The sequence below is a fragment of the Nelumbo nucifera genome, chromosome 5, assembly GCF_055504915.1.
Source record: "Nelumbo nucifera cultivar China Antique chromosome 5, China Antique-T2T, whole genome shotgun sequence".
Taxonomy (NCBI): Eukaryota; Viridiplantae; Streptophyta; class Magnoliopsida; order Proteales; family Nelumbonaceae; genus Nelumbo; species Nelumbo nucifera.
Window position 1 is genome coordinate 19751165 of NC_142653.1, and position 72089 is coordinate 19823253.

Below are 72089 nucleotides of genomic sequence, written 5' to 3' on the forward strand. Positions count from 1 at the left end.
TTCACGGACCCGGTGGGTGTCGGCTCGGACTCCCAAATACTCGAAGACAGGATTGCGCGCTCCTCTACGGACGCGACGATCATTCAAAACATCCCTGAGATCTGAGACGAGAAGTGGAGTGGGGTGGCGTCGGCTCTCGCCTCGGGAGCGAACTCCAAGACGGTCGAGGTGCCCGCCATCGTCCTAGGGGGCCTCCCTACGGTGGCGGTGGTGTTGCTCTGAAGATTTATGACTTTCTTCGGATTGAGCGGGCATGCTCTCCCTTCGGCTAGGAGGATAGATATTCCTTCGTGGTGAATCTAAGAGGTGGTTGTTGCCCAATTCTGATGGTTCGGCCGGCAGATTACTGTGGTCGAGAGCCAGTGGCTCGACGTTCTCGTGTCGGCCCTGATCCTCTGACACCCCAGCGAGGTGGTCGCCTTGAGAGGAACCTCCTGCTCGGGGGAAAACTTCTTCCATTCGTTGGGTGAGGCGGTCCAAATGATCGAGGATGGCCTGAAATTGCTCGTAGGTGACCAGGTTCTGATTGTTTCTGGCTCTCCTCACCATGACTTTCGAGCTTAAGGGGGGTTTGGATTTAGAGTATTATTATTTTTATCCTAAAGTGGGGGTTGTCTTAGCAACTCTTTCTCACAGACGTCGCCAATTGTTGCCGCGCAGATTGGCCGGGGGTAACGAGGTAAATTCACTCTTCAGATTCCGAGTATTATCCGATGACCCCGGGGCCTTGGAAAAGGTTGGCTGAAGCCGATGACTACAAGCCGAGGTGAAGTGTTCCTTCCAAGGACTATGGTAGCCGAGGACTACAAGTCGAGACGAAGTCCTTGATGGCCAGGGATACTACAAGACAGGGAATGTCAGAGGCCTCAGGGTGAATACCCAAGGCAAAGGCTCCGACGCTCAAGTTAGTACGAGGTGTAAAGTAGGGGAGGGTGCGGGAGAGGACTTGGAGAGAGTTCTCGGATGCACCAGATCTCACTGAATTAATGATAAGAAGACAATGTAGGTGCAAGGAGTAAATGAGTGAATGGTGTTGGAGGTTTAGCGTTCCGGATCCCCTTTAAGGGGCAATTACCTCTTATTTATACTTGAGCGTGCTGGAAGTAGGTGAAGATGAATGGCCCGGATGAGAGTTGTACGAGGTCAGGCTGCAGGCCCTGGCGGGTACACCTGACGGCCATGTGGTTGGCTCTGTATGGAGGCAACAAGGCTCCCTCTTATTGTGGCTGACGCTGTCAAGAGTCAGTGGGCTGGGCCTCCCAGCCCGTGGTGGGCTGGGCCAAGCTAACCCACATCAGTAAGAACCCCCTAAATCAAATTGAAGTTTATTTATTGGTTTGATTCTAATGTTTTGAAGCATTCAATTTTTTGGTTAAAACGAAGAATCCAATTGACCAATTAATACCTTTTGCATTTTCCGGACCATGTTATCAACAACTTTTGATCTGAAATCTAAGAATTATCTCGGAATGAGATTCTAGTGAACTCAAGTTGCACATCACATCTCATCAAATGAAACATTATACAAATTGTGTTTCACTCAATAGAAATAGATTTGTATTTTCTGACTGTGCCTGTAATAGCTTCTTCAACTGGTAGCCTCTCCAAGCTTGAAGCACCATAAAATCCGTGAACACCCTTTGTTCTCTTCAGTACAAATTCTGCCTCGTTAGGACTAGATATAGGACCTGCACAATCACAGCAAGAGATTGTTTTTGGTAATATCAGTCTTAAATAAAATGCCAAGTTGATACAATTATCTCAAATTAAGGACTTACAGATTGACAGAAACCATGGCTTTTTATATAGAGCACAATGGCAGGACAAGAACTCAAATAATTCTCATTTATCACCTCCACATTTTTGCTCTTTGCACATACAAATAATCACTAAAGAGTAAAGAGGTGGCTAGTGGCTAATCTTACTAAAACTAGGAAAAACAGAAATTATTGAATTGCTACTATAATAATATAATAAGAACTCATTAACTAATGAACTCCTTAACCGATAACTGAAATTTTAAACATAACCAGACAATGTGAAAAATGGTCAAAGTAATCCTACTGTTCTGAGTACAGAAATATAAATAAAAATTTCATAAAATTCAATATATGAAAACTTGGCTCTTGCATTGGTTGAGTTGTATACAATTGTTTCACATTAAAAGAATTCATACTGACGATCATGTGCCAGTTTGCAATAGTCTTGAATTGATACTCTCCTTCCCTTTTCAGTTCATATGAAACATAACCAAGGATTGTGACATCTCTCAAATGAGTTTTGCATGTATTTTATGTTTGGGGAATTTTTTTTTAATGTTTCCCGTTCATGTATATATGTATTCAGCTTCTGGGAGTTATATGATTTCTTCAAGAATTCTTCATTTTCTGTTCCTGAAAAGTTATTTATATATACTACTATATTAAAAAAGAAACCTTCCTAGAATACTGGTGAGGCTACACACACCTGTAAAGCAGTTACCCACAACCTCACAGTCCCCCCTTATCTTTTTCTTCCCAATTATGTACCAAGTCCCAAGTATTTGAATGTGCAGTATTGAACATTCCACCATCTAGTATTTTCTACTTTTCATGGATAAAAATTTGGACCATTTCTAAATTTGTGCATGTCATCCTTGTGCAGGAGCCATGCTAATCTTCTCTGTATCATTCCAAAAACTGTCCCCCTCTAGTATTTTCTATTATGAAGCTCTATAGCATGAAGCATGAGAATTGATTTAATTCCCAATAAAATGAATAGTTAGCATGTAAAAACTTCATATGGTAGGAAGCACGAACAAAATACCTCCATGGCAGAGCACAATAACATCTGGGTTGATCCCATGTGCAGCATCAGCAATAGCTTGCACACGAGAAACACTTTCCTCCAAAGAGATGGCAGTTTTTGCGCCAATAGACCCTGAAGTGGTGAGCCCCATATGTGCCACTACAATATCAGCTCCAACTTTTGCCATGGCAATTGCCTCATCTTGGTTAAAAGCATATGGCGTTGTCAAGAGACCCAATCTATGTGCTTTTCCAATCATTTCAACCTCCAACCTAACCAAAAGAGTAAAACTAAAAGTCTGAGTTGCATAATATCAGAAATATAAGGCTGCAAATTCTCTATAAATAAATAATCAAAATTATCTATTGCGATTTACCCGTATCCCATTCCAGTCTCTTCCAGATTTCGCCTAAAATTACCATCAAAAAGTCCAACTGTAGGAAAGTTCTGCACACCAGAAAACCCTATCGATTCCAGCTGCTTTAGAAAGTAATCCATTCGGCGAAATGGATCAGTTCCACATACTCCAGCAAGAACTGGTACTTGCTTCACTACCTATATACAGTGTAAATTATGCATCTGTAATATTGTCTCCAAGAAAAAATTAAAAGTACAGAAAAATAGAAAAAGTGGATCATGGTTAGGATTCTTTTTAGGTTCAATATTTGGATACGGCACTGAACGGAATGGAATGTCAAAACAGGATTCATGTAGCCGACCCCATATAGCTGGGACAAGGCTTAGATGGTGATTGAGACCAATTTGGTCTTTCAAGAATATTAAATCAACTATAAAGAGATAAAACCAGAACCAGAAAAGTTCAACATAAATCTGTCTGAAAGAATGAAAAGAACTATGAGACCTATGAGACTGGCACTTAACATCCTTACTAACTATAAGATAACACATGGGCATCAGCTGAAACATGGCAATTAGCATGGTCTGATTTTCAGCACTCTTTTGAAGCATTATTATGTCTGTTCCTATCTATTATTTCTGATTTAATGTAATTTTGATCATTTACCTATTAAAATATCCTGTGCTCCCCAAAACTTGGTTAAGATTAACTTGCCTTCTTTTACCTTAGTTTTTATCTCCACACATAATGCATGGCAATTGCCAAATAAAGGGTTTATTCAGTTTCATCATATAGGTGTCAAGGTGTCTAGGCAATTTTAGGAGATAGTGGAGCATCTAGGCATTCTCTAAGTGATAGAATTTTACAAAAAATCTTTCTAGGTTAGTTCCATTGTTTTATACTCTTTACTATATAACAATGAATTTCATTTAAAACTTGGTAAATTATTATAACCGAAAGAAAATTACATTTTAAATATATTAATCTCAATATTTCAAAATAACATTATATAATATAGCAGTTGTAGCAGCTAAAGAAGGTTACAATTTTATACAAAGAAAATATTTAATTTGTAGGATGTTGGCAATGAATGTGTTATTAGCAATTGCACTGCTACAATAGAGAGAGAAAGAGAGAGAGAGAGAGAGATCCCCTGTCCTAAAGCCCTTGAAAAAACTCTATATATGGTAATGTGATGATGGTATATGCACCTAGTTAAAACCCATTATATCATACTAGGCACCCCCAAGGATGCCTTTTTCATGGCTTTGATGACTACGTTCCATTAGTGGCTGATTTTATCACCAATTATTTGGTGAACATATGCTCCTGTTTAAAGAATTTCACTGAAACAACTAGTTAAAACTTACTGGCAATACTTCATTAGCCATTTCAAGTACCACTGCGTTTGCATCTGCAAAGGGCAACAGACCTGCCAAGGAACCCCTTCCTGCCATCCGAAAGCGTCCTGAGTTGTACAAAACTATCAGATCGACACCACCTGCTTCCTCAAACTTGGCTGATATCCCTGTGCCTGCACCAGCTCCTATTATGGGGATACCCTTATTTATTTGATCTTTCAACTGTTCTAATATTGCTTGAGTTCTTCGTAAAGTTTCTGTTAGGATGATCAGCAATAAGATCTTAGTCCGCATCTTTGTAAGCCATTATGCAAATTTGCATTATCATATTACTTGTTCTAAATTGATATGATCATTTATTTTAAAATTTTCTAATAAATTAACTATTTTATTAAAAAAATATCATTTTATTCCCAACAAAATGGAAGAAGAAAATTATTAAAATAAAGTATCCAAATCAAATTGCTTATTTAAGGACTACAATAAAAGGCCTACATTTTTCCAAAAAAAGAGGGGGTTATTTGGAAGTGTTTTCTTCAACTGCATAATTGTTTTCAATTGATTTTAATGAAGAAACAGAGTACAAACAATTTCCCCGATTGAAATTTTGATATATTTAAACATGGATGTGTCATTTTCTATATCCAGCCTATATATAAAATATTTTAAATCATCAGAAATTTATTAGGAGAAATTGGAAAATTGGACCTTTTATGTTATATGGGGGCTTTCTATCCCTTTAGACAACAAACAAATTAAAAGAGATACTTCAATAAATTTCAGGGAAAATGCACCAAAAACAGGAAAAGAAATATTTTTTTTCAGAAATATATATCATATTGACCTGTTGGTTTCACCTGGTTGCACTTTTGAACTATTTGTTTTGTCTCATCTCTTAAGGTTTACCATAACCTAGGGAGGTAAAATCAAGGAGCTGGGGTACAGTGTAGGTTAGACCAATCTGATTATCCAGCATGGTCTAATTACTTAAGTTATTAAGTATTAGGTTTACTTGGAGTTTCATCCCACATCAAATGAGGATGAAGTTCCATGCTTACAGTAAAGCATTAAATAAAGATAAAGATTTTTAGTCAAACCAAAGATGCAAAACTATATAGGATCAACATATGGATAAAGTGGAAATATTTACTCAACTTGCAAGGCTTAGACATGGTACTTAAAACAGTCTGAAAATTTCCTTCCAGTACTTGGATATTTAGACAACTAAACACAACTTGACCACTTTTCATCACAAAAACTGATCAAGATGCAGAGCTAAAATGGGTTAAAGGGAAAAGAGAGTATGAACATATCAAATCATGCTCGATAAGGTGCTTCTGACAAGTTTCAATTCATTTCCACCTCCATAATGAAAAGCTTTTGTGTTCCAAGCAGTTTATAGTAATAAATACTCTGAGAAAGTAAAATGTAAATTGCAAAACAAAAAATGATCCAAATAGGTAAACAAACTATAACCTGGTCTTGCATCAGGGAAATCTGCTGGGCTGTAACAAATGGCTCTAGACACTGACAAATCCCCTTTAGAGATATAATCCTCATGGAGATCTTGATGGGGCTGAACTGAAGCATTTTGTTGAGGACAATCGTCTTTTGAGTTCTTGGCACTAATTTCCAAAAACGAGTCGACCAACAAATTTGCAAACTCAGGATCATTAATATGATATGGATATGTCTTTACCTGTTACAACAGAATATAATCAAATATAGGAAATTTAATTCGAAAAAACAAAAAAATATGGAGTCACATTTATGCAAACCGTTCAAATGAATGTCATAGCAAGTACAATCTGATGAACCGATAATATACCTGTCGATCTTCATTTGTCTCAATAAGCGTCTCCAGTTCACTGATAATTGACCTAGTGGCCTCAGGATCATAAAACGGCTTCCCAGGGGCATCCAAAACAGAAATACCCTTCTCTGGCAGGCAAACACATAATTTTGATGACGACTTGTTCAGTTTGTCTGCTATAAAGCTAGCAAATTTCTTATTTTCCTCTGCCGTAGTTCGCATAAGAAAAACCTGCAGAATTTAAGTTTTCGTGAAGTAGAATTAGTCCTTTTCTATGTGGAGAAAAGAAGTCATTCAATCTTATTTCTGTTTCTTCAATTGTCAAAGGGCAAGACTCTTTCTTTCTTTCTCTTAGTCATTCATATTATATAATAGTTGAACGTTATTTACCATTACCAATAGAAACCAAAAGATAAAAGTTCAAAAGCCTTTTGGACCACCGGAAAATAGGAGCCATCTCAGTGATGAATACATGGGAAATCAAACTAATACCTCAGATAGCCATCTTCATTGAATCTGGTAAAAGATGAAAGTAAAAAAAAAAAAATTGTGTACCTGGTCATTATGTTTGTAAATCATTCTTTTCTCAAACTTGGAAGGTATAGTATCTTTAGGTCCGAAGTTCACCATATCCAGTGCTCCAATACTCAAGACTAATGGGATCTTCTTCTCTATAATAGCATCAAAACGGGAACTGTCACATGCCATGACACCTCCAACTAAATGATCTGCAACTTCTGTTGTTGTGACATCCAAAACCCCCTAAAAAGAAAGATATCAGGAACAACTTAAGGTGAGACAAACACAAAGGGAAATAAAAGGCATAACTAACAAAAACTGCATTTAGTTAGTGGCCTCGAGGATTTTAACCCAATTAATTTGATTTCACAGGGAAATTTAAATCTTTAATGAAATAAATGATCCAGAAACTTGGAAATAACTAAAATACATAAGCTAGATCTAGTAAGAGGTGCCCTGTAACTTTATTAAAGAATGCAGGTAACAAATTGACACCTGTACTACAATTACTGGTTCCAACTCCTCCACCATTAATCTAACAATTGATCAACCAAGTCTAGAAGGTCAAGTATTGCAGTTAAATCCTTGAAAAAAATTGAATTTCTGTCAAGCAAACCAAAATAGGATTTAGTAGAGAAAATTTGGTTCAGTTTTGAAGCACCCAATGACGCATCCAGAATAGGTGTAAATATTGAATTCCCTAGTATAAAAAAAAGCATTTGCTCCTGCTTTCTTTTCAAAAAAAAAACCTTGATCCCTTAAATTGAAATTAAAAACTCAGCTTATAGTAAAATTAATCACTAAAACATGGAAAACACGTACTCAAAGAAGAATTCACAGAACTACCAATTACCTGCTACCTCATGCCAAAGTCATTGTGTTCCAGTTGGACCACCAAAGACATAAAGGTCCACTAATTTTTATGAAATATGTATTGAGGTTGTAGGTATTTAGTAAAAAAATAAATGTTACACAAGATTAGTACCTGTATAAATCCCCCTCTAACTAGATTTTCCATAGCCCTTCCACCAACCCCAGTGGCATGGAAAACCAGTGTCTCATAGCCTTCTCTGGAAAGTCTTTCCTTGACAGCATTTACACATGGAGTAGTAACCCCAAACATGGTTATACCCACTGTAAATTTTTCTTTCATCTTAACAGAATTTCTGAACCCCAGGAGTCTTCCTACCACCATTCCAGCAAAGGCAGACCCAGCATTAGATAGCACAGCCCGACTTACACTGTTAATCCCACAAACATCCACCACAGATGGAAACAGTATCAAATCTGATGTCCCAACATAAGGTTGAGTTTGACCACTAGCTACAGTGGACACAATGACTTTGGGTACTCCAACAGGAAGGGATCTTAATGCAGGGGATATTAGAGATGTTCCACAGCTACCTCCAAGGCCAATAGCTCCATCAAGAACTTTATCTTCATGAGCTTTCTTAAGGAAAAGTTCCAGTGCTTCACTCATTATAGCAATGGCCTTGCCTCTGTCATCTGGGAGCAGCTTTGATGATTGTTCATCTGACTTCAAATAGCAAGAGAGAACCTCCTTACTTGTTACAAAAGGAAATCCTCCAAAGCTTTCTGTTTCCTTCTTACCGACAGAAATATCAATGATTGTTACCTGCACCTGTAGTTGCTTCAAAAATGTTATGAGATAGAAACTATTACATACCAAAAATAGTATACTGCATAGCATAAAACATAATAACACATTTATATTCCTAAATTTATATTATGATGAAATGCTGATAAATATGGAATATGCAACCTCAGCCTCTGTCGAACCTTCTCTATTTAATCTGAAGAAGATTATAATTCTGACAAGAAGGCTTGCTGATTTTCCTTGAAGAATCAAACTATAGTTCTCTCTTCCCCTTACTGAACAAGAGAGAAGAAAATTGTATCACATGACATCAGAACAGAACAACAAATGGAACTATGTTATATAACGAGCATGCAACCAGAAAGGATCTCTCTTGAGTCTTGACTTACACGATAGTCTCCAAAATAAATTTACCATGGATGGCGTGGCCAAAATTAGTTCATTGACATAAATAAACACCCATAGATATTGCAGGTTTATCAAATCCAGTAATCAGGGAGCATAATAAGTACTGCCATATTTTCCCTATAAAAGCTTCTTCCGGAGAATTATAGAAATAAACTTAGTTTATCATCTAAGTTCAGAAAATTATTAAAGAACAAGAAATGGATTAAGTACCATGTAGAAATATGGCACCCGAATCCGCAAATATTGAACTAGACCATGTGGAACACTGGTATTTTGTCAGCTGGGAAGAATTTAAGCAACGACATCAAGTATTGGCATGTTTTGAACGGTAATCTTGAACCCCACTTAAGTTAAGTCCAATTGTTTTGCTTAGAGAGCATACTTTACAGAACTGAAACTCCTTAAGCCAAGTCCAGGAACACAATCAACAAGAGAAACATGGGATAGCGTGAATCAGTTGATAGAATTTTTTACTTCATTGACCAAACGTAAAGACCCCTAACTGAGGTAATGGCATCCACCATTTGCATTTAAATGAAGAAAGCCAACTCTGAGTCATAAATCAAAATGTGCAAAGAAACAAAGTTACAACAGTCCCCAAAAATTCCTGTAATGAAATCTGAAGATAAACAACAACGAAACAAAGATGCAGTGGAGGATTCTTTATGGCTTTTCATGAAAATTCAAACAAGTAAGACCACAAGACATTAATCGCTTCAAACAACAAAATCCAATGAAGTGTTAAAAGAAAAAGAGTTTAAAGGAGTGTGCCTTGAAGGAAGAAGTCTTGGAAAAGCTGTGCAGATTGGATCGAACGGAATCAGCTAGAAATCGGAGCTCCTCCAGCTTTGTATCGGCCGTTCCAATACAAAAAACACGGAATACCCCTTCCCTACCTTCCATATTTTGCTCCTTGTGAGTTTAGGGAACGACTAGAACGATTTCCAGTTAGATTAGACGGCTGCTCTGCACAGTGACAGTATGGCGCAAGGGTTAAATATCCACAACAAGCTATTCTTTATGTTTTTATTATTATTAATCAATCAATTAATTAATTAATTGATTATATTTTTGCGAGTGGAGAGTGGAGGTGGAGGTTTGGTAATTGGTTACAACTTACGAGTCAAGCTCTAACATTGAATTTAAGTTTTATCTACCGAGTGTGAGTGATGATCTGATGAACTGATAAACTGATGAATGATGATAATCAGTTAATCACCTCACCACCTGATGAGGGCAGATTTGGCCCTCCAATGAAATTGTGATACGTGGCACCTCGTGACAATTAGGCAAGCCCCCAGGCAACAACTTACCAAGTTGGTCCCCCCCGGGCACCGGTCTGGCTGGCTTGGCGCGGCCTGCGTGCAACCTGGCGCGACCTGGCGCGGCCTGCGCACGACCTGCGCGGCCTGGCGCGGCCTGCGCGCGAACTGGCGCGACCTGCGCGACCTGGCCGGATCAGCCTGCCACATGCGCCGACCTGGCAACCTGGCCCGGACACGCACCGACCTGGCAATCTGGCCCGGACACAGGCACCGACCTGGCAATCTGGCCCGGACACAGGCGCCAACCTAACAACATGGCCCGGACACAGGCGCCGACCTGGCAATCTGGCCCGGACACAGGCGCCGACCTGATGACCTGACCCGGACGCAGGCGCCGACCTGGCAACCTGGCCGGACACCGACCCGCCGACTGACACAGGCGCCGACCTGGCAACCTGGCCCAAACACCGATCCGCCGACAGACACAGGCGCCGGCCTGGCAACCTGGCCCGGACACCGACCCGTCGACTGACAGGGGCCGACTTGACAACCTGGCCCAGGTGCCGACCTGGCCGCCTGGCACAAGCGCCAGCCTAACAACCTCGAGGAGTTCATCACCGTACCCCGGTTCTGACGGGATATGACGTCTTACCATTTGAAGGCTTTTTACCCACCTAACCCGCGAGGGCACCACTATATAAGGACTCCGACCCCCAAAGCCAAGGGAGAAAAAAAAAGAAAGGGTATGGTAACCCCCGCTCTCTAACTCTCTCATTTCTCTCAAAGCCCTTTGTAATCAGAATGCTAACTTAGGCATCGGAGAGTCCCCGCCGGGAAAATACCCCCGGGTCCTCTGATTCAGTTCCCGCAGGTCCCTCAACTCCCGCCGTCTACAAAGGAGAGAAAATCACCTCACGCGGGGGGTAGTTGGGTAGCGCTGCACCAGGGAGCTCCACCATCCTCTGAGTTGCAGACCGCCTAGGAGCAAGTTAAGTGACGAGTTCGCCACCAGGGAGCACTACCAGGCAGTTCGCCGTCAGGCAGTTCGCCATCAAGAAATTCGCCACCAGGGAGCACTGCCGGGCAGTTCGCCACCAGGCAGTTCGCCATCAGGCAGTTCGTCACCAGGCAGTTCGCCATCAGGCATCGCCACCAGGCAGTTCGCCATCAAGCATCGCCACCAGGCAGTTCGCCATCAAGCAGTTCACCACCAGGCAGTTCACCATCAGGCAGTTCGCCACCAGGCAGTTCGCCATCAGGCAGTTCGTCACCAGGCAGTTCGCCACCAGGGAGCACTGCCAGGCAGTTCGTCACCAGGCAGTTCGCCATCAGGCAGTTCGCCACTAGGGAGCACTGCCGGGCAGTTCGCCACCAAGTAGCTCATCACCAAGGCACGTCACCACCGGGTCAAACATGAGGTACTTAGCCAAAAAAATTTATACATCACAAAAAATGGTACGTGACCAAAAACGGTTACATCACCACCTCAGAGAGAGAGAGAAAGAGAGAGGCTCATCAGCTGGTGTGATCTGGAGTTGAGTTGAAATTGATGCGAATTTACGAGCGAGCATTTAATGTATAAAATGGAGATTTTGACATTTTAAATGTTTATAGATCTACAGTAGAGTTCAAAATCTGCATCTTAGTTTTTTTCCTTTTTATTTATCAATACTTCCACCCATGATTAATGAATTTTGATTCATTTCTTCACCTCCCATATGCTAAAAGAGTAGAAGGGCTCGACTATGAAATGAAAAAAGATATGATAGCGAATCAGGTGTTATAAGAGTGAAGGAGTGGTTGGTGGTCCCCGTTCAGTTCACAGGCTGAGGCTGAGGGGTGGGTGGCTCAGCTGATAAGATAACTCCAAAATTCATGACCATGCCTCACAATTAGGGGATGCTTGGGACTAGCCTGTCAACGATACCCGTAAATCCGTGACCCGATGAGATCCGATCCGAAAATCTCGGATTCAGATGAGCATATCATATTGGATTTGGATGGCACAAGTAGAATCTAATTAAAAATTGGATCGAACTATTCACTCCATTCGATCCGACAAAAATTTGAGTCCGATATATTTATAAATATAAATATATTTTTTATTATATATTTTTATATATTAATGGAATAGATAAAATTTCTTAAGAGTAAATGAGGAAATCTGTTCCTAGATGGAGGTGACCTAGCTCCCAGTAGACGACGGACTTGGTTGATCTGCAAGAATCAAATCAGAGAATCTGGGGTGGTTTATCCGACGAGGTCGCTCTGATGCTTAAGTTAGCACTTAGTTGCGAGCTAATGAGAACTTAAAATACAATAAGACTAAAGAGCAGAGATTACGCATACCATTCGCCCCTGGGGGGTGAGGCCTTTATATATTAGAGTCCTCGCGGGTTTGGTGGAGTAGTTCCCGGATTCCCGCTGTGATAGGATCCATTTCCATGTTAGTTGGGGATAACACCACCAACCGGTAAGGTTGTCCATTTCCGCCTGAATTGGGGAGTGGGTGAGATATTACTAGCCGTTATAGGGCATGATCCCGTAAGACACGGGGTACAGTGGTGAGATCCTTGGAAATACCATGCGGCAGTTGGTGAACATCATCTGAGCTCGTGTTCTTCAGACCCGACCTGTTGTGAATGCCGAAGTGCCTTAGTACCGAGGTGATCTTTCATCGAGGTAGGCTTGTCCCAAGGTGGACTCTTCCCGAGGTGATCCAACTGTCCGGGCTCGATTAGTAGCGGATCTGGTATCGCTATCCTGGTCGCGGTCTGGTACTGAGGTGATCTTAGTTCAAGATGACCTTGGCCCGAAATAACTTTAGTTTGGGGTAATAGAGTACCTGAGGTCGCTTTGTAGCAAACTGACCACGCTGAGTTGTCACTTATGTCGAGTCACGTCCACATGTCGAACTGACCATGCTGAGTTATCACTTATGTCGAGTCACACCCACATATCTCCTTGTTACGAGATCGGGCCAAATTATCCTTCATTAGTTCTGAGATATCATTTCATCTGTATCATCATTAGGAACTGATAATTCATTTTATTATTAATTAATTATTAAGAATTCATTTAAACATTAAAAAAAAATTTGAAGAACAAATATACCTAAACGATTGATAACAGCCAATACAGACAACCGATGAGGGTATGGTCTCTGAAACACGCACTATTAATCAATCGGTTCCTTCTAGCAAATGAACAGAAATCAAGGAGATGATCTTTCGGACTGTGTCCAAAATAGAGGCAAAAGCCATTGTACACTGAAGATAAAACGAACAAAAACAAGGGCGGTTGATCGATGTGGAAGGGAAGAATGTAAGAATGAAAGAACATGAAAAGTAGGGAATAAAGGAGGGAAGAGGAAAATATTTTGAGAAATTTACTATGCATATACGTTGCTAATTTGTTTATATCTATAATAGGATGGTTTGTTTCTATCTAAATGAGATACCTATCTTGCCACGTTGCCTAATGAAAAGTCTGTATAAGGTGAAAGGAAGTACAGCAGAGAGTTATTAAGAGCTCTGATATAGGTAGTTCGGATCAGGTAGGCACGACGTTAAACACGTTAAATGAGCACTTGTAAATTTTTTTGACACTTGTTCCTTAAAATACCCCCAGCCTACCTTGATAAAGATTAATTCGATTGGCCAAGTCGAACAGTTTAGATCGTAACATATGATTATATATATATATATATATATATATGTGTGTGTGTGTGTGTATAAATTTATATTTTATCAATAAATAATGTATAAATATGTTTTAGATATGTTATATGTATTTTTATATTTAACTAATATTTTTTAATTCAGTTTTTTATTTTTTATTTATAAAATATTAAAAATTGTAATTTGAGGCTAAAAAAGGCATTTTTTGCGAAAATAGCGAGATAAAGTGCCTATGGCTCATTGGGACGCATAGATCTGAAAAAATTATTCAAAAAAAAAAAATCAATCAAACATTTGAGTGTAAAGTTATGACCTTTAAAAACTTGCATACATTGAGTGTACAACCTGTGACCTGATACCCAGGTCGAATGGTTCAATCAAATCAATAATTTTTTACCATCTGATGGGTCTTAACTAAATGAGATCTGAAATCTTAACCAAATGACGGTTTGAATGATTCAACCAATGGGTCAACAATGGGTTAAATACAGTACTCTCTCTCTCTCAGGGTTCCGATCGAAAAATATAGGGAAATGTGGCGTGGCCATGCAGCTCATACTCATGCTCATGCATGGTCTTGGATATATATGATATGTTTTAGAATAATTTCTTTTTTTTTTTGTAGGAGAGTTCTTTAGTTAGTTATAACCTGGTTGGATGCGATTCAGCAAAACTATATATTAAAGATGTCTATATATACTCTACACTACACTTTTAATTAAACACACTAAACTACAGATTTAATAACATTTGTATAGTTTCAACAAAATACGTACACCAGAGTGCATTAATTGTTGCAGTGTGATGTGCACATGAATCGTGGATAGTTCTGACTGCGTTTATGCATATGAGTTCCATATTATAAAAGAGAAAGAGGTGATCAATCAGAATCAGCTGGTGGCATTCATCAAAATCAAAATTAATTCACAGGGGTGCTTATATTAATTGGTCAAAGCTCTTCCGATGCTTCAATGTCTTTCTGACATATATCATAGATTTCTCCCCAAAATGTATATAATAAGCAGGTAAGAATAAATTTAGCGAAAGTAAAATAAAATGCTCAATAGCAATGTCACATGATGGAGCATCCGGAATCGGGCTCGTCCACATGGATGATACACACTTGCTCGCATCCATGGAAGGTAACATTGTCTACTTTCGGTTCAGGGTTATTATTCGCTTCCGATTTGGGTGGAGGTCCAATACTCACTACGTCAACAAATTTCCCAGTTTTCTTTGTATGAATTAACACGTCATAGGGGTCTACGGTGCCGGTAACAGTCAAAGTGCCGTTAGCGACGTCCACCTCCACCTTGTCAACACCTGCAACAACCAGCAGAGAAGCCACTACTTATTCATTTATTTAGCTTATCAAACAACAAACTCCGTGCAATGTTAATATGATGAAGGCTAGAAAAAAGATTGACGTTAATAATTCTCAACTGAAAACAAATATCAATCTGTTTGCAATTAATATTGTGAGAGGTGTATATAGTTGTTGGTGTGTTTACCTCGTAACCCCGATATTGCACTTATCAGCTCCTGTTTGCATTTCTGACAATAAATATTGACCTTCATAACAGTTGTTTGTACCATGGAGTTGGAGGAGAGGATCTACCACTCTTTCAGACTATAGAATTTAGGCCGTTTGGATATGGAGATCGAGCTTTTATACGTTATTCCAAGGCGGAGAATGGAGATCACCACAGTAGAGCGCGCTTTGGGTTGTTCATCATCATCTTCTCTATAAATATGTTATGACTTATGAGGAATCATCAACAAATTAACGAAGAGACCATGCAGCTGCTTATGTCATGTTCTGTTGATCTAATTGGGTCATCAAAAGAAGGTATGCCTAGCTTATATATGACTCAAAGACTTATGGGGTCTCAACTTAGTGAGTGTTTGCCTAGCTAGCTAGATGCATGATTTAGTTTGCTTTTATCAAGTGGTTCAAAAAACCATATTCCTACATTACCAACGCTGTTGCTTGAAGTTTCTTATATTGACTTTGAATTGTTTATGAATGCATAACTCATTTGCTTCTAATGTAGTCAATTGCTACGCAGCCACATGGATCATGACCACTTCAACAATCCAAGCCCATATGCATGGATTGCATGGTCTATATACCAAAATATTGTCATCAAGTTAACCAATTAATTAAGTTAATTAGTATGATATGATTATCATCATCTAACTTCTAAATCAATGTCATATATAGGGAGTAAATTGATCCATTACCAAACACCCCATCAGTATTTTATCTAGAATTTATTTATTATTAACTAATTTTCTGTTTCTATTGTTGAGTAGATGTTGGAGTTGAGTTGTTTCCCGTTTCTTGTGGTCAGGATAACTGAAATCTCCCTTTTTAGTCAAAACGTTCAGTGCACATGCAGATCAAGTTGTTCATATATCAAACAAATATCTCACTGGGTTGATTAAGCAAGATGCAGTTTAGTCAAGCTTTGAACCTTTGAATATTAGTTAGTCATGAAAGTAAGAGTTCAGAGAGACAGAGAGAGAGAGAGAGCCTCAAACAATTGGATCCTAATTAACACGAGACAATTAGGAAATATATATATATATATTTTACCCTTCCAGTTGTTATGTTTCATGATCCAACCTATAAACAAAGACTCGTAAGTATGAGGTGCAACTGAATCTGGACGGGCTTTACTTCGCTCCTATCATGGTCAGATGAAACCTTAAAATCTAAAATTCAGCCCCTTAAACCCTAAAATTTAAGTGTAAAATAGAATTGATGCATCCTCCGACTGAGTATAAACCAATATATATTTTCTCAAGCAGCTGGACGGGTGATCTTACAAGCAAATGAATATGACTTTAATTTTCAGTTATTTTAACTTGTGGCTGTAATAATCAAAAGTATCAGCAGACCTGAAAACATCTGGTGATACTTTTTTGATTGGATTGCCATCAGCTTGTTTGTATTTTATTGGGTATAACTTCAGCTTCTTCTATGCTGTTGAGAGAGTTTTTGGGCTGAGCACATTCACCTATTCACGCCCATATCTTTCTTTTTGTTCAAAATAAATTAGGGGGCAATTACTAATTTATCCATCCTCATGATAATGTGGCAATCCTAAAAACACTCTAAACCGCATAGGTTGTTGGCCCCCAACAGCCAAAGTTTTTCCATCACAGATGAGCTGGGACTCAATAAAAGGACTTCCAAAGGAGTTCAACTTGTGAACGCGATCATGCTTCACTACACAAAATCATGCATCGCCCAATTAAAAAAGGACCAATTCTCAGCTGTTGAAATGTATTTAACATGTTAGCATACATGTATGCAGAGATATTAAGAGAATAACACACTATTAGATTGCAAAGAAAAATGAAAAAGTATGTAGAATACAATTCTCAGTGAAAGAGTACAAATACAAATATGTAGAATACAAAATCTTGTATTTTATATTATTTTTTTCTCATTTATTTCATTTTCTCTTGTTTTCTTCATAATCAAATAGTATAGGAGCTTTGGATTCCCGACTTATGAACCATGAATGTTCTTCAATTGTGTTGATATTTAATCCCTGCCAACTATATATATGGACCATGCCCTGATGGAGTTCAACACAAGATTGCGTTCAGATGATTAATTGAACTCCTTTTTTGAGGGATTGGGATCTCCTACACTTTTCTCGTGCATACTCTATTCAGTCTGTGACAAGTGTCTTCTTACAGGTGTGTAATATGCGAGTAAAATGCATGAAAAAGTTTACGAGATCTGGAGTTTAGCTATGGAGAAGGAAGCTACTTTTTCCATAAAAGTTATATATAAATTGATGCATGCATTAGGATTAGCTGAATGCGATGGTTGTGAAATTTAGCTGTGGAATCAAAGACAACGCTTCACACCAGTTATAAATGCAAATTGAGAGGGTGAGTGATTGTGCGCTATATGCCTTTAATGACTGCCATGGTCCGTAGGATATTATTATTGAGCATTAATCTTATTTGGTTGGTATGTCAAAGAAATTTTGGGAAAATTTATGCTGATGGAAAGACATCATACAGAAAATGCTTGAATTAGTTAAACAATTTGGCTATTTAACGGGCTGTGGAACCAATGATAAGGTTTTACGCCACTAATATATATTATATATAATATATACTTTATTATATATATTATATATTATATATTATATATAATAATAAAAAATTCGGTTAATTCAGTTAATCAAAATTTTAATTTCAAAAACTGAAACCGAAAACCAAAATAATTAAATCGATTTAACCAAAAACCAAAAAACCAAATCAAAAAAATCAAAACCAAAATTTTCGGTTCAGTTATTCGGTTTTAACCGAATTATACTCACCCCTAGTCACGGCCCTTTTTAGGTATCATGTTTTTCTAGTATCGTATGCAGAAGGTTCCCCGTCAAATCTAATTAATTCCCAAGGTTTTGAAAACCACTTGGAAATAGAACCGGTCAGGGGATCGGTTTCTGGGTCACTGGTCAACCATTTGGCTCGATCGGTTCAATCTGTGATGTCATAAATAAATTAAAAATGGAAAATAATTATAAATAATAAAAATTTAATAAAATACAGAAAAAAAAACACAAATTACAGAAAAAACATTTAAAACCATATAAAATAAAACAATAAAATACAGAAAACATAGAAAAAATACAAAAAAAAATTTCTAAAAAATACAGAAAAAAAAAGAAAAGTGCAAAAAAATACAGACATAGCAAATAAGCAAGAGTGAAGGAATTTGAAAAAAAAATAATAATAATAATAAGCAAGGAATTGAAAAAACAAGTTAATAATACAAATACGATTTGATATACAGACAAGAATTAAAAATTGCACATAGCAAATAAGCAAGGAATTAAAAAAATATAATGAATAATGATATAAAAAAGATTTGATTAAAAAAAAACAAACAATTTAAGCAAACCAAAGTTTGTGTGAAGGATGAAGCATTTTATTTCTTCACGGTTTCACTGCCACTAGTAGTGGTGGTGTCACGGTGTTGAGCTCACAGAGAGGGGAAAATTGCCGCCGGTGGACTGTAGTTTGGTTGCCGGTGATTGCCGCTGCAACTCCGGCTGATGGCAGAAAGCTAGAAACAGATTCCCGCAGGCCCGCAGCTACAATAGAAACTCCGGTGATTGCCACTATTGATCGTCGTTTGTCTCTAAACGATGGTCGCCGCTGCAAATACTGAAGCCTCTACTGCCTTGCCGCTGTAGGTCACTGTTGCAAATACTGCAAAACCTCCTTGCCGCCGTAGGTTGCCGTACATGAAGCCTCTACCGCCGTCGCTGGTCGTCATGAGTCACCGTAGTTCGTCACTGGGAAGGGAAGAACAAAAATGACTCTCATTCATACCCTAACCCTTATGAAAGGATTTGGGACACGAAAGTAATTTTCTTTTGGTTTTTATTATTTTTTAAATACAAAAAATACAAAATAAAACCCGCAAACTGCTGCCTGGGTCAAACGGTTTAGTGGTTCGACCACCCAGGTCAGCCGTTTTCTAACCTTTTTAACGGGTGTTTGGATATTAATGGTTTACTACTGTATAACCGAAATTGGAGACATGAACAGTTCCGGTTTTTCTGGTCCAGTCCGGTTTTGAAAACTTTACTAATTCCCGAGTCATTTCTGCGCATGGCATGAACCATGTTGCTGCGGGTGTCATAATCCACAGTACAAGTCAAAACAGGATACCTTCGGCATAACACAGAAGGATCATTTCTGTTGTATCAACTATCAACATTAACATCCTTGTTTGTATATTAATAACATCCTCCAACCTTCTTTGAATTTTGAAGGGAAAGCACCAAGGAGGCAAGGATCAACCGAGATGCAGTGGAAATGCTTTAAGTCGGACCCTGATTTGCACCCCTAAGAATTAATTTGGTGCTCAAAAGGAATCAAAAAACCAAAACTGATTCATTTAAAGAATGCTTGTGAGGAGATAAAAGAGAAAGAAAGAGAAAAGAAACCATGTAGCTTCTATTGACATGACAGCATTGTCTTCTGGTGGCAGACGAAAGCCATCAGAAATATCTAGTATCTCAGCCAAGTTCAAAATATTGCAACATAACAGTGCATATGGTATGAAATGTATTGGTTTTTGAACCCACTTAAACATAAGAAACCTCGCCTAACATTCTTATTCTCAACACATCAACCTGAAAAATAACAAAAAAAAAAAAGTATCAATACTTTGAACTATGATCTCAGCTAAACATCTTGTTCTCAATTTGTCAACTTGTCATGATAACCAGTCGTTTTGGCCTCCCTGGGTGATGAGATGACTAGTTGGTGACCAAGTACCGGCTGTCAACCAAAGAAATAGCGTTCTAAATACAAAATATCGATGAAATTCACAATTAAGTCAATACAGAGAAAAAATACAATAAAATAAGGATAATTAAATTTTTAATCCTGGTTTTACAAACAAAGAAGGGAAGACTGAATAAGCTGATCAGATAGATAATGACAGTCCTTTCAAAGGAACGACAGCAAATTTGACCATTTCATGTGGATCCCTTAGTCTATTGCAATTTCATATCAGCTAAAAGAACAACTTTGTCCTTATATCCCTTGTTTCTATCCAACCACGTACCAGGTACCATCTCAAATGCTTAAAGCAAGCAGTGTGTATATAACAAAACAACAGCAAAGGTGCCAACTGGCTCATTGGTTAAGGTCTTTGGCTGGTTGTATCAGAGATTTTTTTTTTTTTGAAAAAGGTAAGGTAATATATTAAACCGCAAAAAATATGAATCCCGCTTTGGACATGGTTGGCAGGGTTATGGATTGGGGATGGTAGGGGTGCAACTCAAGCCAGATTGCGTTGGGTTAAGATCAACCCTAATCCAACCTGATCTATTGAACCCCCAACCCTAACCCAACCAGAAGTTTTCGGATTGGGTTGACCTGATTTCTCTACATCCTTTTGCCAAGTGTTCTTATTTACTAGACTCAAGTGTTGGGATATTAACCAAAAAAAAGTGTTGGGATCAGATTGGCCTCACCTGGCACCCTACATCTCGAGCACTATAAAGTCTTCACGCTTTTCTTTGTTTCTTGCACTTCTCATTTTTAATCCACTGGCCATAATTATGTTTGAAGTCTTAATCATTGGTTAAATAGTTGGGGGTAATTGATGTTTGTTAATCATAAGTATGATAGTGCAAATTCTATAATTTCTATTTTTTCTAAGTTTAGTGGGATTTTTCTAATCAATTCTTAGTTCTAGTAGAATTGGCCACCCCTATGTATGTTTAAGTGCAAGGACGTGGCAATTAATATTGAAGTAAAATTTGTTTGCATATTGTGCTTATGGTGAATGATTCCCATAGACCCTAGAGTGATATTAGGTGCTTGTTGAGTGACACCTGATTTGTTCTCTTCATTTCTATCTGATTTGTTCCCTTAATTTCCTTTATTTTAACTCAATCTTATTCATAAGATATCTTCCACATTCAAAACAATTGTTATCCTATTTCCTCTATTCACTCCGATCATCGTATTTCCTCTCTTCTTTAGAACCTAGACTACAACCCTTGTCATGGTAACAGTTGGGCATAAAAACAGTAGAGTGAGAAAGAAAAATGACCACTTTAAAAGCTTCCAACATTTTCTTTTTTGATGAATTAACTCCAAAAATAATTTGCTAAAGGATGCGCAAACAAACTATTTTTCATTACCTCTACAATCTTAGCCCAAGATTTTTTTGGGTACCTGTTGGATCAAATTCCAGCAGCTTCAGAACGCTCCATGCTTTTAGTGTCAGATATCCCATGTTCCTTATTCATTTGATTGTAGCAGCTCACTATCTTCTGGTCTAATTCATAGTAGTAAAGCATCTTCTTCAAAGGTTTCAAATCTAGGTCAATGAAATTAACCTACAAGAAATTTCAACTGAAATGAGATCTCAATGCAGTCAAAAGGATGTAGCTTCTTTTGGATAAAATTTACCTACAAGTGTGAGAATGTGGTTTCGAGTCTGAGGATGTCCACTTTGTGCAAAAAAAATGCCAAAGGTTAGGACTCTATTCAGTGTACCTCTCCAAAGACCCTGGATGGCTGGGATTGGGTAATAGCCTTCTTTTCATTCATATCAATCAATGAACAGAAAGATTCCACATATTTTAAAACAACGAGTCTTCCAGAAATTCTAGTGAAGAATTTAAAATGCATTTGGGCTAAAAGGAATTTACAGGACAACTATGACAAAAGCAAATCCAAAAATTGACAGTTGGTAACTGATAACAACCACATAAAGTAACATCCAATGAAGCTTGGAAGATTTTCTTACCTTGTAATCAAAATTTTGGTTAATCGGTTCTAGGCATACAGTGCGATGCGAGAGACTTGGATCCCCATCCTCCCTTGGTCTAAAGCTAATCATAAAACTACAATCCTTTGCAGTTGCTGCAACCAAATAGTCTCTAACAATCTTTAGGCTTTCTTCCAAAGAAATAGAATGTAGACTGTGTGAGAGTTCCCTAACAGCCAAATCTCTACATGCCACACAAGGCTGGGAAACAATGTTGTAATATGCATGAATTGCCCCTTCTATGTCCAATAAATCAAGCTTCTGGGCTTCCAGAAGTCGATCCAGTACTCCTGATCTGAAAATTGCCTCTGCTACAAGCTGCAGAAAACTTGCTGTGCGCAGACCATAGTCTGCCCGGATTATGCCCTCCATCTTATCCTCAAATGACTCACCCATCACAAAATCAGTGCTATCTCTTCCACCTCCCAAGCCACCAAAAATGAGAGAGCTATTTAGGAATATGCGAAAATTGTTCTGAGGTGTGGTAAAGAGTGCCTTGATAGCTTTATGAATTCTCTCACTAGATCCAGAGAATAAATCAAGTGGATCATATTCACTTATCTGGGATATCTGAGATACAAATTAGAGCATGTCAATATGCAGGTTTGATGAAGAAATTCAAGGGAGGTAGTCAAGAAGAGATACATGACTGTTGATGCCTCAGACAAGTTTAATCAATATGAAATGAAGAGAGGTAACTAACTAAATTATTGCAGTAACCAATGTTTTGGAGGCCATAAGGTTCCAGTTCTAGTTATTCCCAGTTTAACTGGGTGGTTAAATTTCAAAACTAACTGAACTAGATGATTTTTATTTTTCCGGATTGGGGCTGGGTTTAGTTTTCAAAACATTGGCAGAGGCAGGTAACCAGAGCCAAGGAAAATGATGTGGAATTTACACATCTTATAATAAATACTGCAGTACTCTGGAATATGCCAAAGGAAGTTGATCTTATTGTTCCACAATTCATAGCAATGTTCTGAAAATCATAATCGTATCGTAAATCGTAGAGAAAATTGAATCAAATCAAATCGAATTGTGAATTGTATCATAAATCATAAAGTTATTTCTATTTTTTACAAATTTGTCAAAAAATTAAATATGCATATGCTTAAAGGCTAAAACTATATAGAAAAGTGTTCTACCCTATTTATAAGTCATATTTACCATATATGTACCTAAAACAATAGAATTTACCACTTATACAATAGAAGTCTAAGATGATATAATCAAGTTTAACTTGAGGCCCCATTCGCTTTTCGGTAAGTTACTTACCCGGGTAAATGCAATTACCTGGGTAAGTTTTTCCTGGGAAACACTTACCCAGGTAAGTGTATTTACCCATGTTCTTTTATTTCCCAAGTAAAAAAGAAAATGACCATTTTAGCCATAAAAATCCATTATTAAAAGGGGCATTTTTATCCCATTCAAGTGTTGGAAACTTCCCCCCCTGGTGGGAAAGTTATTTACCCACCTAGGAGATGGGTATCACTTACCCAGGTAAGTAATACCCAAGAAAATAAACTTTCCTTGGTCCCCACATTAATCTGAAAAAAGAACATGGGATTCTTGGTCAATGGGAACCAAAATCCCATTAACCAACTTTCCCCTCTCTCAAAATCCAAAAAAAGAACGCCCCATGAAAGTCAAATAATCAACATACAATGTCTCTTTATTCAACATATGATAGAAAATAAACTCAATATATGGACTTAAATAACGTAAATAAATCAATGTCTAGTAAAGTCTTTAAAAACAGTCACCCTTGACAAAACTAAATATAATCAAAACAAAATAACAAAGTAGAGAACTAATTCTTAATTGAATTGATTTGAACCACAACGAATTGTATAAATCGTAAGATTCAAACAAAAAATTGCAAGATTTTTGCAGAAAAGGATTCAGACATAAGATTCAAATCAAAACCCTTGGGGTTCATGATTCAAATCATAAATTGTAAGATTTTAACAACATTGCTTCATGGATATTTCCTTGTACTTTAACTCATTTTGTATTTTGAGGAAAAAAACACTTATGATCCAAATTAACACTTTGACAGAAAATCTTAGAAAAACCTAATCTGTATCAGAACAACATTAAATCTGAGAGAAAACACAACCTCTCCTTCATGATGCTTCAGAACTTGATGCATTCTAAAACGAGTTATACTTCGTTTAATAAAATTTCCCTCAGCTATGAATCTTGAAGATGGAAGAAAACCACATTTGGGCTGTGCTATCAAACACAGAGATAAACAAAATGAAAACGAAAAAGTTATTTTGAGCAATGGAAGAATCAACTGAAAAAAGAAAAAAGAAAAAAGAAAAAAGATATCAACAGTAGGAAGCACCTTTATTTCCACGGATATGCATGGCTCCTCTTTGAGAATACCTGAAGTGATGAAGGAAAAGAGATATTTTTTAACACCACGCTGAAAACAATAGACATGAATAGAAATATCTTAATTAATTATATAATAATGCAATATTGGCTTAATACCGTGTGGAATGACCTAATGATTTCTAAGGTTTTTATTTAGTCTCCATGGGAGACCTGTCCCCAATGCAACCAATGTCTATAAACCCCTTGTCTAGATAAGGCATCAGCTAAACCATTGACCAATCTCTTTACCCAGTTGAAAGATGTTCTTATTTCCCTAGCCAAGCATATCACCTCTCTTATGATGTGCCTGTAAATCTAAGGTCTTTCCTTTTTGTGTTTTAATCCATCCAACCACCACCTTAAAGTTCCCCTCACAAACAAGGTTATTATAGTTGAGGGGCTTTTCCATTCTTAAACCTTATAGTACTGCTAACATTTTATCCCTAGTTTGACTTTCTAATTTCCACAACTAATTGGAAATATGTTCCTAGACTCACTTTGCTTTTACAAACTGTTCCCCATTTGATCAAGTGATCCCTTTTCTTCTAAGGTTTATTGCCTGAACATATTTCAGAGGAGGCTTAATATGGCATATCCATTATCATTTTAAACATAGAAATTCAGAAAACAATACAGAACTGGAGATATGATCAACTCAAATTAGCCTTATGCCTTAACCCCAACTATTTGTGTCAGCTATATGAATCCTGTCCTAACATCATCCTATCTCAAAAGCCATCTTTTCTATAAAAAAAGGGTCCCTAGATCATTTCTTACCACTTCAGCCCATGTTTTCATTGGTCTTCTCCTTACTCTTTTAGAGATTTCTACTTGTACCACGTCATTCCTCATTGATGTAATCATTGGTTGTCTATGCACATGAACAAACCATCTCAGTCAACTTTCCCTCTTGCCACCAATTGTGTCTACTGGCTACTCCTAAGTCCTCTCTAATGCATTCATTTCTGATTATGTCCTTTCTAGTCTCGCCACTCATCTATCTCAGAATCCACATCTGAGCCAAACTCATTTTCTGAACATGTTGTTTCTTGGAAACATGATCATTAACGAAATATATATTTCACATGTATAAATTACCAACACAAGTACATTGGGGCTGAGGGATTCCCTATAACTACACCATACCTAGAACTCAAATCTTATGTCCATTTATTAGTTATCATGATTAAGGATAGAAGGGGTATTCTTATGCCATTAAGTCAGTGGTGAGCAAAACAGAAGGGTAATAGTGCAACACAGTTGTTTTTTAAGCAAATAAGGTTGCAGGGTTCAGAATTATGAAAAGGAGTGAAACAGGTGATGAAAGAGAGCTACTGTGGTTTAACTAGACCGGTTTATGGGCTAGGTAGCCCAACAGCCCGGCCCGGTCACGGTTAGGTTTGGACATATTCTTAGGCCTGCAGACCCGGGCTTGGGCCCTATAATCTAAGCCCAACTTTTTTTTGGGCCGGCCTTGGGATTTCACAAAAAAACCCCGCCTGGCATATTTTATATAATATATATATATATATACATATATATATTATATATATTTCTATCCCTAATGCTTAATCCCATTTTCCTAATTTTCTCATTCACCTCAACTCTTTGTTCGAAGTTTGAACTCCAAGCTTGGAGGCTTGGAGCATTTCTTCCCTTCCACAGTGGTAGCTGACGACATCACCTATAGCAGTGACCGGAGAGGCAACAAAAATCTTCTTTTGAGTTCTGACTTTGAGTATGCAGACCAGCCAGCAAGGCGACGACAGCTTCTCAAGTCTATGAAACTGTTCTCTGGTCTCCAGTTTCCAATCCACCCTATTCCATCCTCTTCCAATGGCGGTTGGTGGCAGGCAACGATGACATCCTCCTCTTAGACAATGAGCGGCAACAGTTGACCCTCCTATCTCTGGTTCTCAGTCCCTCCTAGCCAACGGCGAGATTTAACCCTTCCCAGTTCCAACTTCCAAGATGCCAGCACCAATATCCTCATTCCCCAGTCCTCACAATCAGGTTTAATTCATTTCTCTCTCTCCCTCCCTCCCTCATAGCCGACAAGTGGCAACATTTGACCCTCCTATCTCTGGTTCTCAGTCCCTCCTAGCCGACGATGAGATTTAACCCTTCCCAGTTCCAACTTCCAAGTGGCCAGCACCAATATCCTCATTCCCAGTCCTCACAATCAGGTTTAATTCGTTTCTCTCCCTCCCTCCCTCCCTCTTCCCAATTCATCGACCTGTCAAATGTTTATGGGATTGCTCCAAGCCTCCAATCAAATGTGTTGGATCCTGTTTTATTCAAGTAGTTTATTGAAATGGAATTTTTTATTGGTGATTTTCATGCTTGAATTACAGTGGAGAAAAAAGAAAACTAAATTTCACATTACTAGATTAATATTGGCTTTCTCTTTGTATTTTAGTTTAAATGATGAATTGATGAATGATGATTAATGATACTAGGTGAAGGCAATTGGTCAATGGTCACCCATGTATACGTTTTTAACTTTCAACTCTACTTGAATTGAACCAGAAGGATCAAACTTTGGTTGTGAAGCTGCATTAAGCCTTTCCATGAACAGAATTGAAAAATAATGGTACAGGTGCTAAAATTTCCAATTTACAGATCGGGCTTCGGGCTTTTATGAGGGTCGGGCTCAGGCTCAAGATATAAGCCCAATGGTTGGGCCGGGCTCGAGCTTGGGCCTCGATATATTATGTTGATAAAGAGTGAAAGCCCGGCCTGGCCCAGCCCATGAACAGATCTAGGTTTAACTAGGGTAATAAATATTGGGCAATATATGGATGAGATTTCCTAGATTGATTCTGGTCTCAACATCACAAGTAATATGCTGCATTTAATATATACAGGAAATTAAAAAACTAAAAAATGAAAGAAATAAAAGAATAAGTACTGTTAAAACACTAAAAAATGTAGCACAAACATCATAATAATAATACTCCAAACAAGAGTTGCCGAACTATGATTAACCTTTTCTTGTCTTGCCAGTTTGCACCTCAGGTATGGAACCATTTTTTCCTCCTTTTTAGGGGATCATGGTTGCTTTCATCATCCATATACTGAATGGATTCTTTCTCACAATAAAAGCAGAAAATATTGTATCAGATTACTAGAGGAATGATCATGTGGAGTGAAAGTAACTGTAGGATATTTGAGAATAAGGAATAGAACATACACTTATTGATTGATCTCACTATGGTAAGAATCATCAGTTGGGTTTTGACCAGGAATGAATTCAAAAGGGTCAGTAAATATGATCTGTTGAAAGAATGGTATTTCGTGGAAAGCTTCTCCAACAGGAGACAACAAAGCAAAAGGGAATGGGAAGCACCAGAGGGGCAGAACACAATTGACTCCTGATAAGAACCTGGGAGCTTCACGAATTGGGGGAGTTGTTAGAGACAATAGAGTAAACAGTCCTCTAAGCTTTTCTGGGCCTGCTGATGTTGGGCATTCTTTAAAGGAAGAGTTCTTAGCACTAATGCAAGGTCTAAAACTTTCCTTATCTGGATGCACAGAGTTCATTGTTGAAGGTGATTGTCAAACGAAGCTAGTTATAAGCTAGTTAAAGGCTAGGAAAGGTACCTTGGACACTTAGGTTTCTAACTAGAGACTAGAGAAGCTAGAGCTCTGGCTGCCAACCTCATTCAGGTGGACATCTAAATCTGTCAAAAGTCTAGCTGATCTCCTAGACAAATCAGGAGTCACAAGGGGCAATCTTGTATGGGAAATGACCCGGAATGACCCGGGTAAGTTAATCCGTTACTGTTAATCATAGTATAATTCATAACAGGTGTTTTCACATTATTTTATGACCATTATAACTGGAACACATGTATTGGTGAGAAGCCAGAGACAACTTCTAATATGGACATCTTGTTCAAATGGATCCAAAGGTCAGCCAACTCCCTATACAAGGAATGGAAAGGTTGGAGTAATATTGTGCAATATCCCTTCATGCATACTTCATTAACATTGTAATTACTCATGTATTTCTGCTTACTTTTCCAACATTGGAAGGTCTTGGAAAAAGTGTTCAATGTTCTTTGATCATCTTTATTCTGGATTAGTAAAGCTTCCACAATCTTGTTAAGATTAAAAAAAAGCATGAAACACATATTAGTTATTAAATTTCCTGCTGAAGTGTGTGTAATACCATATTGTATAATGAAACAAAGAAAAATATGATGCCCAATGATGGTCCTAATTTGTAATGGACTTGTGGCTCACAACCATTAACATTTTATAACATCTTCAATACTAACTAAAATAACAAATCCTTTTAACATGTTAATATATGATTTAAAAATAAAGATCCTACTCTTCCAGTTTTGTCAAGTGTAGAACTTCTTACCAAAGTGGAAAATCAGACCATTCTGTCAGACATGTGGTAACATTACCTATAAGGCACAACTAATAGGTAAATATACTCACAACAACATTGTATATCAGGGTTGGTGCCTACCATGTGGAAAGACAGAATGATCAGAGACAAGAAGTGCAGAATCACAGAGGATATTAATATTTGCAGCATCAACTCGCCAAGCAGGACGCTGACAAAGAACATTCTTTTCAACTGATTCAAGGAATTCCTTAGACACAAGGATGCGCATCTGGCATTTTAAAAGAAAGCCCAAGTCAATGATCTTTCCAGGGTTTTGCTCCAAAATACAAAAAGATATTTGAATTCTGAAGGATTATGAAGTTAGTGGACTTCATTCTATGTAACAGATGAATGATAAAGATAATTGAATTGGTAGGCCACTTGGTGAACCCAGATACCAAAAAGGTATGAAATGCATTTTGTACATCCATGACTTTGCAATATCCAAATCAAAACACTATCTAATGTTCTTAAATACCTTGGATGGACATGTAACATGGTCATTATTTCAGGTTATATGGTTAATCAAAACAGGTGGCTGTATAAACATGAAATCTGGATCAATGAACCAAATCACAGACAGACAGACAATTAATAGGATTTTGATTCAAAGAGAAGGCATTTTCTTGAAATCATATTGGAATCTTTGTTATTCACCTCACCTTGTATTGGCATGAATACCATCTGAAACCAAAAATTATTAACAGTACACCATCATGCAAGAGATCATTTATTGAGCAATGGTCCTATGTTGACAGTCGACTTTAAGAACACAAACTGATTGTCCAATCATTCTGCTAGATGCCACTAACTGTTTGATGATACCATGGAAGTTCAATCAGCAACCCAATCAGCATAGATAACTTGAAATTAAAATTAAATAAGAAAAATCCAGGTATCCCATGTCAACATTTCCTACAAAATACAATAGTGTATGTACTATGCGGTAATATATAGTCCCAACTATTTTTATTATGCAAAATAAATATTATTTGTTCAATTTATCCTTGGTATTTTTTTGAATTATATTCAATTTCTTCTTGTTATTATAAATGGTTTTTGAAGTTATGAGACAACCTAGACCCAAGAGATCTTCAAATGTGGATATTATGAGTGATTGGTAAAGTCGGTACACAATCTGAGAATCAATGATAGGTTATGATACTCGTATATACAAGGGTGCCTCATGACTCATCATGTTGAATACTTCAATTTCTAGTCTAAATTTTGTATCCAACCATGTCCTTGCCGTATCCAGGTAACATGGATTTTAGGCCAACCTCTGTGTAATTTACTTAACCAATGTATGATTTGGTTCGAGTCAGATTCAGCTGCATTGCGTCAGGACACAGGAGTGGAGTACAATATCCTAGAAACCTTTTGGAACTAACACTTGCTACAAATATAGCAGTAGTTTAATCACTAATCATACATTTCTGTTTTCTGGGTTGAACATATCAGAGAAACAGAAAAGAAAGGGAGAAGAAAGGAAGAGAGAGAAGAGAAGAGAGACAAAGGGAATTCTGGGATCAAAAAGTTATGACTGGCGACACCAGTCATTAGTATTTATATTAGGGCGTCCCAACTAATAATAAAAGAAAGTAAGATTACAAGAATTCCCCTATGGCACTAAAGAACAAAAAACATAACAAAGAATTAATTAATTAAATAAGGAAACTAAATAACTAACAGATTTCAACACTCCCCCTCAAGTTGGGACATAGATGTCAATCATGTCCAACTTGTCACATAAATCATTGTGCCGCAGATGATGTAATCCCTTGGTGAAGATGTCTGCAAGTTGATTTGTGGAACTGACATATGGAGTGCACACTTCCCCATTTACAATTTTTTCCCTGATAAAATGCTTGTCGACCTCAATATGTTTAGTTCTATCATGAAGAACTGGGTTGGCTGAAATGTTAATAGCAGCCTGGTATCACGATATAAGGACATGGGGTCATCAACAGGAAGTCCCAGTTCACCCATCAAGTTGTTTATCCACATTACTTCAGCCACTCTGTGGGACATTGCTCTATACTCAGCTTCAGCACTGGACCTCGCCACAACATTCTGTTTCTTGCTTCTCCATGTGACTAGGTTCCCTCCCACAAAGGTACAATACTCACTAGTGGGCTTTTTGTCATCAACTGATCCGGCCCAGTTAGCATCTATTTATACCTCAACCTTCAAGTGTCCATTTCTTTGGAATAGTGAACCAGCCCCCGGAAACTTCTTTAGATACCTGAGGATTCTATCAACTGCCTCTAAATGTGTGGTCTTGGGGGCATACATGAATTGACTAAGAACCCCCACAACATAAGCAATGTCTAGCCAGGTCATGGACAAATATAATAGCCTACCCACAAGTCTCTAGAATTGCTTTACACCCTTGATAATCTTACCTTGGCAATCACCTAGTTTGTGGTTTGGATCAATGGGAGAGTCAGCAGGCTTAACTCCAAGTTTTCCTGTATCTTGTAATAAGTCTAGGATGTATTTCTTTAAGAAATGAAAATTCCCTTTTGTGAACGGGCCACTTCAATTCCAAAAAAATACTTCAAGGGACTTAGATCCTTCACCTCAAATTGAGTGGCTAGGAATAACTTTAGTCTTTGAATTTCCACCTTCCAGTTGCCTGTGATCACTATGTCATCAACATACACTATCAGGGCTAAAATTTTCCCTTCTCCTTTTTTCACAATGTATGATCAGTCTGACACTGTTTGTAGCCAATTTGTTGCACTGCTAGATGAAACTTACTAAACCAAGCTCTTGGTGACTGCTTTAGTTCATACAAGGACTTCTTTAACCTGCACACTTTTTGCTCTTGGTCTTGGGCATAGAAACTAGTTGCACTATGTACACCTCTTCTTCAAGATCACCATTCAAGAAGGAATTTTTAATATCTAACTGGTGGAGGTCCCAATCAAGGTTAGCAACAAGAGAGAAAAGAACCCTGACAGAATTCATCTTAGCTACTGTAGCAAATGTCTCTGCATAGTCTACTCCGTACACCTAAGTAAACCCTTTTTCCACCAACCGGGCTTTGTACCTTTCTACTGTGGCCCTATCGGTTCCTTATCCATAGGAAGATCCACTAACTCCCATGTAATGTTTTTATGTAAGGCATTTATCTCTTCTTTCATTGCATCTGCCCACTCAGGTACTGAAAGAGCCTCTGCCACATTTTTAGGTATAGGGACACTATAATGGAAGAGAGGAAGGCACGAAAGGAGGGTGAGCTATTCTCATATGAGACAAAATGGGAGATAGGATGTTTGGTGGTACAAGACCTAATTCCCTTCCTTTGTGCAATAGGGACGTCAAGGTCATTGGAAAATGAAGAATCAATAGCAGTAGGGTCAGGAATATCAACAGGAATAAAAGTACCTAGTTGGATAGGATTTGTCCCAAGTGGATCTGATGATGTTGGTGGTATAGCTTCAAGTTGCTCCACAACTTTTGAACTCGGTTGGCCCTTGCAACAACAAAGGTAGACACGAAATAGAGGAGGGTCAGGTAAAGGATGTAGTACTTGGACATGTTTCTCCTCCACCCTATTCTCCCCCAAAAGAGAAACATGAAAGAAATGATCACTCTCAAAGAAAGACACATCCATAGAAACATAGTATTTCTTGGAAATAGGGTCAAAACAACGGTAATTGTTGAAGATTAATTAGTTTTATGATGTTTTTTATGAGTAGATGTTTTATGTTAGTTGTTAGATAGGAGGTGGGGACCACAGTAGTTATGTGAATCCAAATTTTATTATGTTTTTGTGTCTTATATATGTTGTTTTATGTCTTGCAGCCCTATAAGGGCATAGTTGTCTTTGTACTGCTCTATTATTTTTAATATAAATAATAAGTGAAGGGGGCGGCCAGATTATTGCTCTCCTTTCTTTTCAACTTCTCTTCTTCTCCTTCTCTCTTCCTTCTTTCTTCAAGAAACTCCTTTTATTTCATATTTTTTAATTCAGCAAGCTTTCTACTTGGTATCGGAGCAGCGACTAGGGTTTCTAGAAGAATTCTCATGCAGCCCTAGATCAGCCTACTGCATGAAGTAATAAAGGGCTGATCGATCTGCTATAGATTGCCCAGTTCTTGGATTTTTTTGGTGGGATCTAGTCATCAGGAAGGTGATCTACTGTTCGGCATCAAAATCAGGAAGAACTGGAGTATGGGGAAGAGTCCTAGAAAAGTTGGCCTCTTTGTTTTTGATCTGATCTTGGGCGGCCAGGTATTGTTAGCTTTCTTTTGATTTCCTAAAGAGTGCGGTTTGGTTTCTAGATTTTTCTGAGCCTCGTGGAGTGATTGATTCACTCTTCTCTCTGTTGGGAGGCGTGGGGAGGAGAGAGATTTCTCTCCAGTCAGGGTTTCTTCTTCCGGAAGGGTTTGTTTCTGTGTGTGTGATATTCAATTGTTTATGGAAGGTTGCCAATCTATTTTTTCTTACTGTTGAACTGTTTAAAGTAAGATGGAGAGTGATATTTTTGGGTCTGGGGTGTTGGAGGTAGTAGTGATATTTTTGGGTCTGGGGTCATTACTATAGTAAAACTTGATGGTACAAATTATTTGAAGTGGGCACAATCAGCTAAGATGGCTATTGGTGCTCGTGAAAAATTAAGGTATCTCACTTGGGAGGAAAAGAAACCTAATACAGACTCTTCCCAATGGGTGTAGGAGAATTACATGGTAATGTCCTGTCTATGTAATTCTATGTTACCTCATATTGCAAAAAATTTCCTATGGGCTAATACTGCTAAGGAGATTTGGGATGAAGTGACTGAAACCTACTCTCAGAAACAAAATGAAGCCAGAGCCTATCAGTTAAGGAATCAGGTGATTAGTATGAAACAGGGAGAAAAACCTCTTGCTGTGTATTTCTCCATGCTGAAAACCCTATGGCAGGAAATAGATCACTTAGAAACTGTGGTATGGGAAAGTGTAAATGATGCAGCAACCTATCACATACTGGTAGAGAGGAATAGGGTTTTTGAGTTCTTGGTACGGTTGAACCCTGAATTCGACATTGCTAGGCAGCATATTCTTTCTAGGGAGGGTATGACACTCTCTCAAGCCTTTGTCTTTGTCTCTGGAGAGGAGAGTAGGAGGAATGTAATGCTAAGACAGCCTGGGATTGACTAGTCGGCTATGGTTGGTACAACAAAACCTAAGCCGAATGGAGACAGGGGGAGTAGTGAGAGTAAAAGGGAAGATAAGAAGGACTTGGTGTGTGATTATTGCAAGAAGCCTAAGCATACCAGGGACACTTGCTGGAAGCTTCATCCAAATCTTACGCCTGCTTGGATAAGGAACAAGAAGGGAAATGCAAATGTAGCCACTACAGGAGACTCTTCGGTCCCTCTTTCCCAAACGGATTGGGAATCCATTGCAGTAGTAGCAGTGAGGACAGAATTGGAGAGGTTTGGATAGCTTATGAGTAAGAAAGATTCACCTAGCACTAGCCTTCCAGATGGACAGCAGAATGCAGGAGCCAACTACACCTCTTCCTTTGCACATACATGTAGTTCATATGCAACTGCAAATCTTGCATCCACTTTAGGTAAGGAGGGACCTTCCTGGATTATAGACTCAGGAGCATCTGAGCACATGACTAATGCCCCTACCCTTTTTAGTTCCTATCAGTTGTGTTCTGGTAGAGACAGAGTCTCTACAATAGATGGTTCACATATTCCCATTGCTGGGAAAGGGACAATTAGAATGACCAATGATATAACTTTGTCTTCTGTTTTACATGTCCCTAGACTTCACACCAACCTATTGTCTGTTAGTTCTTTGACAAAGAATTTGAATTGTTTTGTGACCTTTCTTCCTGGTAATTGTGTTTTGTAGGATCTAGAGTCAAAGAAGATGATTGGGAGTGGTCATGAGGTGAATGGAGTCTACCTTCTGGATGAGATTTCGAAACATCAAGGCCATCATGTTAGCAGCAGCAGTAATAGTGGGTTAGAGTCAGTGAACTAGATTATGCTCTGCCACAATCGCTTACCTTTCTTTTAGTTCTTTGAAATGTCTTTTCCCAAAGTTGTTTGAGTTTGTTTAGTTATCTACTTTGGAGTGTGAGAGTTGTCAGTTAGGAAAGCATTGTAGACAGTCTTTTAAACCAAGTAATAAAAGAAGTACTTTTGCTTTTAATATTGTTCACACTGATGTATGGGGGCCATATCATATCCCTTCCATGGGAGGATTCCAGTACTTTCTCTTGTTTGTGGATGATTATACACGATATTCTTGGATATATTTGATGAGATCACGTGATGAGGTTCTTAACTTGGTACGACAAATTCCACCAGATGGTTTGCACACAATTTGGAGTGAGAACTAAGGTTTTTAGATCAGAAAATGCCAAAGAGTACTTTGAGAAGAACCTGACCACATATTTCCTAGAACATGGGGTAATTCATCAGAAAATTTGTGCATATACACCACAACAAAATGGAGTTGCTGAGAGAAAAAACAGACACATTGTGGAGGTGGCAAGGAGTCTTATGTTGTGTGCTTCAGTTCCTGTGCAGTTCTGGGGAGATGCATTTCTTATAGTCATGCATTTGATTTACCGTCTTCCTTCACAGACTTTGGGGTTTAAGGTGCCATTTAGTCTGCTTTTTCCAGATGGGGAGATATTTCATATACCTCTGAGGGTTTTTGGGTGTGTTCCCTTTGTTCACATTCTTGGCCCTCATCGCAAGAAATTGGATCCTAAGGCCAAGAAATGTGTTTTTCTTGGGTATGCTCAGAACCAAAAGGGGTATTGCTGTTATGACCCAGTGTTGAGGAGCAAATTTGTCACAATGGATGTTACCTTCTGTGAATCCACCTTCTTCTTCTCGAGTGGTTCTCCTTAGGGGGAGAGTTTTGGAGAGGAGAACTCACAATCTGTTCCTCTTCCTGTTTCTTTGGTGCCTTCATCAGTTCAACCAATACCTTCATCAGTTCAGCCAACACCTCCATCAGTTCAGCCAGCACCTCCAGTTTCATTACCTGAGCCACTATGGGCAGCCTCACAGAAATATCGATGCCGGCAAATGATGGTTGACTCCACACACCTCTCTATTAGTCTTTCTAAAACTCTAGATTCGGCAGATACAGTTCCAGGTTTTCCTCTTGAGCCTGAGCCTGTTATGTTTTATGATGATAATGTTCCTGTCCCTAACACCATTGTTGCAACTGATCCCACTGACCTTGATCTTCCCATTTCATTTCGTAAGGGGAAAAGAAAGTATACAACCCATTGCATTTCACACCATCTTTCCTATAGTGCCTTATCACCCTCCTACCGTGCTCTTCTTTCTTCCCTGGATTCTATGTCTATGGGTATACCCAGGAATGTTATTAAGGCTCTCTCCAAACCTAAGTGGAAAACAACAATGCAAGATGAGATGGATGCTTTGGTTAAAAACCAAACTTGGGAAATAGTTGATCTCCCCCTAGACAAAGAGATAGTCGGATGTAAATGGGTATTCACAGTGAAGTATAGGGTTGATGGAAAAATAGAGAGGTACAAGGCAAGGTTGGTAGCAAAAGGGTATACTCAGACCTACGGTGTTGATTATCTGGAAATCTTTACACCAATAGCTAAGATGAGTTCAATCCGTATCCTTTTATCTCTAGCAGCCACCTATTCATGGCCTTTGTTCCAGCTTGATGTCAAAAATGCCTTCCTCACTGGTGATTTACAGGAGGAGGTATATGTGGACATTCTAGCAGGCTTTTATGAGAATGTTGGTAAGGGAAAGGTGTGCAGACTCAGAAAATCTCTGTATGGACTGAAACAGTCACCTAGGGCTTGGTTTGACAGGTTCAAAGGGGCACTCATCCGTTTTGGATACACACAGACACAGTCTGATCACACTCTCTTTGTGATGAGGACAGATGCTCTGGTGTCGATTCTGATTGTGTATGTGGATGATATAGTGGTGACAGGAAATGATTTGAAGGAGATTGATGATCTCAAAAAATCATTGTAGCAAGAATTTGAGATCAAAGATCTTGGTGAGCTCAAATACTTCTTGGGGATTGAAGTTGCAGGATCCAAGCATGGGATCTTTATTTCACAGAGGAAGTATGTACTTGACCTATTGCGGGAGACTGGGAAGCTGGGGACCAAACCAGAAGACACTCCTATTGATCCAAATCACAGAGTTAATGGTGTGGATGGTGAGTTGGTAAAGGATGTAGGGAGATATCAAATAATGGTGGGCCGACTATTGTATTTGTGTATGACACGACCAGATATTTTTTATGCTGTCAATGTTGTCAGTCAGTACATGCATGCACCTTGGGTTCAGCACTGGGAAGCTATTGAGAGGATAGTTGCATATCTGAAAAAGCACCCTGGCAGAGGCATTCTTTTTTCAAATCATGAGAATCTGAAGCTAGAGTCCTATACAAATGTTGACTGGGCAGGATGCTTAGATGACAGGAGGTCTACATCAGGAGTGTGTACCTTTGTAGGTGGAAACTTGATCTCCTGGAAGAGTAAGAAGCAAGCGGTTGTGGCAAGGTCAAGTGCAAAGGCGAGTATAGATCCATGACTCATGGTGTCTCAGAACTTCTTTGGGTTAGATCTCTTTTGAGTGAGATTGGGATAAAAGCAGAGGAACCTATGATGTTATACTGTGACAATCAGGCTACAATCAATATTGCCCACAATCCAATTCGGCATGATAGGACAAAACACATTGAAGTTGATAGACACTTTATAAGAGAAAGGGTAACAACCAGAGAAGTCTGTTTGCCTTATGTCTCTTCAGAGTTGTAGCTGGCTGATGTTCTCACTAAAGGGGTGGCAAAGAACAAGCTTGAACATGATCAATGCAAGTTGGGAATGTGTGACATTTACTCCCAACTTGAGGGGGAATGTTGAAGATTAATCAGTTTTATGATGTTCTTTATGAGTAGATGTTTTATGTTAGTTGTTAGATAGGAGGTGGGGACCACAATAGTTATGTGAGTCCAAATTTTATTATGTTTTTGTGTCTTATATATGTTGTTTTATGTCTTGCCGCCCTATAAGGGCATAGTTGTCTTTGTACTGCTCTATTATTTTTAACATAAATAATAAGTGAAGGGGGCGGCCAGACTATTGCTCTCCTTTCTTTTCAACTTATCTTCTTCTCTTCTTCTCCTTCTCTCTTCCTTCTTTCTTCAAGAAACTCCTTTTATTTCATATTTTTTAATTCAGCAAGCTTTCTACTGTAACCCTTTTGTGAAGAAGGGTAGCTCAAAAATACACATGGAATAGCACGAGAGTCAAGTTTACCACGGGTATGAGACAAGTTTTGAACAAAACAACGACAACCAAACACACGAAAAGGGATAGAAAAAAGAGGAGTTGTAGGAAAGAGGAGCTAATGGGGCCTTGTACCCTAGCAAGCGAGATGGCATTTGATTGATGAGATAGGCAGCACATAACACAACATCTAACCAAAAACGTTTTGGAATGTTCGTGTGGACAAGTAACCCATGAGCCACTTCAAGGAGATGGCGGTTTTTTCTTTCTAAAACACCATTTTGTTGAATTTTGGCACAAGAGCTACGGTGGATAAACCCACACGAAGCAAAAAACTCCGTGAGGTCATTGTGGAAGTACTCTTTCGCATTGTCAGATTGGAAAATTTGAATCTCCGTCTGAAACCGAGTGAATATCATGCATTGGAAGTCTTTTATAATTTTTGGCACTTCATCTCTGGACCGCATGGGATACTCCCATGTATATCTGGAGTAGTCATCAATAAGTGTAATGAAGTATTTATAGCCAAACTTAGATGGTAAAGTAACAGGGCCCCAAACATTAGGAAAAGGAAATTAGATTTATTATTTCTTGAAAAAAAATGATTTCTACAATGTTTGCTCTACTAACAAGTTTGACATTTAAATTCAGACATTGGCATTGCTTTAAACAAATCTGGAAGAAAGACCTTTAGTGACTCAAAAGATAAATGACCCAAGCGACTATGCCATAAATAGACCTGAATCTCACTAGACTGACTTGTAGACTCAATAACCGCAAGACTAGCTTTGTTCTCCAACATGTAAAGACCATCCACCATACGACTTCTACCAACCATCTTCCTCAAGTCCAAATCCTACAGTACACAAGAAGAAGGGAAAAATGTCACTAAACAATTTAATGAGTTTGTTATGCTACTGACAAAAAACAAATTTATAGGCAATTGTGGAACATGTAACACATTAGAAAGGATAAGTCCAAAAGGAAGGGATACAGTGCCTTGACCAGCAATGGTGGAAAAAGAGCCATAAGCTAATCTCATTTTGTCCCTACCAGATAAAAAGTGATAGGATTGAAAACAATTTGACTTACTCGTCATATGATTTGAGGCTCCAAAGTCAATTATCCAAGGTGAATCTAGTGAATAAGATGACACATGGAAGGTAGTGGTAGAGTTACCATTACCTGAAGTAGATGCAAAGGAAGTTGAGGCAGGAGGAGTAAAATCCATCTGGCAAATTGCCCTCCCACACAACTCCAAATGGTCACAGAAAGAGTTAATGATATCTTCCCGGGGATCGGTTCCAAGAAGGCTGGTAGTGGTAGATTGCTGAGACTCCTGAGAGGCTAAGTTTGCCATATTGAACTTTTTTTTACCTTGTTGTACCGGCTTCTTATTCTGATCTGATTTCTTACCCAACTCCTGAGCCCACTATGGCTTCCATGGAGGTCCCAACATGTATCCCTGGTATGTCTAGCCTTCTGACAATGAGTACACCATAACTTATCCTTATCATCCACTTTCTCCTGGAAGTCACCCTTCTTAAAAGAATTGTTGCCTCCTACACCCGCACTCCTTTTTTCCACTAAGGGAATTTGCTCCCCTCTGAGTTATTCATCACATTCCACGTGCTCTCTTCGGATTGTACTAGGGCATACACTTCTTGTACTGAAGGAAGATCTTTACTTCCTAATATCTGAACTCTAAGAGACTCATATATTGGGTTCAGCCCCAAGAGGAAGGAAAAGACCTGTTGCTAAGAAACTAGAGACTTGTAGGCCTTAGCATCAGCATCACACTTCTAGTCTATGTTCTGATAGTGGTCCAGTTCTTTCCATATCGAGGTCAAATTTGAGAAATATGATGAGAGACTCATTTCCCCCAACTTACAAGTAGAAGAGGCCGCTCGCAACTGGTATATTTTGGCATAGTGACATTGCTCTAAATAAGTAGATTTTGCCTGCTCCCAAATTTCAACAGTTGTTTTAGCCTACATGAATGTCTTACTGACCGGAGGCAGAATGGAAAGTAGCAGCCATGACATCACCGTGCTGTTTTCCCGATCCCACCTATCATGCTCTGCACCCTAAGACTTCAGTTCTTTGGTTTTACCATTAATATAGTCCACCTTCCCCCTAGCATTATGTACAGTTTAATTCCCCTTGACCATTCTAGGTAATTGAAACCATCAAACGGTATTACAGCCATGGGGAAGCTCATATCAAATCTTCCACTCACTCCACCTTGATTGGAAGGCCCACTAGACACTAGAATCCTCAGATAACATGATATAAGATCTGATTTGACAGTTCAGTTCAGTTCAGTTCAGCCACAGTTCACAGTTCCACGGGAATCCCAGTTTAGTTCAGTCAAACAACAGATATTAGGAACACCACACACATAAAAGGAGACAACTCAGGAACTAGGCAGCCCTTATATATAACCCTTCATCAACTACTTGAGCACACATCCACTATAATTCCCCAAGAGACATTAGCAAACCACTGTCATACAATCACAGGTCATTCAGACCTACACCACCTAGTTGTCTGGGTACAAGAAACAGGATCACCCGATCCACAGTTCCAAAAAAAACACAGTGATTGCAGGTCATCCAGACCTCTAAAACCCACTTACCTGGGTACAAGAAAATATCACACGATCCACAGGATTAAGAAGATTTGCCTTCACAGCATCAGAGTTCCCTTCTTTTACGGTTTTCTTGGCACACGACCAAGAAAGAAAGGAAGAGAACCTAAAAGAAAGCCCTCCAGATCAGTTCAATCCACTCCCTAATCAGATTCGATCCACAGTAGAGGAGGAACTTAGAGATTGAGGAAGAAGAAACTGAGAAGACTTTGTCGCACTGCTTCTAACCCCAGAAAACCTGCTCTGATACCATGTTTTCTAGGTTGAACATATCAGAGAAACAGAAAAGAAAGGAGAAGAAAGGAAGAGAGAGAAGAGAAGAGAGACGAAGAGAATTCTGGGATCAAAAAGTTATGACTGGCGGCGCCAGTCATTAGTATTTATATTAGGGCGTCCCAACTAATAATAAAAGAAAGTAAGATTACAAGAATGCCCCTGCGGCACTAAAGAACAGAAAAAATAACAAAGAATTAATTAATTAAATAAGGAAACTAATTAACTAACAGATTTCAACAATTTCAATTATTTATCTATTGTTTTGATCAGTAACTGTGAACATATTTTATTGATATTCTATTTGATAGTAGCATTGTATTAATATGTGAAATAGTAAGACAATTTGTACGCAATGAAACAGAATAGGAAAGAAAATCCAGGGATAAATCAAACATTTCTTTTCTCTTTTTGATAAGTAATTTCAGCTACAAAGCATACATCATTGAGCACAGGCAAGGTTGAGTTGCCTGAACCTCTAAGCCCAACCTGATTTTTGGTTACCCACCTCACGCACAATTACGCAGAAAAAGGCAGCCCAGCCAAACACTCGAGCAGTTTTATTTTAAAAATAGAAGAATACATTTGTTAGAGAAAGCAGAAAATGGATAAAGTGAATAAAGGACATGAAGAGAAAGACCATAAAATAGACAACTCCAACTTGTCCACACTCCACACCCATAATAGAATAATAAACACCTATCTTGAAGACCTAGTTGAAAGGTGGTATTTTTGTGTCTTAGTCATGAAGGATTTTAGGAGAACCATGAGATCAAGTTTACTAATCTGTTTTCTGTTTGAACAACAAATTCCCCAAATGCTTATTTCAGAAAAAAAAAAAGGAAAATGCCTTTCGTTAATTTTCTGAAATTAAAAAAAAAAAGAATTTCCCATAAAGTTTCTCCACTGCATGCCATTGCAGAACTGTTGAGGATTTTACAGCCTTCTTACTTGTTTTTATTTATTATTTGTTTAGTTGGTAAGTGGGGACCACGACCCATTATTTGGAAGTTATTAGAATAGTGTTTTTTATGTTTTTTTAAGCTATTTGCACCAGCCGCCCTATTAAGGGCATATTTGTCATTGTACATACTTTCTAATTAAAGTGTAAATATCAATAGAAGAGGGTGGCCAGATTAAGATTGCCTTCTCTTCCTTTCTCCACTCTTTCTCTTCTTCTTTCTCTCACAAAAATCTTCTTCTCTTTCACTTCTTTCTACAGTTTTTTATTTTCGGCAGATTTCCACTCAGACTTCCCTTTTTTTGTTGAAAGATATAAAATAATGTATTGTATTGGTCGTTGAAAGGAAAAAAGTGACTACTTTGTATATTCCCTTTGTACAGCACCCAGCTGTAGAGGCATTTTTTGCATTTCAAAGATCAATAGAATACATTACTTTATCATTGCAGGTTTCCCATACTTTCAAATAAGAGATTGAGTACAAATACTTCCAAAGCTAACCAGTTAAAGTCAAAGACTTGGATAATTCATAACGAGTCAAACTGCATTTCCTGCTAATATTGATTTATCATCATGGGTCAGGGAGCAATTTCATGCAAAAAAATCTGAAGATCTTTAGTGACTACTGACTACTCCCTATAGGAATTTCAAAATCCACAATTTTGATGGATTTTACACCTAGACTCTTCTGTCAGCAGGGAACAGTTTTTTTTTTTTTTAATTAAACAGCAAAATGGTAAATCATGAAACTGCTGCATTGGGGCCCAAAACCCCTCACCCTATTCATCTTATTCCCTAAACTAAGAACAGTCTCAGCTCAGTTCTAGAGTTCCATTACATGGTAAGAATCAAAACCTACAGATCTGATACAAGAGACTGTATAGTCTAACAATGAGAGGCATTTTTTGGACTCGAGTCTGCTCTAAACACTCCTCTCATTTGCATTCTCTTCATCTATATAAAATGGTTCATCTTACTAAACTTCATGGTAACTGATAAAACAAGGTTCATATTACTGTCAAAAAGGAAAAGGTATAAGAGGCTGTGTACACTAAGAAAAGATTTCTTTTTTTTGTATATATAACATTCATTAAGGCTCAGTTTGGGAAGAGTGCAAATACAAATATGTACAATGCAAAACCTTGTATACGGTATTTCTAATACCTTGTATTTGCACTCTACATATTTGTATTTGTACTCTTCCAAAATTGAGCCTAAAAGAAAAAAAAAGTAGAGTACAAAAATTAGATGATAAGGAATCACCTGAGAAGGAAAATAACAAAAGCAAACAACACAATCACCCTTCAACAATATCAATCATCCAATACATTCACCCCATAATTCAAACAAAAAATCTCTTACAACAAAGACCAGTTCTATAAATCTAAAGCAGCCAATAAATACCATTTCTAACAGAAATTAACCACATAGAATTCCCAATCAAGGTACAAAGCCATACTCCAAAGGCCAAGACCTTTTCTTATCACATCTCAAAGCACCATGCACCCACCTCTCCCTATGTTGAGCTTCAAAGTTTTCCCCTGATATAAGGGTGTCTCTTCTAATAAAACCCCGAAGTTTTCTTATTGCCATTGTTACTCTATTCCCCTTTCTCACTTCATTTAACACAATCCCCTAACCACATTAAAACCCCTCAAACACCACAACACCTTCCATGTTTGATGTGTCTCATCTATTCCTCCTATATCTCCCCTCTTTCCCCTTCATCATTAGGTTCATATATGTTTAACAACAACCACACCCACTCCTGACACCTCATCCACTATTTTGAAACACAGTGAAAGGGAAAAATTAACCTTTCTGTCCCCCACCTCCATAAACAGCTTTGGATGCCACACGATAACCCTACCCCTTGCTACACCCACAGCCAGAATTTCAACCCATTCCCCAATATTCAAACCTCATACTTCATTCCTCACCCCCATATCGAAACTCTGTAATTTAATTTTTTTTACAACAAAGTTATATTATCTTATTCTACCTTACCTGTTACCTCCTTCTAAAGTTCCTTAACCCCATAAATTCCAAGACAGGATCCTCCATGCCCCAGTTCAAAAGTAATAAATTCTCCATTATAACTTTTCTCCCCCCTCCATTGAAAATTAATTGATGAAACTAGAAAAAGGATTAAAGGAAAAATTAGGTTTGTGGATAAATGCATTAGAAACAAAAAATTTTAAAATAAGGACTAAAACAGAATATAAGCAAATATAAATCTAATAATAGTAGAAGTGCAAATCAGGGTAGACTTAGGATTTGAGACCAAGAGATAACTCAATGTGATCTCACTTGTTATCTTGGTTCAATAATAATTCATAACAAAGGATAGATTGAGGAGGACGTTTCCCATAGAATTAGAGCAGGATGAACAAAATGGAGGGGTGCATCCAAAGTCTTATGTGAGGTGAATACCACGTCAGCTAAAAGGAAATTACTATAAGACAGTTGTAAGGCTAGCTATTTTGTATAGGGCAGAGTGTTGGGCAGTTAAGAAGCAGCATGCCCAAAAAAATGAGTGTAGCAGAAATTCTAATGCTTAAATGGACGAGTGGTAAAAACTAGAAAAGGGCATGGTTAAAAATGAAGTCATATGAAGGAACCTAGGAGTAGATCCAGCCTCCAAGAGGTGATATAATGAGTGAAAGTAAATTGAGATGGTTTGGTGACATGCATAGAAGACCATTTACAGCACCTGTTAGGAAAAGTGATCCGTTACAAGTTGAAGGGGCTAGAAGAAGAGCTAGGAGCAGACCAAAAAGGACTTGGGTGCAAATAATAAGAAATGATTTAAGCACCCATGATTTAAAAATAAAGATGGCATTGAACAGACAGATGGCGAAACAAGATTTGTGTAGCTAACCCCATATAGTTGGGACAAAGCTTAGATGATGGTGATGTAAATTTTCTCTCCCCCAATTCACCAATTCAAATCCTTCATTCCCCTATCTCCTATCTCCTATCTCCTCCTAACCACACCACCAGAACTCCCCTCCCCTTCCCCTTCAAACCCTCCTAATCCTTCTCAACTACACTGATCCTTCTTCCCCCACGAGTTCCTACCACTCTTTCAACCTTCCCTCTTCTGTCTCTCTCCTCTAACTCCTTAAAATCCTTCTGGGCAAACACTTTACCACCCAAAATAAACCAAAATATTTACCAACTTCCATTTCTTTTTCTACCATTCAATTCTTCAAGTTGTTGTATAAAGTAAACATCCTCTTAAAGAAAAATGTTTCATGTTCCATGATATTCAACAAATATAAGGAGGACCCAAAATCATAGACAATAAATTGCTAAATTTTATGTTATATCTTAAGAATCATGCAGCTATTCACACATCCCTCCTTTACTTCACATGGAATGAACTTGTGTCTCAAACTTAAAAAGGTCCATAATATCAAATAATACCTTCAACAACTTACCCCAGGATCAACATGTTCAGAACCTAGCAAAGGACTCATTATGTGGAGAGAATATAGTTGCCCAACATTCTCCTTTGAAGTGGATGACAACAGGTCATTTGTATCTTTCCACAGAAGGCATTCTTGGACAGAGAAAACTGAGGTACCATTCATGGATTGGGATATGTTTTTGGGAGCCTTTTGGAGACGTATTACTTTTCCAACCTATAACAGTCAACCAGAAGACAAAAACTGAAAGTGAATAGGATAGATTTTAGATATGAAGTACACTTGCCCACAGAATTTGAAGATTGTAAAGCACAAGCAGTTCATATACATACAATATACATAAACAATTATGAATATAACTTTCATAAGTTGGGTAGAAAAAGTGGGATAAATATATATGCAAACAGACAAGGATGATGAAAAGAAAAACTAAAAAATTAATAAAATGGGGAGATATATACAAAGTTAAGAATCACAGGATCATAAATACAAACATTCTATTCATAGGGAGTAGGTTCAAGGTATCCTTGTCTCTTTCAATTTTTTGCTTCTCCCGTACCAACCAAATATTTCAACTTTCAACGGTGAGCAAAATGGGATAAGCATGTTTATAAAAAAGCAAACCAAGTAAGACTCTTCAGTTACTACCAAAAAGGACCGTCTCACAAAGTTTATGTACTTGAGAATGCATGCATCAAAGAAGGCAATAAATGTGACATATATGGAATGAGTAACTTGAATGTTACTAAGAGAACAGAGATAGAAAAAACTTCAAGAAAAGTGATTTTGAAATGTCATGATAGAAGCAATGATTTGTTAGCTAGGAGACAGGACCGCAAAAAGTTGAACTTGTGAAGCATTTTTTCAAAGAATGATTGTTGAAATAATTGTACTTCAACTTTCAGAATCTAAAGTGGATTCATTAGAGGGATGTTACCAGAAATTGAAATGAAATCATTTCAGGACTCGAGGAAAAGTTATGTGATGAAAGTGAGAGTCCAAATGTTAATAAAAAATTAAATTAAACAATTTGGGTTTCCAACAGCCCCATCAGCAGATTATGTCAAGCTCAAGTATTCCCTTATGTGGTGCTTAGATTGCAACGGAAAAGGAAAAGCGAGATGGAAATAGAAACCAGATTCTCCAACTTACCAGATTCTGGGTTTGGATGAAAAAACAAGTGCCAACTAAAATCTGGGAAGTAGCAAATATTAGGCGTATTTTCTTTCTTTCTGTTGGAAACTGGCTTCTGCAGTCAGTGAGTCATTTTGCTTGTGCAAACCAAAATCCAATCCAACCCCGTCACATAGGGCCTGGAATAGGTTCTAGATCCAATAATTGGATTGCTTCCAACTCTGGAGGCCTGATAATAGCTCTGTTGGTACTGAGCATAATATGTCTTGGCCTAGTAAAGACTCATGCTAATTTGCTATCTTTTTTTTTGTAATAAAATAAAAATCATTAAGATAAAATTTAACATTTGGAGGAATCCTCGGTTGTTTAGCCTTTTTCACTAAATGATCCAACTAGCAGAGCCGCTCCCTAATATCATATTAGCCCTATAAAAACAATCTTGTATTGTTATTATGCCTAATTGAAAATAATCATCCAAGTTTTTAATTTTTAAATTGGAAAGGAGACTATCAAAGAGGTTTTTTTTTTTTGTCAAAGAGGGTTTATTTCAAACACATGGCAATTCCTTTTATGCAAAACTTTTTTCCATATAGAGGATAAGGAGGAGGAACATGGATGCTCCCTTTGAGCTAGAAACTTGCCATGTAGAAGTTTCTTGAATCGTTTAGGGAAGCTTGGTAAACAACCTGATTAGGAAACTTGTTCCCACATGCTTACATATAGGGATTGGATGTTTTGGCTCAGATCTGGGGACACAGGGCTACTAGATATGGTTTGGGTTCCTTGTAACTTACCATCATTGGATGGGTCCCACCACCTATGTATATAAAAAACAAGCATGATTATATGTCTTTAAATCAAATTCATGCATTTTTTTCAAAACATTCAGAAAGATTTAAATAGAACTTTTGACAACCATCCAACTTTTTGCTTCAAAATTTGGCATTTTATTTAAGAATTTAAGCTGATTTTTTGCACAGCTAGTCTTCAAGGTAGGACACAATATAGGATGGGTCCTGATCAACATAATCTATGATGGGTGGCTCGTAATAAGACCACAACCAGTGATAGGTCCTTTGTCTCCATACCCAAGCTTTGTCATATACATTTATGACATTTTGTGAGTTGATTGTAATCAGTTATAACGTGATAAGGTTAATAAAAGAGTCCTTGGACGGGTGCAAAATCGAGTGGACACGTGGCAAGCAAGATTGTTGTCACAGGCAGGGCGTACAACTTTGGTGCAAGCGGTGGCTCAAGCCCTCTTTATTTACCAAATGACCACGGGTCTTCTACCTAAAAAAGTCTTATTGAAAATGGAGGAGACGAAACGAAGCTTTTGGTGGCATGGAAGAAGGAAATTCACTGCAATTGCATGGGCAAAGATAACCAGTCCTAAGGAAGAGGATGGGTTAGGTTTAAAGTCTATGGAAGAATGGAATAAAGTCTTACTGTTTAAACTGTTATGGAGATTGATGAATGAGAAAGAAGCATTGTGGGCCCGAGGCATACGAGCAAAATATTTGCAGAACAAAACATGGTATGATGCCAAGCCGGCTTCGAATCATTCACTTTGGTGGAGAAGTATCTTAAAAGTAAAGGAGAAGCTGAAAGATAATTTCATTTGGAAGATAGGAGGTGGGAAAGATGAAGAACCATGGGTACCATTATTACCGGAAGGCATACCCAAAGGGAGAACAGAGGACCAACTCCAAAGACCACGACTAGAAGTAAAAGATTTGTTAACAGATCAAGGCCTTTGAAATAGAGAGTTGGTGAATAGATGGTTTGAAGAGGAAGAGGGTGAAGCTATCCTAAGTCTGTTACCCAGTCGAGTGCAAAGTAGTGATCAGCTACCGTGGAAGCCAGCACTAGGGGGACAATATAGAGTACAATCGGCCTATAGAAGTCTTTGTGGACATGGCCACAATTCCCCTTAACTAAAGATAAACTATGGAGGAGGAAACTAAGGAATGAGAAAGAATGTGAGGTGTGTGAAATGAATGAGGAAACAGAATACCATTTGTTTGTGGCATGCCCTTTTGCCCGCGCCATATGGTTACAAGCTGGAATCGGTTTTAACCCAGAATACTTCAGCGAGAACTCATTAATGGTGATAATCAATGGATGGCGACAAACATTAGAAGGGTTGAAGGCGGAAAAAGCAGATCTATTGAAGAAGTGGGCAGTTTATGCAAAATTTATTTGGGAGAAGCGCAACAAGCTAATATTCAACGGTGAATCCATCAACCCTTGTCACTTCACCCATGGAGCCAGCAATATTTAGCAAAGGTTGGATGACAATCCAACCACACAACCAAACAACACAAATAGGACGCAACACCAAAAACATCTTAATGTTGATCCTGATTCTTATGTTATATCACTGATGGATCATCTGTAAATCATCTTGTAGCTTCTGCAGCCTATGTTATTATATCTCCTCACAACTCTTTTGTTACAGCAGTAGGATGCAAATGTAAAGCTCGACAACAGTACATGTAGAATGGTGGGTGATAATCCACGATATGCACAAAGCTCGTCAACCGGAGCTGTGTAAGCTTGTGATATGTACAGATGCACAAAACATTGTAAATAGTATGCACACAGAGCAGGGTAAACTGAAATTGAAATGGGAGGAACAGGCTATGTGGGAACAGGTTTACTTTTTGAAATCCTTTTTTGCTAAGTGTATCTTTTTGTATGTTCCTAGAGCCAAGAATAGTGTGGCGCATGAGTTAGCTTCTAGGGCTAGATTGTCTGAGCACAGTCAGCTGGAATTTCACGATGAACCTCCGGACAGGATGAGAAAATTATTTTGCACTCATCCTTCCCCAAAGGAGCTTTGTAACCTCTCTAGGTAAGCAATGAAAGCTTTTTATTGGTTTGCCGAGCAAAAAAGAAAAAAGAGTCAGTTCTGGACCTGTTACTAGCATCTGGACAGCTTTACTGAATCTGTTGCATTTTGATCAAAAATTCTGTTGCATCCACCTTTACTGAACAGCTTTCTCAAATGACACAATGTCCCATTACTAAAAGCAACGAAAGCTTTTTGTATGACAAGCATTGCTCCAAGGATTTTATTCTGCTTGGGAAATTGGGATTTCACTGGTCTGTCAAAGCCACTATACTACAGGAAAGGCTATTTTGGGAATTCTAATGAAATAACAAGTGCGTTTTAGTAAATAAACAGTACTTTGCTTAAAGACATAAGAGGCATATTCCATCAGAGTTCAGACCCGAGAGTGAATGGGACCCAATTAACCCACAATTGGATCGAGTTTTGACATTTTTCCTGAAAATTGTTGCGCCCTCTTTTTTTTCTCTTTCTTCGTTTGGCGAACATGTTAGGTTTGGACTTTAGGAAGCGCATAAGAAGAGAATCTTGATCTTTCTCCTCACTGAAACTGAATGAGCCGTGCTCCTCGATGGCAATCTCTTTTTGTGTAGTGCTTTTTAGCTTTCCTACTTCTTTTTGTATGTTATAGGCATTGACCAAGTTTTTAATTGGCCATTTGCCCCACTTTTCAACTCATTGATATTGAGATATTTATCATTTACCATCATCAAAGATGAAATCAAAAGCACGGAATTTAATCGAACGGTTGACGTACAAAAGAAGGAGATGATCCTTTGTAAGCAAGCACAAGATTAGCCGCTCCTTCGCCTCTGTAAATCCAATCCGCTGCATCTTTCTCTTCCAAAACCAGTTCCGTGCATTCAGTCGGAAGCCTGCAAGCCAATTCGATTGTCCTCATCATAAAGAAAGAGAAACAGAGTAAATAACAAACAAAATACACAAATAAACAATGATTCTTCGTCCTTAACCTCGAAACCTCTTGCATCTCCTTCCGAAATCAAGGAGCGATGAAGATTTCACTTCGTGCTCAAGAAAACCCTTAATTCCTCTTGCGCCGTAGAGAAATTGACACCAATCAATTAACAGCCCAATCCTAATATAAACACGACATGAAGAAGGGAAATTTAGCACAGCGACCCCTCAGAAGTCAGAATTCAGAATTCAGAAAGTATAGAGAGTGAGAATTAAAAAAAATAAAAAATAAAACCTGACCTTCCGTATTCGTGTTGCTCTTTACTCTCTTAAGACTGTACTGCAAAGCGAAAATTTTCTCTACCTTTACGTTAATTACGCGGCGGGGATGTGCTGTGGGACGTTGTGAGGGAAAATCTTGTGGGGGCTGAATTGAACTCGGAAACGGTAGGATCGCGTCTGTTTTGCCTCTCTGCACAGATTTCTGTCCACCCAATTAGGAAGAGACAGCTGTCCCTAAACATGAGATCTCCTACCCGCCTGCGAAGGTAGACACGTTCCCTACGTCCCTCTCTTCCTCTCGATGGGCTACTCCGTCGTCTGCTCTGGTTTTAGAACTTCATCCCACTCCAGAAATAGAATCACCATGTTCTTCGAAATCCCACTAGTGGAAGAAGAAACCGAGGCAGGGATTTCCGGTGATTAGAAAGTGGGAGGCAGATTTTATGTCAACTCCATGTCCGGTATGATGGAGCATTCTTTGTCAATCGTTGAATCAATCCATGAAGGGGTCGCTGATAGCGTTCGAGTCTTTTCACCAGCTGAAGAACGGTGGGTTTCTTCTCCAACGGGATAATGGTTGTTTTCCGGTGAACCTAGGTTGGAGATCTATGACTAAAAAACTTAACACTACACCCAGAACTCCAGAAGTTAGAAAGGAGAACAGACCAACAAGCACAGCGAACGGAAAACATTTTTAATACCAACGACACTCACAAGTTGGAAGGAACAGACGCTGAGATCGCATTACCTAACTAACACAGACAAGTAAGAAAAGAGCTGGATACAGAGAGAATGACTGGCAGGAGAGAGAGAGAGTCATAGGATAGAGGGGCCGGAAAACAGACCACCCTATCCCGGAAAAAAAAATGACGGATTATTTAACGTTTAACACGTTTATCTCAACTTGCACCATGTAGCTGGTCGCGGACTCGCTCACAGTAGGAACTGTATCATTTCTTCCGCTTCTTCGTCGGATGGGAAATTGGGAATGGGTGAGTGTATTCGATTTCGCAACTTCGCATTGCCATCGACCTCCGATAGACTTGAAGTCTTGAACGCAATTTCGTAGGAAGCCTAACGATTTCACAGAATCGAAGTGTCCTAATGGGGAAACTATAATTTATTGTCATCACTTTTTCTAAAATTGTCTTTCCCGTATTAACATCCATATCCACATTTATATATCTATCAATCATTGTAGCGCGACTTGGAAGGAGAAGATGAAGGAACACTCCAATGCTTAAGTTAGAACTCGGTGGAAAGCTAGTAAAGGAAAATGAGCCAAGAGTGGAGATGCACACTTTTCGATTACCAAAATTACCATTGCCCCTTGGAAATCGGGATCTTTATATAATGAAGCTCTGTCAAATCGGGTGTAACCGCCTTTGATTCTCTACTACAGCCGTTATTCGCCAGACTGATTCAATTGATGCAGGTATCCGTCACAGAGTACGGTCCTGTCAGTTGAAGGATGTTGTGCAGAGCTGGCATGCACGACGTCGCCTAACGTTGAGACGTGGGCGCAGTCCTCTGGACTGGCAGGTACTGCACCGCCAGACAAGAGACGTGGGAGCAGTCTGACAAGCACGGTCTTGTTGGACAAGAAGTTTCCCGAAGACTCTGGGTTACTCAATAGCGAGCTCCTTTGTAACGAGCTCCCTTATAGCGAACTCCTTCGTAGCGAGCTGCTTTGCAGCAAGCCATTCTGTAACGAGCTGTAGCGAGCTGTTCTGCTGGGGTTTCAGCGAGCTCATTACGCCGAGTTGTGGCCAATCTATCATGTTGAGTTGTCACTTACATTGAGTCATATCCACGTGTCCCTTAGTTAGGAGGTCGGGTCAAATCACCCTCCATCAATTGCCCCCCACTCCCCGGGCTAAGAGTCTTACTCTAGCGCAGGGAGTTCATGAAGTGATGGGTGGATTTGACCCATTATTTAAACTAGGTTGACTTATCGCATGATGTATACGCGGGGATGTCAGGTGATTTCTGGATTTTTCGGGCGCCAAAAAATGCGCCAAGCTGCCTTCAATTTCGAAAGACGTGCAGCCAGCTTTATTTCAGTCTCGGAGGATGTGCAACCGACTTTATTATAAACCGTTGGTTTTTTTGGCATAGTGGCTATAAATAGGAGGGCCCCAAGCCTCATTTTCTTTATGCCAACTTGCCTTGCTTTCAGTTTTGAGGTCACGCCTTCACCTTGTTTTCTCGAGCTCTCCCCGTTTTCGTCGCTTTCTCAATTCACTTTTCTGGTGAGTCCTCTACTCTGTCCAAACAATGTCTGGGTATCCGTACTACGGTGGCTTTTCCCGAGATGGTAATCAGGACAAGGTCCCCTTGAGCTCGGGGGGAGCTTGGGGGTTCCCTAACAGGCTCCGGAGGTCCGAGAGGCCTCCGGTAACTCGGCTTCCACTTCCCAGGGTCGGGAGCCGGATAGCTTCGACCCTTCCTCCATGTCAATGGAGAGGCTTTGAGCCCTATTCTTTCAGTATGACCACCCAAGGGATCTTATTTACAGCCTCCCATCCGGTAACTATCCTTGGGAGCACGGCCACGACGAGATCGTGATCTTTGAGGAGCAGCTCATGGCTGGTCTCCGACTCCCTCTACATCCTTTGATAGTGGAGGTTCTTACCCATTTCAATGTCACCATAGACCAACTCCACCTGAACTCAATCAGGAATGTGGTTGAGACAATTTCTCTGTTTTTTGAGTATTGTCTTCCTCTCTCCCATGATATCTTTGCCATTATACTATCGATCAAGAATGCCTCCCTCGGAGCCCCTCTACAAAGGCGCTCTTATTACTTTTCCCCCCGTCCTGGTTTCAAGCTCCTCCACGAGCTGCCAAACAGGATCTCAGCCTAGAAGCGGGGTTATGTTGTAGTTCGCAACCCCGAGGGGTGGCCCTTTCCGACCTACTGGAGGGCCGCCGTTCAGGATTCGGGCATTGAGTTGAGGACAAGGGGTAGGCTTCCTCTGTTCGGATTACCTAGCTGAGGACAAGCAGGTCGGCCTGAGCCCCGATAGGTTACCTTTAGGTCGCCTTCATTTTTTTTTTTGCGAGCTAGACTAATGCCTTGCGATTCTTGCAGCCAACATGTCTGGTGTGGATGCACATCGCCTGTTGTCGAGCAACCAGAAGCGTAGGGCAAAGAGGTCGCGCCCCAACCAAGTGTCCATTTCTGGGGATACCGAGTTCGAGGCTGTGGACCCAGCCTTTGTTCCGCTGCCAGAGGTCCCACTTGTGCCCTTCGAGGGAGTAGCCGCGGGAGGCGGCGAAGAAGAAGAGGTCCCACCCCAGAAGCAGTGCCCTCCAGTCGTGCATTCTGGCCCCATTATCTTCCCACGGTTTCCTACCGAGGGAGGGACGAAAGCGTCACCAACTTCCTCGTAGCCTTGCGGAGGAGCCGGCAGGCGGTTGGTCATGAGGAGATCGCGGACTAGGCCGGGATGCACCCTAGGTAGCTCTCCAAGCTGGCCTCGGCTCACTGCATGGTGGTAAGTGTCTGCTTCTTCCCTTCCCCCCCCCCCCCCTTTCTTTTTTTTTTACTTACCTCGGCTTTCTATTGGTAGCTGAACTCTGCCATCCACGCCATGGCCTGTCAGACTTCTATTCACTCCCAGGACGCCATCAATCAAAGGTCGGAAGTGCGGAGGCTCCAGCGCAAGGCCCAGGAGCTACTCGTTAGGGACCAAGAAGCACGGATCTCCCGGTTGTCTGAGGAAAGCGCCCGTTACCGGGAGGAGTCTTCGAGGGTGGCGGCGGAGAGGGAGCTTCTTCGTCAGCAGGTCCAGGCTTGGAGTCCACGCTCCATGAGTGGACCCGAAACTTCGACGCCGCGGTAGAGGAAGAGCGGGCTAAGGCGGTGGAGGACTTTAAAGAATCCCAGTAGTTCCATGACCTCCAGGTTGAGTACGGCTCGAAGTCCAACCACTCGGGGTTCAAGCTTTGCCGATGGCTGGCCTGGAAGAAGTTCTATGGTCTTAACCTTAAAGACGTAACAATGAGGGACCTGGCCCTAGAGACGGCGGACACTGCGGAGGAGGAGGAGCCCGACTCTTTGCAGGAGAGCGATGAGGACGTAGAGGAGCTGGGACCTTGAGGCTAGTAGCTCTCTCTTTTTTTTCTTCTGAAATGAATCTTTTGAAGTGGTTGCTCCCGGGCGGCTAAGCCCGGTTCTCATTCTTTTCTTTCTATTTTGATGTACTCTCCCGGGCTGTTAGGCCTGGTTTTTTTTTTTTATAAGAACTAGTAATGAAATGTTCCTCTCTTTTTTTTGCTAAGTGTTGTGTGATTTACTCTTTTGCCGAAGTGACTATTTCACTCGAACTGTTAGAGCTAAGTGCCCGAAGTTGGGTTTCTCGACTATCGTTACCCCGAGTTGTCTCCTAGTACTTGGTAGGGATGATTTCATAATGTACACCGAGGTGACCAACATAGCGAGCATATGCCCAACCTGTATGCACCTAGGTTACTTAAGTTGAAGTCGGTTATCCCTAATGGGTCCAACTTGTATACCGGGACGGGCTATGCATCATAGGATTCACACCCGAGCTGCCTGTGCCTTTGGTATTAATACTTAGCCTATGTCGATGAAGTGGTTAGGTCTTATACGATGTTCGGGTCTTCGTTAGCTCGGCGTTTTAGCCCTTGGGCTGGGGGAGTGACTTATGGTCCACTCTCCTAGACTTCGCCTATGCCATAGAGGCGACTGGGTCTTATAGTGCCGAGGTCTTCATTAGCTCGGCATATTGGCCCTTAGGCTCGAGGAGTGACTATGGTCCACCCCCTTTTGGAGTTCGCCCATACCGAAGAGGCGACTGGGTCTTATAGTGCTGAGGTCTTCGTTAGCTCGATGTATTGGCCCTTAGGCTAGAAGAGCGACTTGTAGTCCACTCAGCTCAGTGATTACAAGTAATACTGCCTTAAGTTGACAATATTCCATGCTTGAGGTACTTGTTTACCTTTTAGGGTTTCGAGCTCGTACGTTCCTTCCCCGAGCACCCGCTTTACTAGGTAGGGTCCTTCCCAATTCGGCCCGAGCTTACCAACACCGGGCTCAGGTACCATGACTTTACAAAGAACCAAGTCTCTGACGCGGAGGTTCCGCTTTTTGACCTAGGCGTTATAGTACCGAGCTACTCTTTATTGGTAGGTCGCGGTCCCAATGTATGCGAGGTCTCGTACCTTGTTAAGTAGGTTGAGGTTGGTGCGTAGCTCATCTTCGTTTGTTTCGTCATCATACACTTCTAGACGTAGTGTGGGAACCTCGATCTCGGTTGGGATGACTACTTCAGTGCCATAAGTGAGGTTGAAGGGAGTCTCGCCTGTTGTGGTATTTACCGTAGTTCGATAAGCCCATAGTACACTGGGTAGCTCATCTACCCAGAGTCTCTTAGCTCGGTCGAGGCGTACCTTTAGTCCGCGGAGAATGGCTCTATTCGTGACCTCCGCTTGACCGTTTACTTGAGAGTGTGCTACCGAGGTGAAATTTCGTTGAATTCCCATATCTTTGCACCAGTTCTAGAATTTAATATCCTTGAACTGCTTACCATTGTCAGAGATCAGTACTCGGGGTAGTCCGAAATGGCACACTATATTCTTCCAGAAGAAGTTCTGCACATTCCATGCTGTGATCGTTGTGAGAGGTTCAGCTTCTACCCACTTAGTGAAATAATCAACTGTAACCACTAAGAACCTCCTCTACCCTGTCGCTGGCGGAAATGGTCCGAGTATATCGATCCCCCATTGTGCGAAAAGGCCATGGGCTGGTGAGATACTTCAGGTCGGCGGTAGGCTGGTGATGGATGTTGGCGTGCTTCTGGCACTTGTCACATCTTCTGACAAGCTCGATCGCATTTGTCTTCATTGTTGGCTACTAGTATCCCTGTCGTAGCGCTTTCTGGGCGAGAGCCCTGCCCCCCAAATGTCCACCGCACAGGCCTCCATGAGTGTCGTGGAGCACGAGCTTGGCTTCGGAAGGTCGCAATCAACGCAGATAGGAGAGCGTGTAAGATCTTCGGTACAACCGTTTCTATCATGACGTATTTGGTCGCCTGACGCTCTACCCTTCTGGCGGCATTGCGATCTACAGGGAGGGTCCCATGTAGCAGGAAGCTCGCGAGCAGATCAATCCAGCTCGGATCTGCTAAAACAACAAGAGCGACCTCCTTTGCCCCCCCCCCCCGAGAATGCTAGGCCGAGACAAGTTCTTTATATACACGGTTCTCATGGTATTATCACTGATCCTCAGTGTTCTCAGATCTCGGGATTTGCTTGATGAATTGAGACTGGAAGTTGAGCAGAGCCTCTCTGACTTTGGCTAAGTAGGCGATCATGGTTGGTTTGCGAGCTTCGTATTCACCAGTGACTTGGTTGACCACGAGCTGAAAATCACTGCAGATGACCATGTGCTTGGCTTTCACTTCATTTGCTAGAGCCAGCCCGGCTATTAACGCCTTGTACTCCGCTTCATTGTTGGACGCCGTGAACTCAAAGCATAACACATACTCCAGTTTGACCTTGCTTGGCCCATACAGAACAATTCCAGCTCCGCTGCCCTATTGGTTGGACGAGCCATCCACGTGAAGGATCCAGGGATCCTCATCCCAGGTCGGGTTCGATCTAACTAGGAGAGAAGCCGCACTAGTTGCTACCTCACAATGCTCGAGCTCAACCGGCCTGGGAACCTCGGACTCATCCAACCTGGGGGCCTCAGGCTCGACCGGCCTGGGGACTTCGGTGCTGAAAGTGCATTCCATGGCAAAGTTAGCTAAGGCTTGGGCCTTGATAGCAGTTTGTTGCTTGTACTGGAGGTCGTATTCACTGAGCTCAATGGTCCACTTTGTCAACCTACCAAAGACATAGGGCTTGAGCAAGACTTGCCTCAGAAGCTTGTTGGTGAGGACGACAACAGTATGAGCTTGGAAGTACTGACGGAGCTTCCAAGCTGCGATGACTAGCGCATATGCCAACTTTTTGATCTATGGATACCTTGTCTCTGCACCCTACAACACTTTGCTAACATAGTAGATAGGTCGTTGGACACGATCTACTTCTCTTATCAGTACCGAGCTGACCACCTCGTCACTTGCCGAGAGGTACAACTCCAAAACATCACCCTTCTTGGGTCGGGTTAAGATCGGGATACTGGCGATGTACCTTTTGAGCTCATCGAACGCGAGTTGGCACTCTTCGGTCCATTTAAAGCCTTTGCTTTTAATTGCCTTAAAGAAAGGCAGGCAACGATCTGCCGATTTAGACATGAAGCGACTCAGAGCGGCTATACGACCATTCAGCCTCTGAACCTCCTTCAATTTCCGGGGTGGCCTCATATCTAGGATAGCCTTAATTTTTTCAGGGTTAGCCTCAATGCCACGCCGGTTGACGATGTACCCTAGGAACTTACCCGAGGTGACACCGAAGGCACACTTGTTTGGGTTCAGTTTCATGTTAAACTTACGCAGAATTTCGAAAACAGAATGCAAATCTTCTGTTAAATCATGTGAAAACTGAGTCTTGACGACCATGTCGTCTACATAACATTCTACTTTCTTGCCAATCAACAGCTCGAACAACTTATTTACAAGTCTTTGGAAAGTAGCCCCGGTAGGTTTTAGTCCGAAGGGCATGACCTTGTAACAGTACAGACCTAGCTCGGTTATAAAAGTTGTTTTCTCTTCGTCGGCATGGTCCATTCTTATTTGGTTATAGCCTGAGTGGGCGCCCAAGAAATTCAGCAACTCGTGCTCTGAGGTCGCGTCCACCAGGAGGTCAATCTTGGGGAGTGGGAAGCAATCCTTCGGGAAAGCTCTGTTCGGATCGGTATAATCGACGCACATATGTCATTTACCGTTGGCCTTCTTTACCAGGACTGGGTTGGCTACCCAGCTCGGGTAATGGACCTCTCTGATAAAGTTGGTTGCGAGGAGCTTCCCGACCTCCTCGTCAACTGCTCTCCAGCGCTCTGGGGCTAAGTTGCGTTTCTTCTGTCTAACGGGCCTAACTACAGGATCAGTATTTAGCCTATGAGTGGTGATGCTTGGGTCTATGCCGAGCATCTCTGCCGCGGACCATGCAAAAACATCTAAATTTTGAAGTAAAAAACTTACCAGTTGAGATCGCAGGGGCTCCTGGACTGAGGCGCCGATCTGGAGTGTCCGAGTTGGGTCCTCCCCCGAAGTGGGCACGAAAACAGTCTCTTTGGTAGGTGCAACTCGCTCTTCGCATTGCTCCATAGGTCGCTCCAGCTCAAGGTCGTCGGCCACCTTAGTTTTCCCTTTGAGGGTGGCGACGTACCACTTGCGAGACTTTAGCTGATCGCCTCGCGCTACCCCAACTTCGAAATTTGTGGGGAACTTCATCGCCAAATAATAGGTGGGGACCACCGCACGAAGAGCATGGGTGATGGACTGACCTATTATGGCATTGTACCAGGAGAGAGTTGCGACCACCAAGAAGTCGTGGTTGAGCCTCACTATGCTAGGCCAGGTGCCGACTTCCACAGGTACTATGATTCTCCCCAGGAGTCTGATTTCCTCTCTGCTGAAGCCTACCAAGGGAGTACTTGCGGGCTTGAGATAGCTCTCTTGGAGCTGAAGCTTGTCGAATGTTGCCTTGAAAAGAATGTTTGTCGAGCTGTCGGAGTCGACGAGAACACGCTTGACTTCAAAGTCATTAATCCTTTTACAACGAGCGCGTCATCATGGGGGTAGTAAACCCCGCGCGTGTCGTCCTCAGTGAAGAAGATCGGGTCTTCTGTCCTTGGCCGCTTCGGGGGGTTTTGCTCCTCCCTTCCGACCTCTCGAGCTGAAATCCGTGCTGCAGCCGAAGTGCAATCCGCGACAATTGAACCTCTAACGATCACATGAATAGTCCCCCGAACTGGTCTCTCTTCAGGGGGCTGCCGATGTGGCTGCTCTGCTTTCCTGTTGCTGGGCTCGGGAGCATCTCTACCCTGCTCCCCTTGCCAACCTGCTTTATTATTATTATTTTGTACAAAATTTCTTAAGTATCCGCGACGGATGAGCTCTTCTATCTTGTCACAGAGGTTCTTACAATTCTCGATACTATGACTGTGATCTTTATGAAAACTACAATACAAGTTCTTATTTCTTACATTGGGGTCCCCTTTCAGTCGGGGTGGCCACTTCACATACGGGGCATCTTTGATCGCCATAAGGATCTCGGCCCGCTTCGCGTTCTGGGGCGTGTAGTCAGTCCTTTCTGCTAGAAGACTTCAGAAAGGTTGTCCTGGCCTTGCCCCCCGAGCTGGGTCTTTTTTCTTCTTGTTGTCCCCTTGGATCGAGGACTCACCTTCCCTTTTCCTTTTCTCGGGCACACTTTCATTTTTCTGGTTGATATCCTCCTCCGTCCCTATGAACTGGTCCGCAAGCTTGAGGAACTCGGTCACAGTCTTGGGCCGATTGACCACCACATGCCACTTGAACTCTTTGTGTGTGATGCCTCTCTTGACTGCTGTAAGCCGCACTGTAGGGTCCAAGTCGGGTATCTGTAAGCAAATGTCATTGAACCGCTTGATGTAACTCCGGATGGGCTCTCCTTCCCTTTGGACTATGCCAAGGAGACTCTCTTGGGTCCTCGGGCATCGCTTGCTGGTGACGAACTGAGAGGTGAAGACTTGCACGAACTGCGCCCAACTTTTTATTGACCCGGGCGCAAGGTTCCTGTACCATGTGCGATACCCCTTTGAAAGTGGTGGAGAAGGCCACGCATATGCAGGACTCAGTGGCCCAAGCCAAGTGCATCTGCGACTGAAAGGCATCAACGTGGTCATTTGGATCGAACGATCCATCATACTTGTCCAAGGGAGGAAGTTTGAAGTCCTTCAGCATTGGGACAGCAAGAAGTTTTGGAGACAGGGGGGACAAAACTAAGAGGAGCAGAGTGGCTTTTACTTCGTCCAAGCTCACCTCTTCCTTACCCTTTAGCTCGGGCAGGTTGTGAGTGGCAGTTCGGCGAGCTCGGCGGCGTCTCCAATGCTTTGTTGTCTCGGCATTAGTACTGCTTGCTTCTGTGTTGCCGAGCTCGATGGGCCCAGGAAGGGGCTCGGACTGCTACTGATGGCTGTGAACTGAAGGGCCTTGTCTGTAGTCCGCAGCCAGGACCTCGAACTGGTTCTCGGCGAGTGGGAGCTCAAACTGTGAGGGTCGAGGCGACGCGGGTCTGACTGGCTAAGAGGCCCCCGACCTGACTACAAGCTGCGAGGTGAGGGGAGTAACTTGTCTTTCCCTCCTGCCATGGGATGAGACATGGCTTCCAAGTGGGTTCTGAGTTTGGGAGGTCTCTCCTCGGCGGGGGAGATGCTCACTGCGACGGTGGGGCTGGGCCTGTGGTGCAGCAGGGTGTCGAGGTGGAACTTGTTGTTAATTCTGGGGCAGCGGTGGAAACTGCTGTTGGTAGTCGTGGTGGAGCATTTGCTGCTGGTACAGTTGGAACTGGTGGACCTGCTGCATTTGATCTTGCATAGCTCGCACACAGTGTGCCAGGTTTTCTAGTTGTTTCTGTCCAACCACCGGGAGAACTGACGGTTCTGTAAAGGTCGCCTCTACCGGCGAAGGGAGTGGAGCATTTACTAGCACCATAACCTGAAGTGCGCTCAGGGTAGGGACTCCGTCCGCGGAGAGGGGTACAATGAACTGGCCAATGCAGACGGTAGGGAGCTGAGGTCGTTCCCCGAAGGTATTTTGATCGGCACTTCGTCCGGCGTTGCTGGAGGAAGCCATTGAAGTCTTACTGAAAGTTACGGTGTTTGGTGAGAGGCTTTTTGAAGTGTTTCCCACAGACGGCGCCAAATGATGTAGCGCGATCTAGTCACTCCTAGCTGGCAGGGGCCTTGCTCCTAACTGGCAACGGACAGCATCTGAGAAGGAGAAGATGAAGAATTCCCGGGGAGCTCGCCTAGCGGGAACACTCCGATGCTTAAGTTAGAACTCGGTGGAAAGCTTAGAGAGTAGTAAAGGAAAATGAGCTAAGAGTGGAGATGCGCACTTTTCGATTACCAAAATTACCTTTGCCCCTTGGAAATCGGGGTCTTTATATACTGATGCTCTGTCAAATCGAGTGTAACCGCCTCTGTTCTTTACTACAGCCGTTATTCGTCAGGCTGATTCGATTGGTGCAGGTATCCATCGCAGAGTACGGTCCTGTCAGTTGAGGGACGTGGTGCAGAGTTGGCATGCACGACACTGCCTGACGTTGAGATGTGGGCGCAGTCCTCTGGACTGGCAGGTGTTGCACTACTAGACAAGAGACGTGGGAGCAGTCTGACAAGCACGGTCTTGTCGGACAAGACGTTTTCCAAAGACTCCGGGTTACTCAATAGCGAGCTCCTTTGTAGCGAGCTCCCTTGTAGCGAATTATTCGTAGCGAGTTGCCTTGCAGCAAGCCGTTCTGTAGCGAACTGTCTTGTGGTGAGCTGTTCTGCTGGGGTTTCAGCAAACTCATTATGTCGAGTTGTGGCCAAGCTGTCATGCTGAGCTGTCACTTATATCGAGTCATATCCACGTGTCCCTTAATTAGGAGGTCGGGTCAAATCACCCTCCATCAGAAGTATTCTCTGTTTACCAAAAAAAAATCTATATTCACCTATCTACGAGTCCAACCGTGCGATGCGAAGGCTTTTCTTAATTGAAACTATGGAAGAAATGAAGTTTCTAATTGGCCATTTCATTATTTTTAGTTATATCTATTAATTTTTATTTTTAAATAAATATCTTTTTAAAATCTACTAGTTTATTAATTTTAAATTAAACTTAAATGGGTTTTATTTTTATTATTTATCTTTGAAATGCATGGGCCTTGCTAAATAAAATTATAATATAAAAAAGCCTTAGGCTGCATTTGTTTTCGATGTAAATGAGAACAGGGTTTGTTTTACACTCTCATTTGAATTTCTACGTGTTTGTTTTTAGTGTAAGTTTTATATTGAAAATTGATTTAACTCCACTCAAAGTGGAGTTTTATATGGATAATCGATCTAAATACTTACATTGATTTTATCGGTGTAATTTTTTACAAGCACAAACTATACCTTTTTCATTTTAATTTTCAATCAATGTACTTTTTCTTGTAAAAACTTTACACTAAGGCTCCATCCACTTTTTGTTAAGTTATTTATTTCCCACGATAGACTTTAACGAGTAATTGCATTTACCTATGTTCTTTTATTTCCCTTATAAATAAGGCAATGACCACTTTAGCTATAAAAATTCAATATTAAAATGGGCATTTTTGTACCATTCAAGTATTGGCAACTTTTCCCACAAGTGGGAAAGTTATTTACCCACCTAGTAAGTGTTACCCAGGAAAATACTTTTCCTGATCCCCCCATATATCTGAACAAAGAACATGTGTTTCTTAGTCAATGGGAATAAGAATCCCATTGACCAACTTTCCCTCCTCTCAAAATCCATAAAAAGAACGCCCCTAAAAATAAACACAAAAACCTTTACACTAAAAATAAATGCAGCTTTATGACATTTCCATTTAGGAATAGATGCTCAAAGTCCAACCCAGTTATTATTTTTGGATTGTCTAAATTCATATTAGTTTGTATTATTTTTAGTGGATTTTAAAATAAGTTTATTTTTATAATTGAGATACTTTATTATTTTAATTGGAACCTAAATGGTTTTTTAAATTTTGATAATATTTCTTAATTATTAATTTGACTATTATTTTATGTATATTAGTTGTTGTTAGAAAATTTTGCATTAGTTTTTAATATTTTAATTCACTTTATATTAACAAAATTATTTTTTATTAATTTTTGAACTTTATTATTTTAAGATAATTTAATTTAAATTTAATAAGGTTGATTTTAAATCACTAACTTACTAAATTGATTGAGCTATTAGTTAATAAGCTAATTAAATAAGTGATTAAGTTATCATTTTTTATTATTTTTGAAGATCATATAAGAATTATATGCAAATCCCGCATCCCTTTCTTGTCTGATTTGGGATCGAAAAATTTCATCGTCTAAATCCCATCCCCATTTAAGATGGGAAAAAAAACCTCTTCCCATTTGAGACAAAGCACATTTGGAGATTTATACACATACCTCATCATATCCCCCATATGCCCCTCATTTGGGGCAAAAGTATCCCCATCCTTATCCCATCTCTATTTAAGATCGGGGAAACCCATTCCATTTAGGCCCCAAATTGCTATCCATAAATGATGATATGGACAATTATGTTTTTATGTATATAGAATAAATTATAATTAATTAAGTTTGATCAATTTAATTATTCCTTTAATCAAACTAATTTAATCATTAATTATTATGTTGCTAAGTAACTTGAGTTACATTTAATTATTTAATTATGTAACTATTCATTTTTAATTATGTAATCAATTTTTAGTTGTTTAACATTTTTTTCCTTTTATTAACCTAAGTTAGTTAAGATAATTTTATTTTAAGGTTGAATTTTTATTAGAAGTAGCAATTAATAAGTATTATAATATAATTACTTGCATTGAAGTTGTTAAGTTAGTGAAGTTAAATAAGTTTGTTTATTAAGATAATTAACTTAGCTAAATTATTTATGATAACTTTTTATTTAATTAAGTTATTTAATATAAGTCAATTAATCAAGCCTAGTTAATTAAGTTGAATAATTTAAGTTAATTAGTTTAACTTATTAACTAAGATTAGCTAATCTGGTTATTAACTAGGACTTTAGAGATAAAGAGAGAGACCTATAATCAAGCAACTGTTCACATAGTGGTTTATTTTTTTAATTTAGAAAAATCACAAAATGTTTAGGGGGTTGGAAAGCCAAGAAAAACATTAGATGGTGAAAATGGAGTCTGGATCTCCTGCCCACGAGAACTCTGTCCACGTTTATCTCAGCCATATATAGAGAACATCTCATCCTCTGCATAGTATTATGTAGGGGGAGATGTTCCCAATTCACGGGGGTAGTGTATTGTGGGTAGGCATGGGCAGAATTCTCGTGAACAGGAGATCTGGAGTCATGAAAATGTGTGTGTGTGAGAGAGAGGGAAAGAGAGAGAGAGAGATTGTAAATAAAGCATTAGATGGTGGGAATGCTAGATAGTTTAGGCGTTTTTCTTTTTCTTTTTTTTTTTATTCAAAATTTTAAGAGAAGGTTTAGGTAATTGTAAATGTGAAAAAAGTTAAGGGGAGAGAAAGATCGTGAGGATAAAAACATTCTAGAGAAATTTTAAGATGACTACTTGGGAACTTGAGATTAGGGTCTCATTGTTCGTTTAACCAAAGTGTAGGCTCTTTCTGAAACATAATTGGTACCACTGGTTAACCGGTTTGATTATTCAGTTTTTTTTTTTTATATTTACAATATATTATATAATGTATTTATATATTTATATATAAATATAGATAATATAATATATATATATATAATATAAAAATATACCAGTCGGTTTGGTTAACTACTAGTTTTTTTTTTTTTTTTAGGTTAACCGAAAACTAAATTGGTCCTTCTGTTTTTCATAAATATTGAATTGATTGGTTAGGCTTTCTTGATTCAATTCATCCTTTTGGTTTTTGATGAGTAAGGGTGTCAATGGACCAGTTTTGCACTGGACCCCGTCCAATCCAAAATCAATTTGGACGGATTGGACAGACCAAAAAGACGGTGGATTGGATCAATCTAGTCCAAAATATTAATTAGATTGGACCGGACCTTGTTTGTCTGTAATAAATTTATATTGGATTTAGTTGGATTATGCCAATATCCGGTCCATTGATATAAGATAAGAATATAGGTGTCAATGGACCGGGTTTGAGTTGAAACCAATCTAAATTAAAATGAATTTGAACAAATTGGACAATCTGAACATTGAATTGGGCCGGTCCAAAATGGTCCAAATTATTCATTGGATTGAATTGGACCTAGTCCATTTGTACTCACATTGGACTAGATCAGATTGGACCAAATCCAATCCAAACGACACCCCTATAATGTTGAACACCCCTACTCGAGATAGGGGAAACTAGGAGAGAGATATTTTACAAGATGATAAAATAGACCCAACCTAGTTAGGTTGGGAAATTGCTTAACTGCAACCCACCAGAAATACTTGAAAACCGACCAATTCAAGTCGAATTGGGTTGTGTTGGTCGATTTCACCAGTTTGATTAACAACTTAGCTGAAATTAATTATTGTTATTTTTTGTATTATAAAAATTTATTAAAATAGTATATAAAATATAACTAATTATTAATTATTTAAAATGTTAAAATATAAAAACAATTGTCTACTCTTATGAGCTTTTATTGTTTAGCTTTCTGTTAACAAAGCCTGTGCACCGCACAAACTAGGGCATTTTAGGCTTTAGGCTTAGGGATGACAATTTCTACCCTCCGTGGTGGGTATCCACCAATACCCACCTTGATAGGGTGCTTTTTTTTTTTGAAGGATGGGTTTTGGGGCAAGTTAGGTTTTGGTGTTCTACAACACATGTAATGAGTAGGGTACGGTATTAGGGGCTAAACCCAACCCCCTTAACCTGCAAATCGTTGGAAAGCATATAAATTTTATGTTCTAGGTGTTAAATTTAATATTATTTTGAATTAGATGTAAAGGATAATTGATAGTTTATGTGTTTTTTTACATCTTAATCAAATAATTGGAAAATTTGTTGTTTATTTATATTATTTTACTTATTTATTGCTTTTATATAACAAGAAATAATAAAAAATTAGATGCGGGTTTTTTGTTGCCATCCCTACTTGGGGTAGGCTCGGACATATTGAGCTTTGTAGCTCAATTTCTAAATAGAATAAGTTGGTAATTATATATATATAATTAAATTGCATCGGATCAATACCCGAGGCCTCAAACCCACCCTATGCAAAAGCTTTGATTGAATTGAGTCGGGCTTGAATTGGATACACCCAACTTGCACCCCTAGCTCTATTGCCTGAAATTGTATCAACAAAGCCCGTGCATCGCATAGGTCCCTGCTAGTTTATACTATTATTACATAAATTTGTTATTAATTTTGTGAAATATTAAATTATTATTAATTTGAATATTATGAAATACATTATAATTATTTTTTACTTTTTACAATTTTTTAAAAATTTCTTACATAATTTCGTATTTTAACTATTTAAAATTTAGTTGTCTTAAAAGTTTTGCTATTTAAAATATTTAGTTATTTAAATATTTAAAATTTGTGTTATTTTATTTTTATTTATTTTAAAGTGATTACATAATATTAAATAATTTTATTTATGATATTTAGTTATTGAAATATTTAAACAATATTTTATTTTTTTAATGTTAAATTTTTTATTAAATTGAATAATCCATAAAATTATAATTTATATTGTTAGTATATAATTTTGTAATAAATTTTATAAAAATATAAAATTATTAATAATATAAATATTAGTAAAATTATTAATAATATAAATATAAATATTAATATTAATAGTATTTATTAAATTTTATATAAATATAAAATTACTTATTAAGGAATGTCACACGTCACTCCCAATGAATGGTACGATCTGCGTGTGAGGAGCAGATCCGGTCTCGATCTACTCACCCTCAAAAAGAATTCTTGATGATCTTTCTATGATTTTCAGATTTTTTTAATACCAAAAAATGAAACGCCGTTGCCGGGGATCGAACCCGGGTCACCCGCGTGACAGGCGGGAATACTCACCACTATACTACAACGACAGCGTGAACAAGTGTTCGAGTTTCTTCTTAAAATTATTTTCCACCGACTTGCGCCCAAAATCGTACGCACGATTAAATAAACGCCGCGTGGACACGCATGCGTCTCGCCTCGTGCTGAGCTAATGGGACGGCCATTAGTTCGTCCCGTTAATTACCATTTCCCTCTTTCGACTTTCGAGTTTGAATCCCAGTTTCACTCCTCCTATCCAGTATCGACCTCCCCTCTGAAACTCAGACCTCCCCATCTCCTCCCCCGTCGGATCTTGTCGAGAAATCCGATGCCGACGATCGTTCCGGCAGATACACCAGAAATAATTATTCCCGGTCCCTCTCATCTCAGATATTCTCGAATCTGTTTTTGTCAGTTTTTTAATTTGTTTCTTTTTTTCGCAATAGAAAAAACACAGAATGAAAAAATCACCAGCAGATATTCTCGAATCTATTTTCTCTTCCTCTTGCAATACCCCACTCTAAATTCACTGATTTGAGTTTGACCATGGAATGCCTCCGACTGGGCTGATAAGCCTCAAAATGCAGTTTGGACTTTGGAGGTTAAGTAGATCCATAATTCCATATACATTCTACACCCCCTCCCAAAATTTGAAAATGGCTGGGGACCAACAGTGGGTAATGGCCTTCATGATTTCTTGTTCAACTCTGTTCCTTGGTCAGTCATCACCCATCCCTGATACAGATATAAACAATAAACAATTTTTTCTTCTCGGGTTGCTGGCATGGATTTCTAAAGCTGAACGTAAAATCCCTTAATCTTAATTTTGTTAGCTTTTGATACAAAAAAGAAAAACAAAAGAAGAGGAAGTAATGCAAGCAAGGTTAATTGTGAGAATGCCCCAAAATTCACATCAAACACACAATAAGTCAGCAGTATGGGAGAAATTCCTTGTTTTCCCTTGCCCTTCTTTGTGAGTTGACCCTATGGTGGCGAACTGAGGGGGGGTGATTTGTTCAAAAGACCATCCGAACTCTCCTCATTCTTTTCTTGATCGGAAAACTGGATGTTTTATTCCAATTCGTGGCTCCTTAAATAGGAGATTGCAAAAGTAAATTCATAATTAAACTCAAACTACTAATTATCTACTCCTAATGGTAACACAATTCTTACTTATGATAGGGATAAGGATAAGATAAGATAAAGGATAAGAGATAAGGAAGGCTGGAGGCGAGTTATCTTAACATGTCCAGATAAGGGTGGGCCCACCCCTATGAGTTGTCGTGTGGGCCCCGCCCTACTGCTGCTGCCAGGTGTGTGCGCGCGGCTTGTGGTGCCGCCGCCGCGCGGTGCGCGTTGCGTGTGGTGCCGCTGCCGCGCGGTGCGCGCGCGTTGCTCATGGTGCCGCTGTCGTGCAGTGTCGGTCATGCGCGCGGTGCTGCCTTTGCTGCTGTCGTGTGGTGCAGGTGCTCATAACATCACTCCCCTCCTGGACTACGAGCTTGTCCTCAAGCTCGAGGTCTGGATAGGCGTTGTGGAGATCGGACCAGGGGATCCAGGTGGCCTCTGCTGAAGGTAGTCCTTCCCATTCTACTAAAACCTCGAAGGTGCCCTGATTGATGCGTGACCGGACAAGAGCTCTAGGATGGAGAGTGGGTCTACCGTCCTTGAGAGGGGGTAGAGGAGGCATTTGCATTGGGGGAGTCCTTGTAAAAGGCTTTAGTAGTGACACATGGAAGACGTCATGGATTTTGCTGTGCTATGGCAGTTCAAGTTGATAGGCAACCTGCCCGATCTGTTGAAGGACCTTGAAGGGCCCGTAAAACCTTGGGGTCAGCTTTTGGGGGACCGTCGCCTAAGGGAGAGCTGCCGGTAGGGCTGGAGCTCTAGGATGGAGAGTGGGTCTACTGTCCTGGCTGGAAGGTGATCTCGCGGCGGTGCTGATTGTAGACTGTCTTCATTCGTGCCTGTGCCTGCTGCAAACGTGAGGAGACTTCAGCCAGTAGGGCATCGCGGTCTTGGAGGTTGCGGTCTACTTCTTCCAACCGTGTTGATCCCGGTTCGTAGGAGAGAAGACGAGGAGGGTCTCGCCCATACACCACGCGGAAGGGAGTCATGCCAAGGGACGAGTGGTAGGATGTGTTATAGCAGTATTCGGCCCAAGGAAGGTAGTCCACCCAGCGTCGTGGTTGGTCCCCTACGAAACAACGGAGGTACATTTCTATGGTGCGATTGACAACCTCCGTTTGCCCGTCCGTCTGTGGGTGATAGGCGGAGGAAAAGGCTAGGGTCGTGCCCTGTAATCTGAATAGCTCCTTTCAAAAGGTGTTGGTGAAGACTGCATCTCTGTCACTGACGATGGACTCGGGCAGCCCATGTAGGCAGAAGATGTGTGTGAAAAAGGTGTGGGCCACAGAAACTGCGATGTAGGGGTGGGACAATGGAATGAAATGAGCATATTTGGAGAAGCGGTCCACCACTACGAATAAGATGGATTTCCCACCGACTTTAGGCAAGCCTTCAACGAAGTCGATAGAGATATCGGCCCAGATCTGCGTTGGGAGTGAAAGAGGCTGTAGGAGTCCTGCTGGGTGTAAGTTCTCCCACTTTTGTTGCGGACATACAGAACAGTTCTGGATGAAATCCCTAACCGAGCCTCGCATACCATGCCAATGAAAATCTGCACGGACGCGGTGTAGTGTCTTCTTAACCCCTTCATGGGTGGCATTATGGATGCTGGCGAGGATGTCTGGAATCAAGGGGCAATCGGTTGGGAGACATACCCTTCCTTTGTACAACACAAATCCCTCATGGATGGCCTAGTTCGGTTTGGTCGTGCCAGACCGCAATTCTTGTACCAGGTCTTTCCATGTTGGTGATTGGGGCAACACGCTCCTTAGGTCCTCCAGTAGGGTCACTCGGGGTTGGGAAACCGCGCAGAGGTGTGCCGTGTCCTCTTCACGCCTGGACAGCGCATCAGCGGCTCGGTTGGAGACTCCCGCCTTGTGGTCTATGCGGAAGTCAAACCCTAGCAGTTTGCTTGCCCAGTGCTGTTGGGGTGGAGTAGTAAGCCGTTGCTCTAGAAGGTACTTGAGGCTGTAGTGATCTGTCTTGACAACGAAGGGCCTGCCCCACAAATACGGCCTCCAGTGCTGGACGGCCTTGGCCAGTTCGATCAATTCCCGAACATAGGCCAGTAGCTTGAGGTGCCGATCTTCTAGTTTGCGACTGAAGAAGGCTATGGGGTGCTCTTGCTGTTGTAGCACTGCGTCGATGCCTATGCCAGACACATCACACTCCACCGTAAATTCTTGATCAAAGTTTGGTAGTTGCAGCACGGGGGTAGTGGAGAGTGCGTCCCTTAGATTTGTGAAGGCGGTGTTAGCTGCTTCATCCCATTGAAATGCATTATTCTTCAACATCTTGGTTAATGGGGCTGCCAGGAGTCCATAGTCCCTTACAAACTTGCAGTAGTAACCCGTGAGCCCCAAGAACCCACGGAGAGCCCTAATGGTATGAGGCTTGGGCCATTCCCGAATGGCTTGAATCTCAGAATTATCTACCGAGATTCCTTTCCTGTTGACTATATGGCCTAGGTAAAGGACCTGCGGCTCTCCAAAGGAGCACTTGGTTCGTTTTAGGAAGAGCTTGTGCTGTCGTAGCAGCTCCAGAACTGTCCTTAGGTGACAAACGTGCTCGACCCACGACGTACTGTAAATTAAGATGTCGTCGAAAAATACTAGGACAAACCTGCGGAGGTGGGGCCAGAATACCTCATTCATCAGGGCCTGAAATGTAGATGGGGCATTGGTGAGACCAAAAGGCATGACCAGGAATTCAAAGTGGTCGTGATGTGTTTGGAAGGCCGTTTTCTCCACATCTTTACGGGCCATTCGGACCTGGAAGTAGCCTGACCTGAGATCCAGCTTAGAAAAGTACTAAGACCCATGGAGCTCATCTAGCAATTCGTCTACCACCGGAATCGGGAATTTGTCCTTGACGGTTCTATTGTTGAGCTCCCTATAGTCTACATAAAATCTCCAGGTGCCGTCTTGCTTTGGCACCAACAAGACTGGTGAAGAGAATGGAGAGCGGTTGGGGCGTATGATTCCCTGTTCTAGCATCTCTGTACACTGCCTCTCTATCTCGTCCTTCTGTAGGTGCGAGTAGCAGTACGGCCTCACGACAACGGGTCCTGCCCCTGGTACTAAGGGAATCCGGTGGTCACACGACCAGACAGGTGGAAGGCCCTTGGGTTCTGAGAACACGTCCAAAAAGTTGGCAAGAAGCCTCTCCATCTCTGTAGTGTGCAAGGCGTCGCCATGGAGAGTATGCACCTGCAGATTTTTTGCTCTCATCTTGGTCCCTTTCCAGGTGACCTGTTTCCCGTGTAAGTTAAACGTCATGGTCAAGGCACTGAAATCCCATAGGATAGGGCTGAGGGTGATGAGCCACTTAATTCCCAACACTATGTCGAACTCGTCTAGGGTCAGTACAAATAGGTCTGCGAGGAATGGTTCAGAATCCACTTGGATTTGGACGCTTCGGCAGATCCCTGGACTGTGTACTCTCTCTCCATTTGCTACAGCCACCTGGAGTCGCGGTTTGTCTTCCATTGGTAACTTCAGTTGGAGCGCAACCTGCTTGCTGATGAAGTTGTGGGTGCTCCCTGAGTCAACCAGAATCCGTACCTGTTTTCCTGCCAATTGGGCCTGCAACTGCATGGTTTGGGAGCTTTGG

General features: G+C 40.3%; 2 protein-coding genes, 1 non-coding gene and 1 pseudogene across 14 annotated transcripts; all 4 read right to left on the reverse strand.

Annotated features, from left to right (window-relative positions):
- Positions 1-1390: 1390 nt before the first annotated feature.
- Positions 1391-9862, reverse strand: LOC104595635 (TIM-barrel signal transduction protein). The gene is made up of 9 exons (XM_010256452.2): positions 9636-9862; positions 7824-8480; positions 6875-7081; positions 6335-6550; positions 5983-6205; positions 4516-4763; positions 3164-3342; positions 2806-3059; positions 1391-1688 (listed from the first exon to the last, which is right to left on the reverse strand). The coding sequence occupies exons 1-9, from the start codon at positions 9765-9767 to the stop codon at positions 1537-1539; spliced, it is 2268 nt and encodes a 755-aa protein (XP_010254754.1). The 5' UTR covers positions 9768-9862; the 3' UTR covers positions 1391-1536.
- LOC148791274 (U6 spliceosomal RNA) lies at positions 2598-2678 on the reverse strand (annotated as a pseudogene).
- Positions 9863-18594: 8732 nt separating the features above from the next.
- On the reverse strand, positions 18595-51777 carry LOC104595636 (inositol-pentakisphosphate 2-kinase-like). Of its 12 annotated transcripts, none has more exons than XM_088888744.1 (11): positions 50708-51777; positions 50464-50588; positions 50250-50367; positions 45514-45717; positions 38926-39042; positions 29010-29157; positions 24495-24535; positions 24264-24374; positions 22124-22714; positions 21547-21710; positions 18595-19142 (listed from the first exon to the last, which is right to left on the reverse strand). In XM_088888744.1, exons 2-10 carry the CDS (start codon positions 50478-50480, stop codon positions 21555-21557), a joined length of 1503 nt encoding a protein of 500 aa, XP_088744870.1. In that variant the 5' UTR covers positions 50481-50588; positions 50708-51777; the 3' UTR covers positions 18595-19142; positions 21547-21554. The 12 variants fall into 12 exon arrangements, with proteins under 12 accessions (XP_088744870.1, XP_088744869.1, XP_010254760.1 ...); XM_088888743.1 differs by having other exon boundaries at positions 21513-21710; XM_010256458.3 differs by lacking the exon at positions 18595-19142 and adding an exon at positions 19790-19988.
- A 15550-nt stretch (positions 51778-67327) lies between these two features.
- TRNAD-GUC (transfer RNA aspartic acid (anticodon GUC)) lies at positions 67328-67399 on the reverse strand. The gene has a single exon. It is a non-coding gene; the product is annotated as a tRNA-Asp (tRNA).
- Between the last annotated feature and the right edge of the window lie 4690 nt (positions 67400-72089).

Excerpts from the sequence above, each read along its gene's own strand:
- LOC104595635 (XM_010256452.2), bottom strand. The coding sequence starts at position 9,767 with ATGGAAGGTAGGGAAGGGGTATTCCGTGTTTTTTGTATTGGAACGGCC. Across the intron at positions 6,206-6,334 it reads AGACAAATGAAGATCGACAG|GTAAAGACATATCCATATCA; the intron begins GTATATTATCGG and ends CTGTTGTAACAG. Across the intron at positions 1,689-2,805 it reads TATTGTGCTCTGCCATGGAG|GTCCTATATCTAGTCCTAAC; the intron begins GTATTTTGTTCG and ends GTGATTGTGCAG.
- LOC104595636 (XM_088888744.1), bottom strand. Across the intron at positions 39,043-45,513 it reads CTGAACATGTTGATCCTGGG|GATTTGGACTTGAGGAAGAT; the intron begins GTAAGTTGTTGA and ends TGTGTACTGTAG. Across the intron at positions 22,715-24,263 it reads TGAAGCATCATGAAGGAGAG|ATATCCCAGATAAGTGAATA; the intron begins GTTGTGTTTTCT and ends TTTGTATCTCAG.